At 29.9% G+C, this 69,866-nt stretch overlaps 3 protein-coding genes, 1 non-coding gene and 1 pseudogene across 6 annotated transcripts; 3 read left to right on the top strand and 2 right to left on the bottom strand.

Moving 5' to 3' along the window:
• Positions 1-3,342: 3,342 nt before the first annotated feature.
• LOC130964218 (small nucleolar RNA R71) lies at positions 3,343-3,446 on the bottom strand. Its single transcript, XR_009080320.1, has one exon. It is a non-coding gene; the product is annotated as a small nucleolar RNA R71 (small nucleolar RNA).
• A 19,883-nt stretch (positions 3,447-23,329) lies between these two features.
• Positions 23,330-26,330, bottom strand: LOC130960191 (scarecrow-like protein 22). The gene has a single exon (XM_057885520.1). It carries the CDS (start codon positions 25,849-25,851, stop codon positions 23,671-23,673), a length of 2,181 nt encoding a protein of 726 aa, XP_057741503.1. The 5' UTR covers positions 25,852-26,330; the 3' UTR covers positions 23,330-23,670.
• Positions 26,331-31,573: 5,243 nt separating this feature from the next.
• Positions 31,574-37,401, top strand: LOC130960242 (replication protein A 70 kDa DNA-binding subunit E-like). Of its 3 annotated transcripts, none has more exons than XM_057885591.1 (14): positions 31,574-31,870; positions 32,064-32,193; positions 33,246-33,418; positions 33,500-33,644; positions 33,738-34,020; positions 34,582-34,678; positions 34,778-34,905; positions 35,001-35,085; positions 35,189-35,321; positions 35,442-35,599; positions 36,361-36,484; positions 36,588-36,770; positions 36,873-36,938; positions 37,052-37,401. In XM_057885591.1, exons 3-14 carry the CDS (start codon positions 33,408-33,410, stop codon positions 37,199-37,201), a joined length of 1,563 nt encoding a protein of 520 aa, XP_057741574.1. In that variant the 5' UTR covers positions 31,574-31,870; positions 32,064-32,193; positions 33,246-33,407; the 3' UTR covers positions 37,202-37,401. The 3 variants fall into 3 exon arrangements, with proteins under 3 accessions (XP_057741574.1, XP_057741576.1, XP_057741575.1); XM_057885593.1 differs by having other exon boundaries at positions 33,246-33,334; XM_057885592.1 differs by having other exon boundaries at positions 33,335-33,418.
• Positions 37,402-42,281: 4,880 nt separating this feature from the next.
• LOC130963409 (uncharacterized) lies at positions 42,282-44,067 on the top strand. Its single transcript, XM_057889531.1, has 6 exons — positions 42,282-42,540; positions 42,650-42,746; positions 42,836-42,957; positions 43,531-43,615; positions 43,693-43,819; positions 43,897-44,067. The coding sequence occupies exons 1-6, from the start codon at positions 42,282-42,284 to the stop codon at positions 44,065-44,067; spliced, it is 861 nt and encodes a 286-aa protein (XP_057745514.1).
• A 6,140-nt stretch (positions 44,068-50,207) lies between these two features.
• Positions 50,208-54,745, top strand: LOC130963410 (uncharacterized; annotated as a pseudogene).
• The last annotated feature ends 15,121 nt before the right edge of the window (positions 54,746-69,866 follow it).

Here is a 69,866-nt window from a genome sequence, read left to right on the forward strand (position 1 = left end):
TTTCTGGCTGAAATTGAGGGACCTGAGCAAAAATCTGATCCAGAGACTGAAAAGGACTGCAGATGCTGTTGGATTCTGACCTCCCTGCACTCGAAGTGGATTTTCTGGAGCTACAGAAGCCCAATTGGCGCGCTCTCAACGGCGTTGTAAAGTAGACATCCTGGGCTTTCCAGCAATATATGATAGTCCATACTTTGCCCAAGATTTGATGGCCCAAACCGGCGTTCAAAGTCACCCTCAGAATTCCCAGCGTTAAACACCGGAACTGGCACCAAAATGGGAGTTAAACGCCCAAACTGGCATAAAAGCTGGCGTTTAACTCCAAGAAGAGTCTCTACATGAAAAAGCTTCATTGCTCAGCCCAAGCACACACCAAGTGGGCCCGGAAGTGGATTTTTATGTCATTTACTCATCTCTGTACACCCTAGGCTACGAGTTTTCTATAAGTAGGACCTTTTACTATTGTATTGGAGAGCTTTTTGATCATGTTTTGATGATTGAACTCACTTTGGGAGGCTGGCCATTCGGCCATGCCTAGACCTTGTTCTTATGTATTTTCAACGGTGGAGTTTCTACACACCATAGATTAAGGTGTGGAGCTCTGCTGTACCTCGAGTATTAATGCAATTACTATTGTTCTTCTATTCAATTCCGCTTGTTCTTTGTCCAAGATATCACTTGTTCTTCAACTTGATGAATGTGATGATCCGTGACACTCATCATCATTCTCACCTATGAACAAGGTGACTGACAACCACTTTTGTTCTACAAGCAAACAAGGCTCTAGTGAATATCTCTTGGATTCCTGATACACGATGCATGGTTGATCGCCTGACAACCGAGTGCTCGCCTGACAAACGAGCCAGCCATTCCGTGAGATCAGAGTCTTCGTGGTATAGGCAAGAACTGATGGCGGCATTCAAGAGAATCCAGAAGGTCTAACCTTGTCTGTGGTATTCTGAGTAGGATTCAATGATTGAATGACTGTGACGTGCTTCAAACTCCTAGCAGGCGGGGCGTTAGTGACAGACGCAAAAGAATCACTGGATTCTATTCCGGCCTGACCGAGAACCGACAGCTGATTAGCCATATGCTGTGACAGAGCATAGGAACATTTTCACTGAGAGGATGGGAGGTAGCCACTGACAACGGTGAAACCTCACATAAGCTTGCCATGGAAAGGAGTAAGAAGGATTGGATAAAGACAGTAGGAAAGCAGAGAGACGGAAGGGAAGGCATCTTCATACGCTTATCTGAAGTTCCTACCAATGAATTACATAAGTACCTCTATCTTTATCTTTATGCTTTATTCGTATCTCACTATACCCATTTGAGTCTGCCTGACTAAGATTTACAAGGTGACCATAGCTTGCTTCATACCAACAATCTCCGTGGGATCGACCCTTACTCACGTAAGGTATTACTTGGACGACCCAGTGCACTTGCTGGTTAGTTGTGCAAAGTTGTGTAGAGATCACAATTTCGCGCACCAAGTTTTTGGCGCCGTTGCCGGAGATTGTTTCGTGTATGGACAACTGACGGTTCATCTTGTTGCTTAGATTAGGTATTTTTCTTCAGAGTTCTTAAGCAGGAATTCTAGTGTTTCAAGGTGATGTTCTTATCATCACCAAAGCTGATTGATCCTCATCAATTTAGCTCTTGAATGCAATGTCCTGCTGAAGCTTGGCTAGCTATGTCTAATTCCTTTAGACTAAAGCTTTAGACTAACATTGCATGATTCCTGGAATTCTCATTAAGAATTTTGATACCTTTGTTTTCTTCTCCACTTAATTTTCGAAAAATCAAAAAAAAAATTACAAAATCATAAAATCCAAAAATTTCTTGTTTGAGTCTAGTGTCTCATCTTAAGTTTGGTGTCAATTGCATGCATTCATTCATGTGTCTTAAGGATCTTCAAGTAATTCTTGATTATTTCTTACTCTGATCTTTGAATTCTCTTGACTCGAGTGTTTTGTGTGTCTCATATGCATTCTCATTAGTGTCAGTAGTATACAAACTGCTAAGTTTGGTGTCTTGCATGCATTGTTATTTGATTTTAGTTGCATTTTGATTATTAAAAATCCAAAAATATTTTTAATTTGTGTCTTCTCAAGTCAATAATACAGAGAATTGAAGATTCAGAACATACAGCAGAGGAATTACACAGAAAAAGCTGGGCGTTCAAAACGCCCAGTGAAGAAGGACAGACTGGCGTTTAAACGCCAGCCAGGGTGCCTGGTTGGGCGTTTAACGCCCAAAAAGGTATAGCATTGGGCGTTAAACGCCAGAATGTGCACCATTCTGGGCGTTTAACGCCAGGATGGCACAAGGAGGAGGATTTTTGTTTTCAAATCAATTTTTTTTCAAGTTTTCAAAGTTTTTCAAAATCAAATCTTTTTCAAATCATATCTTCTCAATCACATCTTTTTTAAAAAAACCAATCATATCTTTTTAATCACATCTTTTTCAAAATAGTTTTCAATCAAACCTTTTTTATTTCTAATTTCAAAATCTTTTTCAAAAATAATTTTTTTTTACTCAGTTTTCGAAAATTAAAGACTATTTTTCAAAATGTTTTCAAAATCCTTTACTTAATTTTCGAAAATTACCTCCCTTCTTCTCACATCCTTCTATTTATGGACTAACACTATTCCTTAATGCAAAATTCGAACTCCATCTTCTTTGATAAGTTCGAATTTTCTACTTCTGTCTTCTATTTTTCTTTTCCTCTGACACCTAAAGGAATCTCTATACTGTGACATAGAGGATTCCACATTTTCTTGTTCCCTTCTCTTTCTTATGAGCAGGAGCAATGACAAAAGCATTCTTGTTGAGGCTGATCTTGAACCTGAAAGGACCTTGAAGAGAAAGCTAAGAGAAGCCAAAGCACCACTCTCTGTAGAGGACCTAACAGAAATCTTCAAAAAAGAAGAACACATGGCAGCCGAAAACAACAATAATGCAAACAATGCAAGGAAGGTGCTGGGTGACTTTACTGCACCTACTCCCGACTTCTATGGGAGAAGCATCTCTATCCCTGCCATTGGAGCAAACAACTTTGAGCTTAAGCCTCAATTAGTTTCTCTAATGCAATAGAATTGCAAGTTCCATGGACTTCCATTGGAAGATCCTCATCAGTTCTTAGCTGAATTCTTGCAAATCTGTGACACTGTCAAGACTAATGGGGTTGACCCTGAGGTCTACAGACTTATGCTATTCCCTTTTGCTGTAAGAGACAGAGCTAGGACATGGTTGGACTCACAACCTAAAGAAAGCCTGGACTCATGGGAAAAGCTAGGCAATGCCCTCTTGGCAAAGTTCTTTCCATCTCAAAAATTGAGTAAGCTTAGAGTGGAAGTCCAAACCTTCAGACAAAAGGATGGAGAATCCCTCTATGAAGCTTGGGAAAGATACAAACAATTGATCAGAAAATGTCCATCTGACATGCTTTCTGAATGGAGCATCATAGGTATTTTCTATGATGGTCTCTCTGAACTATCCAAGATGTCTTTGGATAGCTCTGCTGGAGGATCTCTTCATTTGAAGAAGACGCCTACAGAAGCTCAAGAGCTAATTGAAATGGTTGCAAATAACCAATTCATATACACTTCTGAAAGGAATCCTGTGAACAATGGGACTAATCAGAAGAACGGAGTTCTTGAGATTGATACTCTGAATGCCATTCTGGCTCAGAACAAGATATTGATTCAACAAGTCAATTTGATTTCTCAAAATCTGTCTGGAATGCAAAATGCACCAAGCAGTACTAAGGATGCTTCATCTGAAGAAGAAGCCTATAATCCTGAGAACCCTTCAATGGAAGAGGTGAATTACCTAGGAGAACCCTATGGAAACACCTATAATTCTTCATGGAGAAATCACCCAAATTTCTCATGGAAGAATCAAGAGAGACCTCAACAAAGTTTCAACAACAATAATGGTGGAAGAAATAGGTTTAGCAATGGCAAGCCTTTTCCATCATCTTCTCAGCAACAGACAGAGAATTCTAAGCAGAATCCCTCTGACTTAGCAACTATGGTCTCTGATCTAATCAAAACCACTCAAAGTTTCATGACTGAAACAAGGTCCTCCATTAGGAATTTGGAGGCACAAGTGGGACAGCTGAGCAAGAAAATTACTGAACTCCCTCCTAGTACTCTTCCAAGCAATACAGAAGAAAATCCAAAAAGAGAGTGCAAGGCCATCAACATGGCCGAATTTGGAGAGGAAAGAGAGGAAGTGAACGCCACTGAGGAAAACCTCAGTGGGCGTGCACTGACCTCCATTGAGTTCCCCAATGAGGAACCATGGGAATCTGAGGCTCAAAATGAGACCATAGAGATTCCATTAGACTTACTTCTGCCTTTCATGAGCTCTGATGAGTATTCTTCCTCTGAAGAGGATGAGTATGTCACTGAAGAGCAAGTTGCTAAATACCTTGGAGCAATCATGAAGCTAAATGACAAGTTATTTGGAAATGAGACTTGGGAGAATGAACCTCCTTTGATCACCAAAGAACTGGATGACTTGTCTAGGCAGAAATTACCTCAAAAGAGACAAGATCCTGGGAAGTTTTCAATACCTTGTACCATAGGCACCATGACCTTCAAGAAGGCTCTGTGTGACTTAGGGTCAAGTGTAACCCTCATGCCTCTCTCTGTAATGGAGAAGCTAGGGATCTTTGAGGTACAAGCTGCAAGAATCTCACTAGAGATGGTAGACAATTCAAGAAAACAAGCTCATAGACTTGTAGAGGATGTTTTGGTGAAGATTGAACACCATTACATCCCTGCTGATTTCATAGTCCTAGAGACTGGGAAGTGCATGGATGAAACCATCATCCTTGGCAGACCCTTCCTAGCCACAGCAAAAGCTGTGATTGATGTTGATAGAGGCGAACTGATCATTCAAGTGAATGAAGAATCCTTTGTGTTTAAGGCTCAAGGATATCCCTCTGTCACCATGGAGAGGAAGCATGAAGAGCTTCTCTCAAATCAGAGTCAAACAGAGCCCCCACAGTCAAACTCTAAGTTTGGTGTTGGGAGGCCACAACCAAACTCTAAGTTTGGTGTTGAACCCCCACATTCAAACTCTAAGTTTGGTGTTGGGAGGTTCCAACATTGCTCTGAGCATTTGTGAGGCTCCATGAGAGCCCACTGTCAAGCTACTGACATTAAAGAAGCGCTTGTTGGGAGGCAACCCAATGTTATATTTTATCTATTTTCTTTTGTTATTTTATGTTTTCTATAGGTTGATGATCATGAGAAGTCACAAAATCAATTGAAAAAGTAAAAACAGAATGAAAAACAGGAAGAAAAATAGCACACCCTGGAGGAAGAACCCACTGGCGTTTAAACGCCAGTGAGGCTAGCAGTTGGGCGTTTAACGCCCAGTCTGGCACCATTCTGGGCGTTTAACGCCAGAAAGGGGCACCAGACTGGCGTTAAACGCCAGAAAAGGGCAAGAACCTGGCGTTAAACGCCAGGAATGGGCACCAGCCCGGCGTTTAACGCCAGAATTGGCTCAAAACACGTTTTTGCATGCCATTTGGTGCAGGGATGACTTTTCCTTGACACCTCAGGATCTGTGGACCCCACAGGATCCCCACCAACCCCACCACTCTCTCTTCTTCTTCACCCATTCACCAATCACCTCAATACCTCTTCCCCAAAAACCCTTCACCTACCAAATCCCATCTCTTTCTTCACCACTCACATCCATCCTTCATAAAACACCACTTCTCCCCCTCTTTGGCTGAACACAAAGCCATTCCCTTCTTCCTCATTTCTTCTTCTTCTACTCTCTTCTTTCTTCTTTTGCTCGAGGACGAGCAAACCATTTAAGTTTGGTGTGGTAAAAGCATTGCTTTTTGTTTTTCCATAACCATTTATGGCATCCAAGGCCGGAGAAACCTCTAAAAAGAGGAAAGGGAAGGCAAAAGCCTCCTCCTCCGAGTCATGGGAGATGGAGAGATTCATCTCAAGGGTGCATCAAGACCACTTCTATGAAGTTGTGGCCATGAAGAAGGGTCAACTTTGATCAAAGGTTGGACTAAGTCCTCATAGACATTTATGAAGAGGGCGTTCAATGAAAGAGAGATTCAAGAAGGAAGCCGGTTCAACTGAGAAGGCATGACCTCAAGCCCATCACTAAGAAAAGGATGGAGCAAACAAGAGACCCCTCTCATCTTGAGATCCCTGAGATGCCTCAAGAGATGCACTTTTCTCCACAAGACTATTGGGAGCAACTGAACACCTCCCTAGGAGAATTGAGTTCCAACATGGGACAACTAAGGGTGGAGCACCAAGAACATTCCATCCTCCTCCATGAAATTAGAGAAGATCAAAGAAACATGAGAGAGGAGCAACAAAGACAAGGAAGAGACATTGAGGAGCTCAAGCACTCCATAAGACCTTCAAGAAGAAGAACAAGCCGCCATCACTGAGGTGGACCCGTTCTTTAATCTCCTTGTTCTTTATTTTCTTGTTTTTCGAATTTTTATGCTTATGTTTGTCCATGTTTGTGTCTTATGATCATTAGTGTCTTAGTGTCTATGCCTTAAAGTTATGAATATCCTATGAATCCATCACCTTTCTTAAATGAAAACTGTTTTTATTACAAAAGAACAAGAAGTACAGGATTTCGAATTCATCTTTAAAACTAGCTTAATTGGTTTGATGTGGTGGCAATACTTTTTGTTTTCTGAATGTATGCTTGAACAGTGCATATGTCTTTTGAATTTGTTGTTCATGAATGTTAAAATTGTTGGCTCTTGAAAGAATGATGAAAAAGGAGACATGTTACTGAGGATCTGAAAAATCATAAAAATGATTCTTGAAGCAAGAAAAAGCAGTGAATACAAAAAAAAAAGAAGGAGAAAAACGAAAAGAAAAGAAAAAGAAAGAAATAAAGTTGTGATCCAAGGCAAAAAGAGTGTGCTTAAGAACCCTGGACACCTCTAATTGGGGACTTTAGCAAAGCTGAGTCACAATCTGAAAAGGTTCACCCAATTATGTGTCTGTGGCATGTATGTATCCGGTGGTAATACTGGAAGACAGAGTGCTTTGGGCCACGGCCAAGACTCAATAAGTAGCTGTGTTCAAGAATCATCATACTTAACTAGGAGAATCAATAACACTATCTGGATTCTGAGTTCCTAAAGAAGCCAATCATTCTGAATTTCAAAGGATAAAGTGAGATGCCAAAACTGTTCGGAGGCAAAAAGCTACTAGTCCCGCTCATCTAATGTGGAGCTAAGTTTCATTGATAATTTGGAGTCTATAGTATATTCTCTTCTTTTTATCTTATCTGATTTTCAGTTGCTTGAGGACAAGCAACAATTTAAGTTTGGTGTTGTGATGAGCGGATAATTTGTACCCTTTTAGGCATTGTTTTTAGTATGTTTTTAATAGTTTTAGTTGAGTTCTTAGTATATTTTTATTAGTTTTTAGTTAAAATTCACTTTTCTGGACTTTACTATGAGTTTGTGTATTTTTCTGTGATTTCAGGTATTTTCTGGCTGAAATTGAGGGACCTGAGCAAAAATCTGATCCAGAGACTGAAAAGGACTGCAGATGCTGTTGGATTCTGACCTCCCTGCACTCGAAGTGGATTTTCTGGAGCTACAGAAGCCCAATTGGCGCGCTCTCAACGGCGTTGGAAAGTAGACATCCTGGGCTTTCCAGCAATATATGATAGTCCATACTTTGCCCAAGATTTGATGGCCCAAACCGGCGTTCAAAGTCACCCTCAGAATTCCCAGCGTTAAACGCCGGAACTGGCACCAAAATGGGAGTTAAACGCCCAAACTGGCATAAAAGCTGGCGTTTAACTCCAAGAAGAGTCTCTACACGAAAAAGTTTCATTGCTCAGCCCAAGCACACACCAAGTGGGCCCGGAAGTGGATTTTTATGTCATTTACTCATCTCTGTACACCCTAGGCTACGAGTTTTCTATAAGTAGGACCTTTTACTATTGTATTGGAGAGCTTTTTGATCATGTTTTGATGATTGAACTCACTTTGGGAGGCTGGCCATTCGGCCATGCCTAGACCTTGTTCTTATGTATTTTCAACGGTGGAGTTTCTACACACCATAGATTAAGGTGTGGAGCTCTGCTGTACCTCGAGTATTAATGCAATTACTATTGTTCTTCTATTCAATTCCGCTTGTTCTTTGTCCAAGATATCACTTGTTCTTCAACTTGATGAATGTGATGATCCGTGACACTCATCATCATTCTCACCTATGAACAAGGTGACTGACAACCACTTTTGTTCTACAAGCAAACAAGGCTCTAGTGAATATCTCTTGGATTCCTGATACACGATGCATGGTTGATCGCCTGACAACCGAGTGCTCGCCTGACAAACGAGCCAGCCATTCCGTGAGATCAGAGTCTTCGTGGTATAGGCAAGAACTGATGGCGGCATTCAAGAGAATCCGGAAGGTCTAACCTTGTCTGTGGTATTCTGAGTAGGATTCAATGATTGAATGACTGTGACGTGCTTCAAACTCCTAGCAGGCGGGGCGTTAGTGACAGACGCAAAAGAATCACTGGATTCTATTCCGGCCTGACCGAGAACCGACAGCTGATTAGCCATATGCTGTGACAGAGCATAGGAACATTTTCACTGAGAGGATGGGAGGTAGCCACTGACAACGGTGAAACCCTACATAAGCTTGCCATGGAAAGGAGTAAGAAGGATTGGATGAAGACAGTAGGAAAGTAGAGAGACGGAAGGGAAGGCATCTTCATACGCTTATCTGAAGTTCCTACCAATGAATTACATAAGTACCTCTATCTTTATCTTTATGCTTTATTCGTATCTCACTATACCCATTTGAGTCTGCCTGACTAAGATTTACAAGGTGACCATATATAGCTTGCTTCATACCAACAATCTCCGTGGGATCGACCCTTACTCACGTAAGGTATTACTTGGACGACCCAGTGCACTTGCTGGTTAGTTGTGCAAAGTTGTGTAGAGATCACAATTTCGCGCACCATTGTTGTTGTGCTAGTTTGAGCTTATGCAGTAGAAGGTGTTAAAATTGTCATGGATCAGAGGCTCTGATACCACAAAAAGTATCAGAAACCATTAGAAAAAGGTTAGAGCAGATGAGAAAATTAGAGAGAGAAGAGAGAAGAGAGAATAAAAGAGAGAGAGAGAGAAAGTAAGTGAAAAAAGGAGTAATTGAATTGGTAGCTTAACTGAATCAGTTACAGAAGTTGCTATTTATAGACACAGAATAGATAATTCAGCTTAACTAACTGACTAACTGTCTAATTGAATGATTAGCTTATTGTACTAACTAACTGATAAATACACTATCTACCTAACAAATTAGACCCACTCAATCTCAATTCTAATATAATATTAGAGTCTATTCAATTCAATGTTATTGGGTATTCACTTACAAATTTTCATATTCCAGATAATCATTTCTAGACATGAAAGATATATACTGTTAAAAAATAACATCTTTAAAGAGTTTATAAATGTAAATCATTCTTCAACTAATAAACTAATTTTTAAAGTTAAATTAAATTCACTCATTCAATCTCAATTCTAATAATACATACTTAATTTTGCATGTATAATTCAGCACACAAGCAACAAATTTCTATTTTTATTTTTTTTATTTTGGAAGTAATAGTTACATATGTGTGATTAATTTTATTGCTCTTAACGGGCTGAAAAATGAAAATAACTGACTGGAAGGATCGTACTATTGTAGGCTTCATTTTATGCCAAATCCAACGTTTTAAATCCTAATTTTTTTTTTTTAAAAGCATTATTGTTAGCTAGGAAGTAGGAACAAATTAAAATGCTGCCAAATGTGGCCGATGATGAGTCTTTATAGCATATCTGTGCTCCCAACAATTATTGATCCTAGGAGGAGGCTTCTTCAAGAAAAAAGTGCATAATTGAATTTCTTAATAGAAAGGTGTTTTATCATTATAGATTACTTTCCAATGGATCGGAGGCCAATTTTGCATAACTTTAATTTGCTAAACAAAAATAAAACAAACAATGACAATTATTATATGTGCATGGCCTTAGCTTCCATATCCAGAAGATGCCTTGGAGCGAGGGTTCTTTCTCTCGACCCCTCTCAGAATCTGCTTTCAAGTTTCAATTATGAGGTGACTAAAGGCATCACTAATATAATCATGGTTTTTCTTTTATTTATTTTTTTGGATACGTGGCAAAATAAATAACAATAAAAATAAGAAATATATAATCAAATAATACTAAGAAGACAAAAAAAAACAGTCCAAATTTGTTTTATGTAATATCTATTAATTCTAGTAATAATTAATAAATATTAAATAATTCAAATTTTTGTTATTTTTTATTAATTTTTTTTGTTACAAAACATTTCTGATATATAATATAGGATAATTTACAAATGTTTCTGAAATACCAATATTTTATAAAGGGTAAAATATATTTTTTATTCTTGAAATTTGATAAAAGTTTTAAAAATACCTCTAAATTTTATTTTGTTTCAATTTTGTCCGAGAAGTTTTCGATTTGCATCAAATATACTCCTAATAGCAGCTAATTTTTCAAAAAATTTAAAACCAATTCAACAACAATTTTATAAGAATGTGCCCTCAACACAAGCAAATCAAGCATATTTTTCATGTATTATTGTTAGATTGGTCTTAAATTTTTTGAAAATTTAACCGTTGAGGATATCTTTGATGCAAATTGAACTTTTGGGACAAAATTAAAACAAAATAAAACTTAAGAATATTTTTAAAACTTTTACCAAACTTCAAGAACAAAAAGTATACTTTATTCTTTTATAAATTTTAACCGTTAATTTTAATTAATATATATTATATATTTTTATAATTAATTGATATTAACGACTAAAATTATTGAAATACTGGTATTTTAAGAATATTTAAAATTCTTCCTATAATATATATAATAAAAAAGGAGGGTCTCTTTTGCTTTCATTTGCTTATGTTCTTTCGCTTTCTTCTCCTAAAATGGCCAAAAGGTATACTTTAAAGAATAAAGGCCACATTGTTTGAGGATTTTTGTCAATTGGATCCTCTCTCCCATATATATGTTTGTAATTGATTTTATTTTTAAAATAAAATAAAATGAAATAGATAAACAGTTAATGATAAAAAAAAAAAAACATATAATGGGGTCATATATATTTATTTTTAAACATAATATAATTTGTATCCATTGAAAAAATTTAGCATATGCATGCATTACATACATAGCTCTTAAAACTTAGGATTCTAATTTGATAATTGATTGGTAGTGCCCAATATATATGGACCATGCATGGTCCTCCCTTGGGGAATTTCTTATACATATATGCTCTAATAAAATAAAGAAGAAAAAATATTTAAAGCTTGCTCTTTATTCCATTCACATATTTGGTATCTCGATCATTTAATTTTATGGTGCAAAAAGTAGTTGAAATGAAAAATACAATACAACAGTTAAAAAAATGTCAAATCATAAATAAAGTTAAATAGTGTAAGATATATGTTCTTAATTCTTAAAGGTTAGCTAGTTTATTTTGGGAAAAAATATAAAAATTTTATGTATATATTTTCACGTTAAACCCATCTATATACAGGGATAGATCTACACTTGTAGGTGTAGGGACATTTGCCCCCATTGATCCTTAGGAAAACAAAAGAAGCAGCTAATATATATATATATATATATATATATATATATATATATATATATATATATGGATGTATATATATTGTCTCCATTATTATAACAATGTGTTTGTTCCCACATTAAAAAAAAAAAAAGTTACCTTATTAAATTTTATGTTAGAGGTAAAAATAATTACGTTAATCAATATTAATACCACAAAGTGATGAAAGTAGTTATTATATTATATTAATAACTTTAATCAAGATTGAGATTAAAAAATTAAATAAAATCAAACCAACTGAAAAAATAAAATATAACATTAATAAATTTGAGATATATATATATATATATATATATATATATATTCATGTACTTTTCATCACACTTATATATGATAATAATTCTAGATCTTATATTTAAAAAATCAATATAATAGCTAGAATTTTAATTTTAGGTTTTTACATATAGCTGTTTTTAATTTTCTGTTCCGTCACTATATATAAAATCTTGGAATTTCTCCCTACCAAATGAAAGCTACCGAAGAATGCAAAGACCAAAATCTTGATGTGTGGGGTGGGTCCAAATTTGTGGAGGGCAAGGCAAATGCTCCACCTCTGTCAAAGTGCATAAAAGTAAATTACACAATTCTTTTTTTTTTTTGGAAGAAAAAAACACAATTCCTTAACTGAAAATGACAATAGCACTTATCAAATATAAATTCCTTTTGTTCCCAAGGACCATAATCTTTATATTCCTTTCTTCGTCTATTGTATTTCTCCGAGGGTTTCTTACGTGAAATAGTGTTTATTTTATGGTTCACTTTTTTTAAGCAATTTAAAAAAAAAAAAAGATAAATAGTTGAAATTTTATATCGAATTATTCAAATCCCTTTACCAATAAGATGTGAACATCGGTAATTCAATTAGTATTGACCGAGTTATGGCTTAATACAATTTTAAAATTGATTGACTATTAGGTTTTCTATTCAACAAAAAATATGGATTTGTTAGGTTCCGTTAGTGAATATTTTTGGGGGAAAAAACTCAAATCTAAAGCAAGATTGTTCCATTGAAGGGACTTGACAAATTAAAAGTTGTTATATCTTAAAAATGCACTCCTTTAAATTTATGTCTAACGTGTCTAATATCAGTTTAAACTTTTGATATAAGTCATTTTATGAGACGCTATATATATATTATAATTTTGCTATAACTAAAAAAATTTAGAATTCAATTATTAATATCAAGAAAAAAATTTTCAACATAAAACAAACTAACAAAACAAGAAATGTCTATAATAATTATGTTTCAAACCTAAAAAAGGTCGAGTAATAAGATGTATTAGAGATATATCATTATTAATGTATTTTTTAGTTATATCAATTTAAGTTTTTGAGTGAATAATTTCATAATGTATTAATGTATGTAACAATTCTAATTTTGTTTGTGTGTGTATGTATATATATAATTCTGAAATTACCATGATATATATGTATGCATTGCATTGGCCTTTACATAGTAGTAATGTAGTATATTATTACTCTTTAAATATAGTTGAACCTTCCAATCCTTATTAAACTAGTAGTTGATCCAATTTAATATCACCTCTGATTGCAAATTAAAACCTTCTTTAATTTGTTTGTCCTTCTTTTCTTATGTCATTATAGCACCAACTCCACTTAGATTTTGGCCTCACATAATACAGGGTCAACACTATTTATTTTAACTACATTAAGCTAATGAGCTAGCTAGCTAGGGATACAATACAAAAATAAGGGCTGAAAGCCAGTTCAAAAAATTTGAAAATCTATCCAAATGATTAAAATTGTTTATATTATTATTAGAGTTTTTTTTTTTAATTTATACTATTTTGTGAAAATCTAATTAGATTGAATTTAATTTGATTTGAGTATTCATATTTAAAATTAATCAAACCAAATTTGGATCAAATTGATCAATATTGTACTGTATAATTTACCATTATAGAGAATTTTATTTACTTATAGTCATTTTAATTCATGTACCATTATTTATATGATTGTTTTACACATATAAATAGATTATTTTTAGAAATAGTCACAATTAAAGTTAGGGATATATATATATATATATATATATATATATATATATATATATATATATATATATATATATATATATTGTAATTCTTGGGTGATAGATTATGGGCCACAATATATATTTTCGGGGAAGGAATAAATATAGATAATAAAAACTTCTGTCTAAAATAAAATTTTGTTTAATTTTCTATGTACTTTAAAAATGAGAATAATAAAATTAGGATAAACACACATTTCTAGTTTTTGTTGAAAGACATCGAACAAACCTAATTTTTTAAATCACCATTATTTGAACATATTATCATTTTATTTTTGTACTGACATACCATTATATGTTGACATTATATTTGCTAAAATTGGCATATTATCTAATAGGCAATAGTTTTTTCTCTCTCTCTCTCTCATGAGATTTTGTAATTTAATATATTAAAGATTAATTTGTTGTAAATTTAAATTTTATTTAAAAATTTAATATTGACCGATAATTATAATGTATAACATAAGGTAAAATTTAAATTTTTAAACTTATTTAAACGAATGAGTAAATTAATTATTTAACCAATTCACGGTAAAATATTGTCAAATTGTCACAAATAAAATCATAATTATTTTAAAAATATATTTTTTTAATTTATTAAAAAAGAAAGAAGAAAAATAAGGAAACAATATAATGATAAAGGAACCCACCACAGTTCCCTCTTTTTAATTAATTATTAAATAGTGATAAGTTGGCCCAAAGGTTGAAGGGTGGTCCTCTAACTCCATTTTCTATTTTGTTTTGTGGGGGCAATTCTGCCGCCACTGGACCACCGGCATGGTTTATTGCTTTTAATTATAAAACCTTTAACAAAATATTAAAAATATTACTATTCTACCATGAGTTAGAACTATCATCCATTATATTAACTAAACTAATTAATTATGGTATCTTAAACAAAAATTAATTTGCAAAGCTGTCCATGGCTAGCAAGTACTTTGTTGTTTATTGAGCTATGTGATATATGCTGACAGAAATATAAAATTATATTTTATAGATAAGATATAAATAAAAATATTATATTTAAAAATATTAAATTAATATATTTTGTATTTATATTTTAATAAAACAAATATAAAAATATTAACAAAAAATATATTTTATTTTATTTTATTATTTTTATTAATTTTTTATAATTATATTTTTTATTATTATATTTTTTAAATTTTTTAAACAAAAAAATAAAAATAAATTAGATTTTATTTAAATTTATCATTAAAAAAAATATAAAAATATTATTTTTTTATTTTTATTCTTTATGTCTTGTTCTTAATATCTTGTCTTATCATATTTTCAGAACTAAACACAGTCTTGATGGCATGCATGTTTGGACATTCTTTCTTTTTAAATTTAAGAAAAATTAATTACAAAAATTTTATATATTTTTAAACTCTGAAAAAAAAAATCTTTAATCTTTTGTCACAGGTAAATGAAAAAAAATCGAATAAAAACCTGTTAAATGAAAAATAATATTTATCCATGACGTCATTACAATGGGAAGGCAAACATCTCTCGCATGCAACATGGCCTCAATCATTAAATTATTATGATTATGTTTGATGAAAAGTGAAGCTAATTGAAAGTAAAGAGATTTCACTAAACTAGTCTTAAGTGGGCTCCATTTGTACTTAATCCATGTGATTTCAGAAGGGATCCATTAATATATAGTCCCAAAAACCAAACAATATAATGAATTAATGATGTATATCTTACACGAGTTATTATATGCGAAAATAAACTTACATGCAACATATTATAATAAAATAAGCTACACCAATATTTTATGAAACTAATATAAGCGATATTATTATAGATGTTGTTTTTATTTTTTATATTTATACTAAAAAATTAGTGTCAGGCATAAGATTTTATTAATTTTTAGTTTTTTATTTAAATTTATGAGCTTAGTATTTAGTAAGCTATGTTTACTATTTTTGTTTGTTTAGCATTTTTAACAAGAAACCTTGCAGCAATCATAACAAAAATGTCAAATTGTGGCGGTTTCATGATACTGCCAGCATACCAAATTCGGCTATGCTGCGACAGTTACACTAAATACCCTTAACGATTGGTGGTGGTTTAAAAGCCGTTGCAAAAAGTCAAATTTTATGTGACGCTTTGGCAAGCATAAAACTGCCATTAAAACCGCTTTAAAATATCCTGCAAGACCCAATAGTAGTCTCATAGTAAAACAGTTTTGCGGCGGTTGATTTAAGAGTATGCAACCTCCCGCCGCCTAAACCCCCAAGAAAAGAACTTAGCGGCAGTTTGTAAGTGTTGCCGCTTATGGCATTAGGGTATGTATGAAATCACGTGTTAAATTTTTCATAGTTTCATTAAGTTTTTCATTGTAAATGGCTTTCTCCTAAAGATTACACTATGGTTAATAAGTACCTCAGAACAAAAATTTAAGAGTAAAATGATAAATAAATTTCTTAAAAATTTACATTTTAAATAGATTAGTTTTTTAAAAAAATATCAATAAAAATTTTCATGATAATAAATGTGGATAAATTAGTTTAAATTAAAATTTTTTATCCTAATTGATTATAGAGACTAATTTAAAAGTAATGTGTTCATATTTATTATCCTAAAAAACTTTATTAATACTTTTTTTAAAAAATTAATCTATCCAGAATATAAATTCTCAAAAATTTAGTTGTCATCACTTTACTCAAAATATAAAGATAAGAGTCAAAAACAAAATAAAAAATTCATGTTTATATCCTTATCACATTATCTCTAATATTTTGGTTTTAAAATGTCAAACAAATTTTATTCTACGACAACAATATTTTATTATTCTTATATTTATCTCTTTTTTCCAAACAAATTTATATATTTAAAAGTTTTTATATTTTTATGTTATGATAATAAGAAAACAGTAAAATATAAGTTAAGCCTCACTTTAATTTTTTAGATTGACGAATTACACTAATTTAGTTATTAACTTCTTAATTGCTATAATTTGATCTCTCAGATTTAAGAAAGTACATCAACATAGTCCTTCGTGTATTTTTTGTCACCGAAGCTCAACGTTGTTTGTGATGTGGCTCAATCTTTACCACGCTGGACATATTAAAACGATGTCGTATGTGTTTTGGCGCTAAAAAGGTACTAAATAACGTCGTTTTAGGGTTTCAACAAAACTAAAACGTTAAACCCCTCTCTTTTGATCACTTCATCTTATTCTCTACTAAACTTAAAAAAAAAATAACTCTTCTATGGGTGAAAAGAATTGAAGGTTGCTCGAAAAGAAAGTGTTTGTAGTCATCTTAAATCCCTTTTTAACCTCTAGGGTGCTGATACACACCGTAAAAATCAAAAGATAACCAAAAACACCTTCTCCTCCGACAACTTTCAATTCTTTTCACCCATGAAAGAGTTATTTTTTTTTAAAGTTCAGTGGAAAAGGAGAAGACGAAGTGATAAAAAGGAGGGGTTTAATGTTTTAGTTTTGTTGAAACCCTAAAACGACATTGTTTAGTGCCTTCTTTAATATCAAAATACTGCAACATCGTTTTAATATGTCCAGTATAGCAAAAATTGAGTCACGTCACTAACAACATTAAATTCTAGTAACAGAAAATACATAAAAAATTATATGAATATATTTTTCAAATTTAAAAGACCAAATTGTAGTTAATTAAAAAATCAGATACTAAATTAATATAACTTATCAATTTCAAAAACTAAAATGAAGCTTAACTTCGTAAAATACACTACTTCTGTTAATAGGTTAACCGTAAACATAATTTAAACAAAATATTTATTTGAAGTCAAATTTTCTAAAACAATTTAATTTGTTTATTTAAAATAACATATTAATATTTGGAGTATAGAAAATCTATTATCATATAAGGTAATGATATAATATATTTGCTTGATAATTGAATTCCTGAAAGAAAAAATCAAAATGCATTATAAACAAGTTTTACATATATAAATAATCTATTTAATAACTATTATTATATTAAAAATAAGAATATATATGTGTGTTTATTATTTTTATGTTTTAAATTAAAAAATATTACTTTAATTTTAATAACATCTTTTAAAGACTATCAAAATTTTGTAGTCACTATAATTATTATAATAATATTCATCATATATATTAAAATCCAAAAGAAATAAAAAATAAAAATTTTTCAAATTTGATAAGGTTAATTTTTTTAGATATTGGATAAAAGTTGGTGTAATCTTTTAATATTAGAAGTTATGATGTTTTACAAAATTCTGGGGCTATAGAATTCGTAGAATGCGAATTGTCAGATTATTTTTTTTAATTTATAAAGACAATACGTATTGTATTATTTTAATATTAAATTACAATACGCAAACTACGTATTGTATTATTTTAATATTAAATTAAAATACACAGTCTGTGTATTGTAAATACACAGTTTACGTATTGTCAGTATAATACGTGTTCTGCGTATTGTGCTTATGCAGAACAGCGCCCTCATAACACTATAAATCTCTATTTTTTGTAACATTAACGTAAAACTCTTTCCACTCTTCCATATTAAAATAAAAAAATCCACTTGATAAGCTCTAACTTAAATAAAATAAAAAATTATAAAGAAATGTACCCAAAAAATTATAAAACATATTTTGTCCTATATATGTGTGGTTGATGGGACCTTACCTTTGAATGGAAATGCTCACACGCGACCACGCTATCCAAACGCGAGTTACCTTTGCCTTTCAGCCTTATTTTCTTTTTTTTTTTTAATTTTCTCTTTATTTTTCTTTTAACAGAGGCCAAGGGGACAGAAAAAGGTCACTGGGTTCTGGCTTTTCATAATTGTTGAATTTACTGTTTTACCCTCGATTTATTTCGAGGAGCCACGTGCAAAGCTAGTTGAAGATAGGGACCAAAGGGTAGTTTCGGAACAATAGCTGCTTTGGCCTGGTTTTCGAAACTGAATCTGACGATACTTGATAATGAAAGCTTTTTGAAGGTTTGAAAATATCGATGCAGATTTCGACGGCTAAGATTCTTTTTTGTTATTGCAAGAAGGAAATCGTGCGGATGAGATCTTTGGAACCTTTTCATTAAGTAGATTTTTTTGTTTTTTATTTTTATTTTTGGAATGTGTTGTACTTTCGTTAATATATGCTACAGTATTATTAACCTAATTCTTCCAGGAGATTTTTTTAATAAAAAATTCTTATTCACATAATTTTATAACCATTTACCTTTTTTATTATATTTTTTCTTTTAATTATTTGTGATAAATTAATCAATCTCACTACATTACTAACATTTTTGACAACTTCTACCAATTTTTATTTATAATTATATTTAATGAAAATATTTTTGTGAATATATCTAATAAAAATATCTTTTTTATAGTTGTGTCTAATAAAAATGTTTTTATATATATATTTTCTAGATGTGTCTCTTTATATATATATATTTTTTTACTCTTTATACATATATTTAAAATATTATTATATTTAAAATATAATAATTAATTATTGTTAGCAATAAATTAACAGATAATATATTAGTACCCTATATTTTTTTTAAATTAATTATTTCTAATGTCGTCATAAACATTTAAACATCATCATTTTAATATAAAATTTATAAAATAAGAGTTAGAATCAATCCCTAATCATTAATAGCTAGAATTATAATATCTACAAGAGTGAAACTCTAAATTAATCCCTAATCATTTATATTTCGAATTAATCCGTTATTAATAAAATATTTTTTTAAAAAACATAATAATATTAAAATATTAAATTATCTAAAATTTTAAAAGACGAAAAAATAATTTATTTCTTTATTTTAATTAGAGACTAATTTCTGCTAAAAGACCAAAGGCCAATTTGTCAAAAGCTAATTTATCCAAAACAAAAATTGTTAAAGATCAATTTGAAGTATCACTCCATCTATAGTAGCAAATTCTTGAGAAAATTTATAGCAACTTTAATTTAAAATGGAATTGAGATAATAATATATCGTGATTTTAAATATAATAATATAAGAATGTTGAATTTGAAAAACTTAAAATATAACGATGATCAAACATTGTTTAAAATTAATTAATTACAAAATTATTAAGTTGTTATTTTTATTTGTTGATTAATAATTTTGCTAATGTGTAAATTTGATTATTGGGCTGAAAATATTATGGTACAATGTGTTGAGAAAATTCAGCCTATAAAACAAAAACATTTCAAGCATTGTGGCTGAATTATTTCTTACAAATGTTAATTGGGCCAGAAAATTATGAAACAGCCCAAAATCTTTGTGGTGAAAGACCAACATTCTCATAGTCCGAATTTGAAAAGAAAAAGAAAGAAAAGAGAAGTGGTTCGGTTATCCACTCTCTCTTTTGGTGGTATTCAAATTCAATTAACTTGGTTTAATTGCATTGGTAACAGGAAAGAGAAAGTTTACATTAATTTGATAGCTTTTAATGCCTCACACGTTACTATGCATAAGGATGAGGAGTGGGTTTTAATTGATTTTAATTTCACTCATTACTTCCAAAGTTTTCCTTTTTTTTTTTCACTTTCTTCCCTCTCTTGTTTTCGAGTGTCACCTCCATCAGGAAAGCAGATGGAAGAAGCTATTAGAGGTAGAAGCAGAGAAGTTAGAAAGAAGTAAGCGGCCAAGGTGATTATACCCCTTGCAAAAAGAAGATCTACAGTATGGCGTGATTAGAATTTTTGCCACTAAGGGCAAGATGTGGAGTAGAAACAATCCGTTTCAGTCAAAGAAGAAGATTTCTGAAGTGAAGTTTGTTTCCACTTTTGTTCATCCATCATAGAAGGTAGCTACAGAGGCTACGTGAAGGAAGAAGCAAAAATGGAACAGATAGAGCTGTTACGGATCAAGAGTTCATCAAGGGTCAGAATTCTTTCTTGGGAACAAAGTCAAGATGGAAAACTCAGATTGATGAAGCTTGATGAGAGAGAGGTACATGCATGTTGATTTGCTTTGGTTTTTTCCTCTCTCTTCTCTCTTTCCGAACCGGCCTTGATATTGAAGAAGAAGAAAGTAGCTTGGTTGAATTGTTTCAACCTTGGAAACTTTTCCTCCTATAATAAGGGTGAACGGCCAAGACTTGAAGTAATAAGAGTAAGTACAAAGTTCTCATAGCTACCCAAAGCTAACAGAAGTTCTTCTCTTTCAATGTGTTACATTTTGTTTTTCTTTTCTTTAGTTTTGTCTGTATGAGTCTCATGGTGAAAAGGCAAACAGTGTGAGGTTTGTAAGAAAAAGCCAGTGAGAGATAAAAGGCAGAGGGTACAAAATGAAAGAAAAAGTCATAGGTGTCCTAGAGGTCCTTTGTACATCTATGTGTTGTGTATCATGATTCTATGGGAATCCCCTTACAAGTTGGGTTAGCACTTGACAGTTGAAAGCTTGATAGGTGACCAAGTCAAGTTCAGTTTTGGGGATAGATTCTAGACTTGTCCTAGATAGGAAGGGTAGTTCCTAGAGAAAAATTGGAGTCTGTAATCAGTTGATTATAGTGAAATTCCATCATTATTGTGATGGAGACTGAGCGTTGGCTGCATTGCTCTTAGCAACTGAACCATGATACTTCTTAGTGTGATTCTCTCTTTCTCTTCTACTCCATTTCTGTTTCTGTTGCTAAGAAGACAAAATTAAAAAATATCTCCTAACTGGTCACGAGACAAAAAGAAAATGTCACTTGACTAGTGATGAGACAAAAAGTCTTATTATCATAAAGTATAATAAGGGATGTTCAAGGTCCGGTCTTATTCGGTTCAAAATCCAACTAGGGGTCTAAAGGATTTTTGTTAAGTTTGAGTTTTTTATTATTATTATTATTATTTGGATAAAACGACTGAAATTCTAATTTAATTTTAATGTTTAAAACATTAAATTTGATTTCAAATATTTTTTATCTTATTTTTTAAGATTTTAAAAATCAAATTAGTCATCGAATTGACAGAGTTACAAATTTAAAAATTTAACCAAAGTTCAATTATTAAACCGAATATAATAAAATAATATATTTATATATAAATAAATATTTAAAAAAATAAATTTTTGTATTTTATTATTTTAAACCGATTAATTACTAAAAAATATACGGATTCAATGAATTTTTTCAATTCCTTGACTTGTTCATGACCAATTAGGGTTTTATTTAAACTGGACTAGTTTAATGACTAGTTTTCAATTTATTCAGTTAAACCAACCAGTTCAATCTAGAGTCCAGAACTGAGTTTGATTCTCTTGTTGAAATTAAAACTTTTATTTCAAATTTTTCTCTTTGTTAGTATTTTTCTTTCTTATTATTCCTTTGTCAATTTCACTATCAAATTACTATCATTATCATTATGACCATCACAATTACGATAGTTACAATTTTCTAAAACTAATAATGGAAAAAATATATACTTTTAAAAGAATAAAAAATGTTTAATTTTGACCAGCATTAAAATAAGATAAAATAAAAAATTTGAAACAAAAATAAACCACAAAAATAAAATTAGGACCTAATTCAAATATTAAAGCCCAAAAACAATATGTTATTGTTGTTATTATTATTGATATTGGTTGTTCTTCATTCATGAAGGGATTCCGTGCACAGGTGGGAGATGATGGTACTCAGCTTTAGAAAGAATGGTAAGCAAAGCATCTTCTTCATTCAAGATATTTAGAGTCTTCTGTACTTTTTTTTTTGGTGTCCTACATTGTCTCAAACCCGACAAGTCAATGACTAATTTATCGCAGATTTGAGTTCCATTTAAGAGTCAACCCGACAAGTCAATGACTAATTTATAGCAAATTTGAACTCCATTTAAGAGTCACGAGTGAACTGACAACTCGACCAACCCAAGTTGATTTAAGTCTTCTAAACTTGTATAACTTTGAAGAGGGCCAAAAGTATGGTAGTCAGATGAATTCCTAATTTCCTATAGATTTATACTTTTATAAATGATCAGCTAAAAAGGGAATTTTTCATTAGAGGAACAAATCAATCTTCAAATCCCTCCAATTCAATAAGATCCATGTTTATCTCACTTATTAAGGTTCCTTTGATACCTTTCTCTTTAGTTAAGGTGCTTGCAAATCTTTATTGTTACGTTTTAATGTTACTCCCTAAGGTTTATAATAATTCACTTTCAACTTTTTGATATATCACAAAAATAACCTTTTTTCGCCTTTTTTTGCAACATGAAATTTAACTTGATAAATTTAATATCTATATGAAGAACCATTATTGATTTCATCATGTTTAAATTAAATTTAATATGAAAGTATGAATCCAATGCACAAGCCACAGTTCCAGAATTAAAAAATGCTCTTGGCTTTTTGTGTGTCTACATTTCTTAATCACTACCTACCTCATGCAATATTTATTTCAAACTTGCATCATTTGATTATGACAAAGTGAAAGACAACACTACAAATTACTAAGAATAATCGCATTCTTTTATGTCTGACCAATAACACAATTCAATTTCATCTATTAGAGTCAACAAGACTTGAATTTGGCATAACATTTTCTAATTATACTAGTAGTCATCAAAATCAAGCAACTAAACTAAAGCATGGTGATAAACAGAGAGACAACATTAGCATTGTTCCTTACAAACAAAGCAATTTGCTTTGTGATCAAGTTACCAAAGGAACAATGGAGATAGAAATTAAACCACAGAGAGTCAATTAATTACTAGATGAAAGTGGGAAAGTCATGATTAATTAATAATAATACCCACAATTAAAGAGACATACTAGTAATAGAAACAGTAGAATCAACCCATCTTAGTTAAGAAAACATATGGGCATGATTGATCAATAATCCTAGATTAAATTACACAAACAATTACATAAATTGCAGTAGTAAGTTCTGAAGCACCTTCAAGAATCATGTGGTTAATTAAGTGCTTTTGTTGTTGCATGGTTTAGCATCTCCAACTCGAAATGGAGACCAGGTCTTTTCGCTGCCAGCATAGAACAAGAGACGAATGGTTTCTCTCGACCTGAAACCCTCGCACCGGCGCACGCTGCACCAGACATTCTGCTTGAGCTTCTGTGAAGTTACTGAATGTGAATGATGAGAATCCAGATTGAACAAAGAGGTTCCTCCAATGAGGTAGCTTCTCTTGTGAATGGTAATGATGGTGACCTGTGATCACATTCCTAATGGATGGTTGGATGAAATGCTTCTCGATCTTTTGGAGGACGTCCAGGTTCACATTCACGGCGTCAAGCGATTCAAGCAAGGCTGAGTAATATTGAAGAACATGGACTACTTTGGTTGGAAGTGGCACATCGATTCGGTCACAATTCCGGTCCAAAGTAACCACCACTTTTGGCCTAAGCTGCTTGACAAAATGAAGGACCGTTGGAACCAGCGACGGATGATGAGTGAAACAAGAAAGCGGCATATTTACAGCAACTGCCTCGCTATCGAAGAACTGACTTGCCAGTGGAAAGGAAGAGGAGCTCAATGATTCAATGTTCAAGATATTGAGCTCGAATGATAAGTTGATGTCTTTTGCATACTGACTTAAATTCTCTCTTGTGAAATTGAGCTCAACCTCGTCACAATTCGAAGGCGAAACTATGGCAGTAACTTTAAGAGAAGATGCATTGCTATTTCTCAAGGCAAGCTCTTGCATAAAGGAAGACCACTGCACTCCAAACCCAATATCGAAGTCAATAATGTGAATTCGATCGAACCGTTCTACAGCTTCAATGAGGACTTGATTGGAAGTGAAGTTTGCAAACTGGAGAACAGGTGAGATCTCTGAGAATGATTTGTAAGCTCCAATCTTGAATATGAAGCCGATGGGCGAGAAAGGCATGAAATTGGGAATGTTTGAATGGAGCAGTAGTTGCAATGCCTCCTTCATGTAGAGAGCAGCCCTCTGAAAAGGCTTGCCAATGGGGGAGAGCTGGTGATTGAGCCGCGCCAATATCCCTTGCGCAAGAACCGGATTACCAGCTTCTATCAGCTCAGCAGTCTTGTATAGCTGATCAAACATAGTCTGCTGAAGCTGGTTGCTTGCCTCGTCTCCGGCTGAACTCACCTTCTGCTGATGCTGCAGATGATGAGGAAACAATGGAAGCTGCGCCTGTTGCTGCCTCCTGGCGAATTGCTCCTGCCCCGAATCCAAAAGAGGTAACCTCGGCACCTGATAATTGTGCCCGACCATCGCACGCTTCGCCGGTTGCTGAGAGTAAACAATATGCTGCTCTTGCATTTGGGGGTATGTCAATGGCACAAAGAATGAAGGATTCTCTGAAAGCTGAACTTGATTATGATTCATCATAAACTGAGGGTTGATAACCTGAGGCTTCTCATCCACAATTCCAAACACACCTGAAGTCGGAGCCGAGGACACCAACATAGGATTGTTACCGGAAGCAAACATGGGTTCAGAAACACCACAACCATTCTTTGCATTGTGACTCTCCATATTCTCAGCCCCAAGGAATGGGAAAGCAGGGTAATTCCCAGGCATAGAAGGGTCCATAACCAATCCTCCTTGCTCCACAACACCAAACCCTGAAGAACCGAAATCAACATTACGAGAGCCAGTTTGCAAGAGCTTGGTCAAACCAGCAGAAGGGTCCTCAACATCACCCATGATTAGCCTCAGAATGGACTGATCTTGACCCTCCCAGTCATCCATCATTCTTGTCCCACCACATTTCTCCATGGATCCTTCTGGAGGAGGAGGAGGATTCTCTGAGGCTAGTGCTGCAGCAGAGGCTGAGCAGCCACCACCACCAGCACTACCTTTGCTTGTGCTGTTGTTGCTGCTACCAAGAGAAGAGGACATTGTGCAGGTGGATGAAGGAGGGCTTTGGCTTCTTCTTGAGTCAAGAACAGATGTGGGCTCAGTGCAACCCACATAGCCTTTATTCTCTTCTTCTTCTTCTTCCTCTTCTTCTTCCCTTCTCCTCCACTTTCCTTCTTGTGATGGTGGTGGTGGCTGATGGATACTATGATTATTAACAAGTTGCTGTGGATGGTGAAGCAGTGAGAACAGATCTGTTGCAGAACAATAAGAAGAAGAGAAATCCAACACTCCCTTCCCTTGAAATTCCTCAGAAGGAAAGGGCATCGCCTTCATTTAACAAACCTAGCAACAACAACAACAAGAACCCACGAAACCACCCACACAAAAGACTCCAGCTTTATTCAAAGTTTGAACCTTTTGCCTCCACAACACCACCCCACAAAAGAAAACGCGGCAATGGGGCTTGGTTTCACAAATCCACAACCAAGGCCTAGAAATTAGGCTGGGACATAAGAGGGTGGAGAGAAAGATGAGTTTTTGTTTTTGGTTTTGGATTGGAAGAAGAAGCTCTGGACTTATGGTGGGGTATTGTAAATATAAATTGCTGATGGAAACACTAAAACAATCCCATGGTGTTGGGGGAATAATAATTAATAGAGAAAGAGAAAGAGAAAGAGAAACTTGGGCACCTCTCTAATAAAGCTTGTTGTTTTGTGGTTGCAGCTGGTTGCGTGGGTCGTTATTAAGCTCGAAATAGCTGCAGTGATGGGTGAAAGCCATGAATGTGATTCTTTGTTGCTTCTTGTGCGTTTTTTTTTTTTGTGTTGTTTGTGTTTTTCTGGGATGGGATGCGTGCAGTGTATAAAAGTGGTAAAGTGCGCGCTCTCTCTCTCTCCTTTCACTATTGCTATTTTTTTTATACTCCCTCCATTTTATAATAAATATATATATATTATTGTTTTTATCTTTATAAAATATTAAATTTCAATTAATATAATTAGTATTGCACGTGTTATATTTTCCAAAGTTATATGTTATATTTTGAACTCTTTATTTTTATATAATTTTAAGCACATAAAAAATAATAAAATTAAATATTAAGAATAAAAAAATATTTTATCTTATTATTTATAAATGATAATAAAATGTTTAGTTAGAAACATCTTATTTCTATTATTTATAATTATATTTATATTGTTTGTTTAAGCTGGTCTGCATAGTGCATACGTAGTTTTCTCTGTGCTCGGTGGGGTTGCTGTCACTTCAGTGGGTTTTCCACCTTCGCACATGCGGCGCGTGTAATCACATCCATCTCCTTCTTGAAGCCTAGTCCACTTTTCAAGGGTTGCTCGATATCTTACTCTTAATGTTTAATTACTTTATTATTCTCTATAATTTCACTAAATTTTTAATTAAATTTTTTATTTTTATATTTTTTTAATTGAATTTTTACACTACTTTTAATTTTATAATTACATTTTTTTTATATTCAAAATATTAAAATTAACATAATATTTTTACTAAAATATATATATCCAAAAATTTAATTAAATTTTTAATTATAAATACCTTCAATTTGCAAAAAAATATTCAGTTAACTCTAATATTTTTTATATTAGAAAGGACTTAATTAAAAAATTAAAATAGTATAGGAATCTAATTAAAAGAAAAAAATATAAGTACCTAATTAAAAATTTGATAAAATTATAAAAACCAACAGAATAATTAAATCTATTCTTAACTCTGTGTTTTGACGGGATGATAGTGTATTTTTTTATTAGAAGATAATTTTTATTGATTGAACGAAAATAATTATTAAGATAGGATGAAAAAAAACACTAAAGTAATATTGAAAATGGAACATCTTACTAAATTACATAAAGTAGCATATTAATAATCTAATATGGAGGAGGAAACTAAAATAGTTACAAGAACAATGCTAAAGAAATAGTAACAAAAAAAATCAAATTCAAACAACATTGTGAATTTAATCAATTTATTTTTCACGTGATGTTGCAAGTTTTAACATATTATGGAAATTAAAGAGAAAATCTTCACATATGATGAATAAAATTTATTAATTTTAGTTAATATTTAATTAATATTTTAAATTTTAAATACTAAATTATAAATTATGAATCCTAATAATATAAATATAAGGTAGAGAGTGGCAGTGAGGGGATAGAGACAAACAGAGATAAGACAAAGCAAAGAAGTCATGAGCGACAGCGACGAACAGAGTCAAGCTAAAAAGGTTGAGGGTGATAGCGAACTAGAGACAACCCAAGGCATACACGAATCAGAGAGGATTTGGATCCTCTAAAGTTTGAATTTCACTTTAAAGAGTAAAGTATGATTTTCTACCATTGAATAGTTTCTCTTTCATATTTATTCTTGGTCCCACCTATAAAATCAATGGTGAGAGACCACACTTTACTTTCTAAAGTGAAATTCAAACTTTAGAAGATTTAAATCCAATCAGAGAAATGGCGGCGACGACAACAAACTTGAGGTGAGCAGAGACGAGTGCGCACAAGGCAAACCACCAGCGCAAACTTGAGGAGGAGGAGATGATAGTAATGATGACAAAGGCGAAGAAGAAGAAGAGGCGACATTGACAATGACAGAAAAGAAGAAGAAGAAAAATTATTGCAATAGAAGAAGAGACGAGACGATGTAAAAAAGGTGCCAGTAGAGAGGAAGAAGAGAGATAGATAGCTTTACAAAAGTGGAGACACGACGAACAGATTGGCAAATTTGAAGGAGGAGGAAAGTACGGGATTAAGGCAAAGCGAAAAAAGAAGAAGGAGGAGTGGTGGAAGAGAACGAACACCTAAAAAAAGTCCTAATTTAAAAGGAGTAGAATGAGAATTTTAAGAGTTGAACGAGGGTATTTTTTTAAAAAATGTTATTAAAATTTTAATCTTCATTTTAAAAAATTTAAGTCATATGTACCCTATTTTTTAGAGATAGTGAAACGATTGAAATTTCTTGTTTCAAAACTAAAATTTTAATTTTAATCACTAATCATTAAATACAATTTTGAGTTTCAATATCTCAATCTCAGTCTAATATTTAAAAATAAACACATCTTTATAAATCACAAAAATATATTATATTTAAATGCAAAAATATTTTTTATATTGAATTCTAATATGGAAGAGCATAAATTTTGATTTTAATAAATAAAATAAAAATAAGTTTAAATCTCATTTTATTTTTATATTGACAAAATAAGTGTTGCAATATGTGAGATATTTTTTTAATAAATCTAAAAATATTCTTATAAGACAACAAAATTTATTATTTTTTATTAATATTTGATAAAATTAAATATTAAAAACTAAATTCTAAACACCAAATTTTAATTTTAATTTTAATAGTATAAAAATAAATTATTAGTCAAAATATTGGCTACTATTATAAAAAAAAAAACATTAATCTCCTGACATCTCTCTAAATGTAAACCCATTTTTTATCTGGAAGTTCTTCCATAGACCTTGATGCATACTCAAATCTCTCCAGAACTTGAAAGATATGCATGCAGAAGAATCATACCATCCACATAGGGGCAATAAAAAAAAATCACAAAAACGAATAACACCGTAAAGCGATGATCGAAACATGAACAAATAGAAAATACTATGCCAACAGAAACCAGAAATAAAAAGAAGAGGAGAAGAAAAATGTATTTTCTATTATTTGCCTGAAATAAAAAAAATAGTGCAAAATTAAAATTAGTGTGTGATCTACTAAGTTTTTTCCCTTATTAGATAGAAAAGTGTAAGGGAAATATTGTTATTTTGCTACAATTCAATATTATTCTCTCTTTTTTTAAACACATCCATCCCAAATCTTTCCTCTTTTTATTCTATTTAATGTTTTTTTCCTTTTATAACTTTATATATGATTTTCTTCTTTTTCATTTTATATTCATCCAAATGTATCTAAAAAAACTAAAAATCTATTAAACTTTAATTTTTTTTTCCTTTTCCTCTATTTCCTTCCTCCAACCAAACAAAATAATAAAAAAAAAAAAAGAAAAAATGGATTAATATATTGTCTTGACAGATTAAATAAGTCTTTTTTTTTTTTAATTTCATTGGAATATTATAAGAGAATAATAAGGTAGATCTTTGAAGTTCTATTCATGAAGATATTAATGCTATTGTGTTATATTACCTAATAAATATTTACTCTTACAAATTTTGGCACTGTTTAAGTTCGATAGAAGTGATATTTTAAATTAACTTCTAAATTATTTATTTATGGATAAATTAATTTCTAATAAAAATGATAAATTAGTTATTGATACTTTATAATGTTAGACAAATTAAAATGATAAATTGTTTAGTATCTTTTAGAATATAAAATAATTTCATCAATCAATCATATTATTTTTGAAAAATATAAAATTAATTTGTCTCTTTTTTAAATTAGAGATTATTTAATTTTTTATTTTATTAGAAACCAATTTACTAATTTTTTTTTTAAAAGATCAAAGATCATTTTATTAAATTCTTTTTATTAAAATGAATTTATACAAAAACAAAAAGTGTTGAAAATCAACGTAAACTATCTCTTTTTCTTTTGATCGGGATTCTTTAGAAAGCTTACATCATGTTATATTATGTGGATCAGATTTGGTTGCATGGAATAGAATAAAGCAACCTTTCATATCATATTCAGAAACTAAGATCGGGAGATATGAGATATATAATTATATTATATATTTTTTTATCAAATTAAAATTTTTAAACAAATATTATCATAATATATTATTAAAATTTTTATGACTAAGATTCTAAAAATTGATTTTCGTTATTCAAAAAAAAAATTAACATAAGATAAACTAAAAAAATAAACAAGAGAAAAAAACTTATAAATAATCACGTTTCAAATTAAAAAATATTAAAAATATAATTATTTATATATTTTCTTCTGTCAATTTAAATTATTACTAATATCGCGATGAACAATAATACTAAATTTGGAAATGATAATATCACTTCAATTCTAATATTTTTTCTATGTGATAATTAAATAAATTTTTGTTTCTTGCAGTTCAACTATCTTGAATTGGATCTTCACTCTGTGAGTGACAAAATTATTCTGTCACAGGCATCTTTAATTACCATAGTAATGAATTATATTTTTATTTTTTGGCAAACGTATGAATTTGAATTTTACATTTACTAGATGTCTCTATAAAAATAGCAGTTATCAGACAGTTTTTCCAACAAATAAGTACAATTATTTTTAGTAATAACAATTAAATGCATTGCAAAGTCACTTTCAATCTTTTCTTGACAAAGAAGTATTACTTGCTGCAGCAATTCAAATTTTTATTGCTGGATAAAATCTTATTTCAAAACCAAATAGAGATAACCCAGATAAGTAATTAATAAGCTAAGGCAATAATACTAAAAGTGGTTAAAGAAATTAACGGTAATACTTAACACCAAAAAGCATGGAATCCATTATTAAATATGTTTTTACCATAATAATATTTTTTATACATTCTTCACATTGATATAAAAATATAGTTATTATTAATTAATTAGAGATTTAAATAATTTTTAAAATCTATAAAAACGAATAAAATATGTATGAATTATTGAAAAAATATCTATTCTATTATATAAAAATCGGATGTCTGCACTTAATGATGAAGCTGACGTGGCATGCTTCGGAGAGTGTTTCCCGATTTAATTTATTTGATTTGATTTGATTTGATTATATATTTAAATATTATAATTAATATAATTTAGATAATTTATTATCATTTATATTACTTAATTAATAATACTATATTAATTATAATTCATTTTCTTATTTATAAAGTCTAAAGTAAAATAAAAGTTTAAAATAAAATAAATAAATTGTTATTTATTCTAATTAAATTTGTTTATCTACTACATATCAATTAACATTAATTTATAATACATTAATTTATAATCCTTTGGCTTAAAAAAATAAAAGCCCAGCGGCCGGTTTGGACCGGACCGGTATATTGCCTAATGCGGTATCGTTTCGGGGGGAGGGGAGGAATAACGCGTTAGTGCGTTACTGATTGCTGGTCTCCCTCTTCTCTTTTCTTACTTTCAGTCATTTCTTCATTCAAAGAAAACAAAAAGGAAAAATCCTAGCTAGCCTCCACCGCCGCCGAACGGAGTGACCGGTTGCCGCCGTCCGTGGCTGTCCGAGGAGTCTTTCTTTGTACTGTCGGTGTTTTCCATGTCAGATCCCCTATTTGATGTCTTCTTCATCCCTCGGCGCCCATCCTCCGTCGGATTCTTCCTGCTGCTCGTGGTCGTCTTGTCGCCGTCGTCTCGGCGTCATTATCTCGAAGGTCAGTGGCTTTGGTGTGCCTGTTCTTCAATTTTCATTTTATTCTCTGAATTGCTGTTCTGAAATCAACAATTTATTGAATGATTATTACAGGGTTTTGTGTTTTGCTGAAATCTTTGAACGATTATTTGATTTATGAGTTCTGGCTCTGTTGTACTGATGCTGCTTTGTGTGTTTTGTGTTTTGTGTTTTAGATTACACGGAACAAAAAAAACCAATTACTTGGAACACTTGCACACAAATATGCCCAGTCCTAACAGCAGCTTCCTAATGAATTCTTGGTTGGGTCCTTCCCCTGTTCTCAGAACGTTGGCTGTAATCATGGTAAGTCTCTAAACTATTTAATTAATGTATGTAATTTAAAACCCTAATCCCAAATTGCATGCGACCCATATGTAATTAATTTTATCATACAATTGATCCTATTTTTGATACATCTTTTCACGTAATTTTTTTTTGTCTAAATCTTATATATTTTTTTTATTTGTCTTATGTTGCAATATTTTTTTTGGAGTCAATAAAAATTAATTCTTTAGATTTTAAATTATAGAAAATATGATACTATCCTCTCAACACAATCTTTGGTCATATATGGAAGGTACTGATAACAAACCTTTTGGGAATTATATCAGATCAGGAAACAAAAATTGGTGCTAAATACCAAATTTAATTCTCATAACGCCTTTAGTCTGTACCTCTTGAAATTAAAATAGCTTATGATTCCAGATTTTCTACATCAAATATAAATTAATTTAATAAAAAATGAGAGTACGTGGGAGTACAGACGGAACTTAAAAAAAATATTTGAAGAGGCAACAAATTTTAATAAAGAAATATATTAGTATTTATATTAAAATAAAATTTATAAATATAATTATTTTATTTTTAAATTTATTATTAATATGTAGGAATACATATAGTTAAGATTAACAAAAAAAAATAAATCTAAGTTTGATTAAAAAAATTTTGTTTAGGTTAATAAGCCAAATTAATTTTAAATAAAAAATTCATTTTAAAAAAATTCATTTTTACATTACTAATATATTTTTTTCGGAATTTTCTACTTAATATAATTTAAAAAAATTCATTTTCACATTACTTATTCAATTTTAGTATATTAAGTAGAAAATTCATTTTTACATTACTAATATATGTAAATATGGTGATTTCCTCTTCAGCATATATTGCTTCTTATTTTGATTTTTCAGAATTAAACTCCAGTTTGCCATGTAAATGGAACACAGTAAATGTTGGCCGTTGATTTCTAACCTAATTTTGAATTTTATTTTATTTATTGATTTATTGATTTATTGATTTTATTGATATGATTCAGATTCTTTAATCCTGAATAGTCTAAACACTTTCCCTTTTTTTAGCTGGATTTTGATAGGAATATAAAGATTCTTGCAATCCTTACCAATATTGGGGCTGAACAGTGCTGTGACTCTCTATAAATTTGGCATAGGTGATCACCACATTTGTTCTTTATCTACACTGAAATTCAGTTTATTTGAGTAATTTTGTAGTGGCAGGTAGCAATGGTAGCTAGGTGAGTTCATGTGCCATGTGGATTGTTTCACAATAAGTTTTTTTTTTATCTTTCACTAAATATGAGGTCTTTGATTTTTAGGTATGATCTCATCAAGTGTATCAATGCTGGTCCAGCGCATAAGGTGTGGAAGCTCAAAGTACGTGTCATTAGACTTTGGACCGTTTCTCAATTTGCAAGATCTGGGATGAAGGCACCTATTGAGATGGTTGTCCTTGATGAAGAGGTAAAATTTTCTCTTTTCATTTTAGATTTATTTTGGTAATGACTGAGCAATAAACCTTATTTATCTATGACTCTATAAAATTAATGCATTCAGGGAGATACAATTCAATGCACTGTAAAAGACATATTTGTTCCTATTTTCGAGGGCTTACTCGCTGAGGGCTTACTCGCTGAGGGCAACGTGTACGTGGTCACTAATTTTGGAGTTGCTTTAAATACCATCAAGTTCAAGCCTACTAGACACGAATTTAGGATCCATTTCAAGAGGGACACGATTGTGCGTCCGGTACAAGATTCTTCATTTCCATTGAACGGATTTAATTTTGTTCCGTTCAAAACAATACAATCAGAGTCTAAAGAAGATGGTTATTTAGTTGGTAAGTACTTTGTTAGATTAATCTATGATGCATGTGTTGTTTAATTCTTTAAAGTCTAATTTTTGTATCCTTTGCTGTCTTTTTTTATTATGAGCATATAGTGGACAGATATGGATTCAATTGATGGTTGTTGCTATTCCTCTCAAGTCTCAACTATTGTAGATTCATATAATATTAATCTAAAATTTGTTTCATTGAGATATTATATTAAGGAAGAATTTTTTTATTATTCCCTTCCTGTAACAAATATTCCCTTGCTGTAATTTTATATTAAGAAATAATATAATTTCTAACTCAGTTAAATATTGTTTCATTTGAATTTTGTTTAATAAAAATATTTATATAATCTTGTGTATTATCTTTATAATGTCCTATAATTTTGTTTCTTCGGGAACTTTGATTTCTAGGCCCTAACTATTTATTAATAGTTTTTTATATTTTTATTTTTAAGAGAATTTAAGGGGTCTGATTTCAACATGAATAAAATGTGTTGATTCCAAAGAGAAAAATTTGGGCATATAGAGTTTTGTTAATCAATAGATTGGTGCCTTTATTTTGTAGATGTGATAGGTCAGCTTGCTTCTAAGGGTAACTTGGTCGAATTCACACGGGACGGGAAGCCGTCAAGTTATATCACCATAGAACTTGATGATCTTGAGTAATGCTTAATATCTTTTTGATAGTGACTTTTGTTTTAAAATCTTATTTTGGAATTTTGTGTCTCTCTTTAATCTACAAGAATTGCTATTTTTTATAGGGGTGGACAGAAATTAAGAGTAACGTTGTGGCAGTCTTTTGCTTTTGAATTGCTCAAATATCTAGAGGAACACCCGTCTCTTACCTATGTGGTTATTCTCCAAATGGGCAAGATGAAATTTTATAGTGGTTTGTTTATTTGTTTATTTTACTGGTATTTGAATGCATGTTTTCTGTCATCATATGCTTATGGTATTTTCTTTGTTTTGTTATGTCTTTTGTAGGGGTCATGGGTGTATCTAACACAAACTACAATTCGAAACTGTTTATCAATGTTGAGTTTCCAGCTGCCAGGGATTTCTTTGCGAGGTACAGTATATAGATCAGTATTGTGGTCAGCAGATTATTTATACAATGCTTTTGATTATTAAACTATTGACAAATTTCATAATTTCTCATTTAAAAATGCAAGGGTGAACAAATTGGATCCTGTTGATGGACAAGGCATAATGCCGCTGGTCTGTGGTCAACCTGTTTCAGATGAGGAGGATTTTTTGCGTCTGTCAGTCTACAAAACAATTGCAGATATAAAGGAGCATAATCAGGTAAAATTCTTTCTTTATTAGTCTTCCTTTTTTATTGTATTTTTTTATTGTATTAGTTCCAATGTTTGTTGGATCATAATCTCAATTGTTGTGTTGTACCCTCCTATCCATTGATTTTAGGATGCTGTATTTGTTACAGCCAGGACGATTAAAGAAGTTGAGACTGAATTTGGTTGGTGGTACAAAGGATGTAAGAAGTGTCGTCGTGGCTTGAGGGAACTTGATAAAAAATATTTCTGTCCCAATTGCATTAGAGACTACGGGTTCTATGAGCCAAGGTATGACTCACGATACTTCTTTAACATTCACACATTATATACTCTTTGTCCTCGAAGATAATGGTGTAATCTATGCATTTGTATTATTTGCTCAGACACTATTAAATTATTATTATTCAAATAGGTATTTTTATAACATTTTTTATGAATTATATATAATAAGGATTATTTTAAACTATTCTCGCTTGTGGGATGGAGACTCTTGGATAATTCCCCTTTCTGAGTTTCCAGATCGAATATGGAATCTTATGTGTTGTTTTTGAGTTTGATGTGAAGTTTCACACTGTTCATTATTCTTATTTTTTTCTTGATTACATGTTGTAAAATTCTACTTGATTAGTAATTTTTTTTTAATTAAAAGGCACTGCTCATAATTTTTGCTTTTGTTATAGCCAGTCGGTGATAATTCTGTGAATGTGGGGTTGGAGATTTAGATTAACTATTATTGAAATCACATTGCAAAGTTACTTTCGTGGCTTGCTATTTCTGTGTTTTTGGATTCTGATTCACAAGGGAAATATAAAAAAATTTATTGGCTACTGGTTTATTTAGCTTTGATTTGTTCACGGGGTCACTTGCTTTTAGATTTTTTTAATTCCATTTGATACATTTTATTCTTCCTTGTGGGATGGAGACTCTTTGGTAAGCCATTAAAAAATTATTTGCATCCAATTCAGTAATAGCATAGTATAGACACTGATTATTGGTAAGATTTATGTAGTGTGTTATTCTTGGACTATATATTTTTTGGTGAATAATAGGTACATCATCCACGTAAGGGTGATAGACCACACCGATGCTGCCTCTTTTGTTTTGTTCGATGGAGAAGCTGCAAAGTTTCTTGGAGTTTCTGCTAAGGACCTTAGGCAGTCTTGTGTGACTAAGGTTTGATGTCATATTCATTTTTTTGTGTTAATAGTCTGGACTATACCTTAATTTTTATTACTTATGAGAGCATGAATGAAGTTTTTTTTCCCTAACTGTGAAGGGTGTTGAGAAAAATTCCTGTCCCGAAGAGATTCATAAGCTTAGGGATATTAAGTTCATCTTCAAAGTGCAACTCAAGATGAGGAATCTGAACTCTTATGAACCATATGTGATTCATGTGCTGAGAATGACTAATGAGAATTCTCTGGTCTCTGCCTTCCTTGATAAATACAATCCTGACACTGTAATCCCCTCTGTCTAATAACTTTTTCTTTTGTTTCTGTATTAGAAAAATAGAGCAACCAGATTTTGGTGATGTCTTTTTATTGGATCAATTGTTTTGTAGGGCCTTTTGTCCCATGAAAATTCTGAACTATTGAGTTTGTCTACTGGTCCATACAACACTTCTAAGGTTTGTGTCAAATGATTTCCAATTTAAATTGTTACAGTGATGTTATTAATTTTTACATAGTAACTAAAATATTATTATTCTTATATTTATTGGTACATGATGGCATATCCCAGGCTTGTGAGAGTGAGCCAACTCCATCACCTGCAGTTGATGAGAAACATAATTCTAAGATTCTCGGAGCTAAGAAACATAATGAAGAGATTGGAGAGGAGTCAGTTTCATCCAAATCTAAGAAAGGGAAGTGGGTTGTGGTGGAGGACTAAATCAACATGCCTTTACACAGTTCGATTTAAAATATAGGAGAATAATTTATTTAAACTATTATTTGAATGAACTATGGTTGTTTGAGAGTTATTAGGATCTACAATATATGAGTAGTTTATTTTTCAAAGTTTTTGTGTTAGACATTAATTTATCTCTTATAACTTGATACAAGAGTTGTTTCTTATATTTGTTTATTTAATCCAAGATTTTGAGTGTGTTTTCTTTTAATAAACTGTTATTATTATTATTAGTATTTGAATAATTTATAAAAAAATGAAAGCCCGTTGAAGAAATAAGTGTAATATTGGTGGTGGTGATAATATGTTGGCAATTGCAAGGAGAGTTGAGTGAAATTCAACTATGCACAGCATGTTTGGTCTTGGAATATCTTGAACCTTGCATTGGAATCCCCTCTCTCACATGGATATGATTACTACTTTGAGAACTTGGGAATAAATCATGCATTACTGAAATTATTTGCTCATTCAGCATCATTATTATTATCATTATCATATACTTCTTCAGTTTTAAAATAGGTATGGCTTTTATTTTAATTTAAAATGCATATTTTAATTTTTTAATGAATCTAAAAGTTAAAATTAAAATAACAATTATTTTAAAATAGACAAAATTTATTCAATGAACAGAAATAAAAACTTTTTTTAATCAATTTTTTCGTTTATCACAATAAGTATAGAGAATCTGATCAATCACAATTATACTCTTTATAAATTAGAATGAATAGAGAAAACAAAAGAAAATAAAAAGGGAATTAAAATAAATAAAGAAAACAGAAAGGGAATTAGAATAAATAAAAAAAACAAAAGAAAACAAGAACACGTTAGCGGGTCTCCCTCCTCTCTTTTGTTACTTTTATAAATTAGAATAGATAAATAAAACAAAATAAAACGAAAAGGGGATAACACTTACTCCCTCCTCTCTTTTGTTACTTTTATAAATTAGAATAGATAAATAAAACAAAAGAAAACGAAAAGGGAATAACACTTACTGCATGTTGGTCTTCCCTCCTCTCTTTTGTTGCCTTTATTCATTCTTTCATTTAAAGATAAACAGAAGAGAAAACCCTAGCTAGCCTCCACCGCCACCGAACGGAGTGACCGGTTGCCGCCGTCCGTGGCTGTCCGAAGAGTTTCTCTTTGTACTGTCGGTGTTTTTCCAATTCAGATCCCCTATTTGATGTCTTCTTCATCACTCGGCGCCCATTCTCCGTCGGATTCTTCTTGCTGCTCGCGGTCGTCTTGTCGCCGTCGTCTCGGCGTCATTATCTCGAAGGTCAGTGGCTTTGGTGTGCACCTATTCTTCGATTTTCATTTTATTCTCTGGATCTCTGTTCTAAAATCAACAAATTATTTAATGATTATAGGATTTTGTTTTGTTGAATGATTATTTGATTTTGGGGTTCTAGATCTGTTGTACTGCTGCTGCTTTGTGTTTTTGTGAAATTTGTAGATTATTATTTGATTATTCAGCTCACCGTTGTATGTTTTGTGTTTTAGATTATAGAGAAAAAAAACCAATAACTTGAAACACTTGCACACAAACATGCCCAGTCCTAACAACAGCTTCCCGATGGATCCTTTCTTGGGTCCTTTCCCTGTTCTCAGAACCTTGGTTGTAATCATGGTAAGTCTCTGAACTAATTCATTAATATATGTAATTTAAAACCTAATCCCAAATTGCATGCGATCCATATATAATTAAATTTATCATACAATTGATCCCTCTTTTAATACGTCTTTTCACGTAATTTTTTTTATTTTGTCTAAATCTTATATATTTTTTTATTTGTCTTATGTTGCAATATTTTTTTTGGAGTCAATAAAAATCAATACCTCAAATTTTAAATTAAAGAAAATATGATACTATGTTATAAAATTATTTTTTCTAATAATTTAAGCTCATAAAAAAGACATATGATTTGGATAAAATTATCTTAAATTTGCTAAGTACGATACATGATTTAGAAAACAATAATAAAATGATGAGATTTTTTTCGAAATAAAATAATACAATATCTTTCTTCTGATACATATATTATGTGTATTACTGTACACGTATATATTATTGATTTTTCTGATACATATATTATGGGTATTATTATATACGTATATATATATATATATATTTTTTTTTTCTTAAAGGAAGACATGAATTCAGCTGTTATTTTCATATCTTTTTTTACTCAATTTACTTTTAATTGACAGTATTTATGATATAGAATAAGAGCTGTATTTTCAATTCAAATCTTTTTTTTTTTAAATTATCAAGACAGATTTTTTCTTCTTTTGGATTATGGAAGAAATATGATTTTGGATGCAGTCTAATTTTAAAGTGATTTATCCAAAAATATACCTCTTCTTAGTTGCTATAAAAGCCTAGGAAGTATGGTCTTATACTGTTATCACACATACTTGCTATAATTTACGGCTTGCTCTAATTTTTTTATCTAGAGAAAAAATGGATAGACAATATGATTTGTTAGAGGTGATTGCACCGCCAAAAGAGAGCTGGAAGATTCATGTCAGAATACTTAGACTCTGGTCTTTACCAAAATTCAAAGACCCCAAATCCAGTAGTTCTATTGAAATGGTGTTGATGGATGAGCAGGTACTTCTAATTTATTTATCCACACAATTATTTCTCTATTTTTATACATATATTCCTACATTTGTATGTTCCTCACTCTCATAATTATTACAATTTCAATCTCAACAGTTTTATGGTTTTGTTGTGACCATTCAATTAAAAACTGAACAAGAATAAAACCCATTGTATATTTCCTTGCAAGAAAAGCAAGAAAATTTTTTATAAAAGAATATTTTACAGTAAAAAAAGATTTAAATTTTAACTCTGTTAAATATTGTTTCATTTAAATTTTGTTTCATAAGAAAATTTATATAATTTTAATTATTATCCTTATAATGTCCTATAACAATTAAATAATGCTTTAAAAATTAATGTGTCTTATTTTGGTTTAAATTCTGCATTAAAGAATTTTATTAAGGAAATATAATTTATAAGCCAAAATAATTTATCAATATGATTGTATTATATAATATGTTTATATTTAGTGTATTTCATTTGAATTGGCTGATGCGTCATTTTTTGTTATAGGTATAGAACTAAAAAAAATTGTATTATTTAATAAAATTTTTCTTCAATTTGTTATTGGCTCTGTTTTGTTTTATTTAATTATCTATGTTTTTTGGTACATGCTAATGACATTGAAAGTACTTTCTTTTTATTTTGATACAAGTCAAACATGACTCTAATATATAATTAGTAATTATGGGTATTGTTAGCGTATAATATATATATATATATATTATTTTAGATGTTTTTTTATTAGAATTTATTGAATACTTTTAGAATACAGATTTTTTGACTATATGATTATATCTGCTATTTTTGTAATTGACTAAAAGAACAAGAAAGTAATTGACTAATTGACCTGTATATCAAACAATAGTCATTGGCGTTCAGCGACCTTACTCCTCAAGTTATTATTATTTGGGTGGGGATCAATCATCGTATTTTAAAAAAGATACAATAATTTAAGCTTCTTGGTGGTGTTTTTTTTTTTAAATGTTTAACATGGATTCCAAAATACCAGTACACTTAACATTTTTTTTTCTTCCAATTTTATAATTTAGTATTAACTCGAAGGATAGCGATTTTACCAACTTCTAATTAATAGAATCACTTATTTATTATATGCTATTTTCAACTTATTCTTAATGAAAATTTTTTTATGAAAAATAAAATAATCAAATAAAAAGGTTTCATTATCAATTTTAAGAATGATAAATTTTCAATATTCAATTATATTCTCATGTAGCATTATTTTAAGATTCTAATAGTGAACTATTAATTTTATTAAAGGTGACTTATGTTTAATTGTCTTGATTTTTAATAAAATTAATTAAATAAATTATATAATTTTGTGAAATTATTCCAATTATATTATTACTTAAAATTTTTTTTCTCTTTGTTGATAAAAACTCTCTTCTTTCTCCTGGTAACACACAGTTAGATGATGTGGGAGAGTTGCTGTTGTTGTCTCTACTTTGACAACAGTGACCCTCCACTCTCCCTCCTCCCCCCCTTAAAATCGAGATTTAGAGAAAAATTTTGATTCATGAAGTTGTTTAGAGATCAGAAAAATATTCAGAAATAGAAGTGGTTCACGAAAAAGATAGCACAAGTTTTAAGCAATCATGACATGGGACCGATATATATTAATCATATTCTAGGCCATAACTATTTATTAACAGTATTCTATATTTTTATTTTTAATATATATGAAGCAACTTTATCTTCAATATGATGAAGTCATGTCACAATGAGATCCCCATCTTGCTTGCGACTTACATGTATCAGAAAAATTAATCTTTGCCTTCTATTTTGTTGTATTTTATTTCATCAATTTTTTAGGTAATTTAGTATATGTCCTCATTAAGAGTCAATTTAAATGAAAATAATTCAATCCAAATACCAAGTCTTTCAATAAGTGTGACTAGCACGCATATATATATAGAAAAGAACACAATCTAGGTGCAAAATATAAAACTAACTCTTCTTTTTGTAAAAAATGTACACCAGGAAAAAGAAAAAGATTCAAAAGGTTTCACTGTCGGTCATGAGGAACTATAATGGAAAAGAGAATCATTTAAATTGAGAATGGAGGGAGGGATATTTGGCCAATAAAGAGGGGATTTTGAGAGACTTTTAGCAAACTTTTTAAAATGTTCTAATTAGATATACAGTTAAAATTAAATATTCTAATTATTTTCAATATATAGTTAAATATATGTTTAAAATATAACGATAGTATATATTAAAGTATTAAACATTTGAATCCATTATGTGTATATTCTTCCTTTGGTTGCATATAAATCTGTTATTAATGTTTAATACTTAATATTCTAGATTTAAATCATATTTTTAATTTATTCAGTTATAAATATTGAAAGAAAATTTTTATATAAATTTTGTTTGTTTATTTAGTTGGAGTTTATTGGTACTGGGTGTAGAAAGTGAATAAAATAGGGAACAACTATGCATGCTTCTGTAGGTGAGGATCTGATATCTGTGTTCGAGTCATTGATATCGGAAGGAACTGTGTATGTTTTTACATACTTTGGAGTTAACAACAACTGTGGGTTGTATCGCACAACATCGCATCAATTTCGGTTATTTTTTCAAGATAGAACTACTGTCTTACCCTCTTTCTGTGATGCAATACCATTATATGGTATTAAGTTGGTCCCTTTTAGGGAAATTATGGGATACTCTCCTCATCATCCTTTTTTGGTTGGTAAGTGTATAATTTATGGCAAGTACACAAGTTGATTTTTTTTCATTATGACAAAATATCACTAAAAGGTGTGATTTGGGCACATTTTTCTATTTGATATTTATTTAAGACGTTGCTGGAGTTATGGCCGGCGTAGAGGGTGAGAGAAAATACATGAACGATGGCAAACTTATTAACATGATGGTCATTCGTATTGAGAATGACGGGTGCGTTTTTTCCAACAATCCTTACTCACCACTTAATATATTTAAATAAGTAATCTTTTATTTTCTAAATAATTTGCATTCCTATACAGTTTACAGCTTAATATTGTTGTTCTTGGAGAGATGGTGGACCGGATCAAGAATTTTCTAGCATCGGGCGATCAACAACTGCCAATAGTTATTCTTCAATTTGCAAGAGTAAAAAATACTGGAGGTACGTGAGTATTTGATTACTATCAAATGATTATATTCTTATTGTAACTATTTCTATTAATTATTGAGATGCAAAATGGGTGGCTCATGAAAGGTTGTCAATAGAAGGAAGGTTATGCCATCAATATTTTCATATAGTAAAAACTGTTGAGATAAGTAGAGATTTTTTTAAATATCATTGGAAATTCTCTTTTTTGTTTTTAATTTCTAAAATTTAATTGGTTGAAGTGATACAAACTATTATTATTAAAATTGGATAAACGAGGTATCAGCAGTTTTTTTTTCTTCGTTGATTGTAAATCCTATGTTGAATTACTCGAGAATTAATTAATCAATATATAATTTTAAACTATATTTCTGTTATTATATAATACTTTTTATTATTTTATATTTGCATTGAATATTTTTTTTATATGTCATTGCTAAAATAAAAAGTTTTAATAATTAATTAGGTTCACCGTAGGTTATAGTTATTTTTTTTAAATCTAAGTACACTTTTGGTTACCTTCCATTCGATAATTCTTCTGTCATGTATAATTGTACAACTCATTTAAACAATGATTGTTATATATAGGTACCAATATTGTGCAGAACATTATGTATGGTACTAGACTCTTGATAAATCCAGATATTCCTGAGGCTTTGATGCTTCGAAAAAGGTATTGTAATAATATTGTGAATTATTTATGGTTGTGCATATTGACTGTATTTTTGTGGCATCGTGATTGATAAGTAGTGTGTACTATAGAGAGATCTCGCAGTACCTGTCTGTAGTTTCTGGCAAACCAGCATATCTTGATGAAGATGAAGTTTTATATTCCATTGGGAGGAAGACAATAAAGGAGTTACGTGCTGCAGCGGATGTGAGTGCTTTACATAAAACTACTTTTTTTCGTTTGGTTAATTTTTTTTAAAAAACTTTCAAACTGTTCCTATATAGGTTGGATTCTATGTTGTTCGGGCCACTGTTCTTGATGTTGAACCCGTTCCAAGTTGGTGGTATAAATCATGTGTTTGCAGCGTGAAGGCAGAAGCTAATGCGGATGAATACTTCTGCGATGGCTGTAATAGGGATGTGAATAATGTGGTTGACAGGTATTACTCTAATTAGATTTATTTGTGCAATCTTTTCATAAAAATGCAATATAGTTAACTAATTGATTATGTTGATTTTTAATGATTTAGCAATATCTGGCTTAATAGTAATATTTATTAAAAACAAAAACTGCTTTGGTTGATAGAAATCTGGTTTAGCCACAAAAAAAAAGCTGGCAAACAAAGATAGAGTGCACAGAAAAAAATTCATGTACCTACAACACTTTTATACCAAAGTCTCCTTTGCTAGGCTAAAATCTAGAAAACTGATAAATCTAAAAAAAATTGTGTTTGAGCATCTAAATTATGTTGAATATCATTTTTATGATTTTGTTGTAACTAAAGGGTGATAGGCCAGGTGTTAATTGATGTTTTTGAATTTAAAAAAAAAAAATAGGTATAAGTTGAATTTGTTGGTTTTTGATGGTACTGGTACAACGAACTTTGTTGTGTTCGATAAGGAGGTCGCAGCACTATTCGGACGAACCTGTACTGAGATGGTGAAAGAGTTGAATGTACGTGAAACCAATTTTGTTGAACACATCATGATTGTCAATAAGATATGTTTGTTTATTTAGAACGATATAAATGTAAAATTTTTGGTGTAGGAAAAAGGGAAAGCAAGCAAAGATCCTACTGGTTTTAATGAGTTTTTCCTTGATAAGGAGTTTCTATTCAAGGTCGAAGTAGAAACTACTGGATGGTGCGATTCTTATGATGTATCGGTGATACGTTCTGATACTACCAATTTACCGAGGTGGAGGGACACTCAAGGCCCGGTAAAATCTGGTGTACCCCGTGCTGGTCCTATTAACCCTATGCATGTATGATTTCTTCTTTATTTTTTGTTGATTTTTAGACTATGTATACTAAGACTTAATTTGCCAAATATGAGATGCTGTTTATTTATTTTTTTCGTTGTTTTTTATGTAGCCTCGAGGTGAAGATGAATGTTCTGTTTGTGATGAGTCACCTGATCCAATCGTGGAAAATTTGTCTGTTATTAAAAGACCTGTTGTGAGGGTATTCATTTAGTCTTCACTTATATAGCCTCTTTTATATTTTGGAATTTATTTTTTGGTTAAAATCTTAATTATACTTTTTTGTTTTGTTTTGTTTGAAGCGTCTGTTGGATGAGTTCAACATGTCTGGTGCTCCTTCCATTAAAAAGTAGCTGCTGTGAAACATGAGGTTTTTCATGTAATGGAGATAAAGGAGCATGTTTTAAAGGTTTGGTGGAGTCTTGGCTATGACTATTGTTTATTGAGAGAACAGATACTATTCAAATTTTAAAATATTTTAAATTAAATAATTGCTGTTTTGTTTTATTTAATTATCTATGTTTTTTGGGACATGCCTGTGACATTGAAAGTACTTTCTTTTATTTTTGATACAAGTCAAACATGACTCTAATATATAATTAGATAATTATGGGTATTGTTACCGTATAATATATATATATATATATATATATATATATATATATATATTATTTTAGATGTTATTTTTTTTATTAAAATTTATTGAATACTTTTAGAATACATATTTTTTGACTATATAATTATATCTGCTATTTCTATAATTGACTAAAAGAACAAGAAAGTAATTGTCTAATTGACCTGTATATCAAACAATAGTCATTGGCATTCAGCGACTTTACTCCTCAAGTTATTATTATTTGCGTGGGGATCAATAATCGTATTTTAAAGAAGATACAATAATTTAAGCTTCTTGGTGTTGTTTTTTTTTAATGTTCATCATGGATTCCTAAATATCAGTATACTTAACACTTTTTTTTCTTTCAATTTTATAATTTAGTATTAACTCAAAGGATAGAAATTTTACCGACTTCTAAATCTAATTAATAGTCACTTATTTATTATATGCTATTTTCAACTTATTCTTAATGAAAATTTTTTTATGAAAATTAAAATAATGAAATAAAAAGGTTTCAGTATCCATTTTAAGAATAATAAAATTTCAATTTTCGATTATATTCTCATGTAGCATTATTTTAAGATTCTAATATTGAACTATTAATTTTATATTAGGTGACTTATGTTTAATTCTCTTGATTTTTAATAAGATTAATTAAATAAATTATATAATTTTATGGAATTATTCTAATTATATTATTACTTAAAAAATTTTTTTCTCTCTATTGATAAAAACTCTCTTCTTTTTTCTGGTAACACACAGTTAGCTGATGTGGGAGGGTTGATACGTTGTCTCTACTTTGACAATAGTGACCTTCCACTCTCCCTCCTCCCCCCCTTTAAGATCAAGATTTAGAGAAAAATTTTAATTCATGAAGTTGTTTAGAGATCAGAAAAATATTTAGAAATTGGAGTGGTTCACGAATAAGATGGCACAAGTTTTAAGTAATCATGACATGAGATCAATATATATTAATCATATTCTAAATTTTTCAACCTAAACTCAAAATTCGCAAATAAAAATTAGTATATGGATTTTTTCGAAATAAAATAATAACAGTAATAAAAAGTACTTTTAATTTATTATTAGTTAATCATTGAACGTTAAATTATCAAATAAAAATATTATTAAATGAGAGTAATTCCTGAATGAGAGTGATTGTTAGGGTGTTGGTGTTGTATGCTGCTGTGACTCATTAAAGTATGTTATATTATATTTATGACTCCGTAAATAGAAACTTTTTATTTCGTTCAAAAAAGAAAACTATTGATTTAAAATAATATAATATCTTTGATTCTTTCCAACAATTTATAACATATACACATTAATATTTTAGCCCAGCCCAAAATACAATAGCTCTATATAAGAACTCTACAATTACATATAATCTTTCATATTCAATATTTGATTATTAGATATTTTTTTGAAGGTGTTATTACTGTTGCACATTGCACCACATCTTTATGTAAGTTTTATTTATTTTTTTCATTTCAGATAAATTTTTTAAGTGTTGATTAGTCTTCTATTGATTAGTGTTTTCATTTTATTTTGTTCAACTTCTTTACAATTTTATTTTTTTTACTGTTCACATGTTATAAACTTATTAGCTTAGTAATTGAAAAGAATTAATATAATATAGCTTAATTGTTAAATATTTGAAAAAAATAAGACTATTATACACTCTCTAAAAATATTGTTACTACACAATACACTATGTTTTATGTAAGTTTTATATGTTTTATGTAAGTTTCATTTTCTTTTATCAGATAGGTTAAAATTTGTTAATTTGGATACTAATTTTTATTATTCACTTAATGTAATTATTCAAAAAAATTATTTTATTATTTATAAAATAAATTTAAAAATTATATATCACAGAGAACATGTAGTACCACCTTTTAAAAGTATTATATTATTATTATTATTATTATTATTATTATTATTATTATTATTGAAGCATACCACAAAGTTGTATTTAATTTTTAATATGTAATCTAATTTTTAAGATTTAAATTTTAAATGACTAAAATTATTCTATGTTGAATATTTTGTCTTTAACTAATTTTTTTGTTATACGTTGATTAAAAAATGTGATTTATTGATCACTTCTAAATTCAAATTTAAAATTTGTCGTGCAGGAGTGTATATTTTTAATTAATTATTTGATAATATATGATATAAAAATTAGTTTGCTTAATATTAAAATGGATATATATATATATATATATATATATATATATATATATCATTTTAATTAGATTATTAATTTGTGAATTAAAAGTCACTGTTAATATATTTTTACATATTTAAAAATTAAGTTTTTTATTTTTTTAAGTAAAAATTGATACCTCATAAATTAATCAATAAATAATCAGTATTGTAAGTTAATGGATATTTAAAATTCAACTTCAAAATAAGTATTAAAATTTGAAAATTTGTATTCGTAGCTCATTGTTGTGGAAGAAGTACATTGTAGATAAGGGACTTAACAACGATAATGTATCACACTCCAATCACACAATCGAAGGTTGCAAGGTTAAGACGAAAGATAATTTTGGCAAGAAAACGAAAAAGACTTGATGATAATGAGTTTGCTTTCTTTTGTGCTTCTGGTAAGTGTTCTTCTAAAACTTCTTTAATTTCTATTTTTTATGGGAATTACAGTTTAAACTATTATCGTTGTTGAGAATATTAGCGAAGTAGTTTGTACTATACATAATTTTTTAAATATTTTAGTTTAGTAATTTGAAAACTATAAATAACTATTCATCTTTATAAAATTTTTTAAACTCATATTTAATAAGCTATAAATTACATAAAAACTATACAATCTTCAAATCTTCATATACTATTTAGGTTAATTAATTATTTAATATTATTTAAAATATACTCTATCATAATTTAAAATAATATACTATTTATCCTAAATTAATACATAAAACTCTATACTAATTGGGAAAATATAAAATTTGATGCTTTTGAGTATATCTATTTAACTCGATTTAAATAAATTGAAATTTTAAAATTATATTTAAATTTAGAGTTTTATTTGTTATTTAAATTGAATTGTATTTATTTTTAACTGATGACTGGTTATATTTTGAATAATATGATATGAATACTCATTGATTTAGTTTAATAATTTAAAAAATAATTCAATAAAACTAAACCAATACAAAAAAAATTTTAACTACAAAAGTATACTACTAAAGTTATATAAAATCAAATACGAGATTAGTTAATCGAATAATTATTATTTGTGTTTCATTTATTTTTTTTTGACTTAACAATGTCGAAGAACAACAATAATACAAATTTTGACGTACATAAAAATGTGCATCATATTACTACAAGTCAAAGAACAGTGTGTCGATAAACTGGTACCTCATCTAATATTCTCAGTTTACAATCCAGTGAGGATAAAGGTGACATTTTTTCACTGTAATTGACTCATATTTATCTAAATTTAATTTATATCGGTTTAATGACGAAAATTTTCTATATATTTCTCATTACTCATTCATAGGGAAGCAACTATCTATGCATGGTATACACTGTGCCTCGCATGGAATTTTTGGACAGGAAAATACTCCTCCTAATTATGTAAGACCTTCTACATCAGAGATAAGATCTAAATCTTTAACTCTACAGACGGATCCCTCATTGACAAGAACTCCACTGTCCGTGTTAACAAATAGTACGTATAATTATTGATTGCCAAATGATTCATACACCAATATTTAACAAAAAGTATACTTCATCGAAAATTATTTATATAACATAGATTTATTACAATTCTAGCATACTCCAGTGTACAAGGACCCACCAATAATCTAACTGAAGTCGTTCCACAAAATCAACTTCCATCACACTCCGGTTCCCACCGATCGTGCCTAACAGAAAGGTAATTTAGAAAAGATAATCATCATTATTATATTCTTTTTTCCCTATAATTTCTATGGTTTATTTGAATAAAATTGAACTTTTTTGTAAAGAAGTTCTACTATGATTGGGGTGCAAAAAGGACAATCTTCCTCTGTTGTTGCTTCGGTGGCTATTAATTTGGCACAACTTTATGAAGATGTAAATTTATCGACTGTTAAGACGCATCCACCAAGCGCTGACACACACAGTAGCCAATGTGTTGACTCTTTTGTTGATGATGAAGGTAATTTCTCATTATATCAAGAATTTAAGTTTATAGTTTGCAAGAGATATGAATTATTAGTAATACATCAAAGTGATTATGTTTGCATTTTTATAATTTTTTTTATGGTAGTTTTGAATGGTTATGATGATTCAATGTTGGATGTGGATATGGAAGATAATTTTATACCGTCCTCAAAAACCTTAGACGGTATGTAAATTTTTTATCTGTATGTTTATTTACATCTTTGTGTACATCATGGACTAAATTGTATCGGTATGACAACTGAGTAGCTAAAGAGAGTTCATTCGGCAGATGTCTGGGATATAGGAGATCCTATTTATCAATGTCAACACTATAAAGCATGGATGTGGTCTGGAGAAAGGCTTGCTAAATCCAAACAATCGCCCCAACCAAAGTTTTTATTATGTTGTATGGAAGGAAAGATCGAGCTTCCTCTACTTTCTGTGCCTCCTGATGAGCTCATTCAGCTTCATACTGGAGGAGATCAAAGAAGTATTCATTTTCTAAAAAATATAAGGACATTTAATTCAATGTTTTGTTTTACATCAATGGCTGGAAAAATTGACCGTGGGGTGAACAATGGGACTGCTCCTCCAATTTTTAAGCTTGGGGGTCAAAACTACCATAGCATTGGTAGCTTACTTCCTCCTGATAGTTTGCGACCAACATTTGCCCAGCTATATATCTATGACACAGAGAATGAGATTGATAATCGAATAGGCACACTTCGGTAATTTTCATGCAACCAGTCAAATTTTTTAGTTATTTTTTATCTGTGAGAGAAAATAACATAAATTTTATTGTTTTTTTTTTCGCAGTTCCAATGAAGCTATAAATGAGCGGGATAGAGAAATTGTGGCAATATTAAGAAATATGCTAGACAGATATAATAGTTTGGCAAAGAGTTTTCGCTATGCAAGAGATAGGTACCAACAGGAAAATTGCACAAACATAAAGCTTAAGTTGATTAGTAAAAGGACTACAGATGGCAGGACATACAACTTGCCATCTGCATCTGAAGTGGCTGCATTGATTGTTGGCGATGTCGAACAACTTAGCAAAGATAGAGATATTATTATAGAGAGTCAATCTAGAAAGCTCCAGCGGATTGATGTTTTTCATCCATCTTATTTAGCCTTGCAATATCCATTGTTGTTTCCGTATGGGGAGGATGGATTTCGTTTGGGTATTGCAACATCAGATTCTATCTCCGCTAGACCTACAAAGAAAAACAAAACAATCACTTTGCGACAATTCTTTGCTTTTCGACTACAGAAAAGGACGGGTGAATCTCCGTTAATTCTGAGATCAAAGAGATTATTCCAACAGTTTCTGGTAGATGCCTACACAATGGTGGAATCAGAGAGGTTAAAATTCTTTAGGTGTAAACAACCACAGTTGAGGGTTGATAAATACAAATGTCTGCATGAAAGTCTTATAAATGGGGATGTAGATGCTGCAAGGCTTGGCAAAAGAATCATTCTTCCCAGTACTTTTACCGGTGGACCTAGGTATATGATGAATAATTGTAAAAATGCATTTGCAATTTGCAGATATGCAGGATATCCTAGCTATTTTATCACCATGACCTGTAACCCTGAATGGGATGAGATAAGAAGGGAAGTAACTTCCATTGGATTGAAGGCAGAAGACCGTCCTGATATATTGTGTCGAATTTTCAAGATCAAGCTTGATGGTTTGATAGATGACCTCAAAGAGGGAAAAATCTTTGGCAAAATTTTGGGATGTAAGTCTGTGTTTATGCAACGCTTTATTAAAATCCTATGTTGTAATGCTTTGCTCATTTGTCTTTTTCAATTTTCAGACGTTTGCACTGTAGAGTTTCAAAAGAGAGGGCTTCCGCATGCACATATCCTTTTATTCATGAGTAACGAGTTCAAGCCACAAACACCAGATGACATAGACAAACATATAACAGCTGAGATTCTTGATGAAAATGAAAGGCCAAATCTACATAGAGCTGTTCAAAATTACATGGTACATGGTCCATGTGGTCTGTACAACAAGAATTCACCTTGCATGAAGAATGGATCCTGTTCAAAGTTCTATCCTAAAGAGTTTAGACAGCGAACACTCATTGATGAGGCCGGATTTCCCAAATATAGGCGTACTGATAACGGTCGAACAGTGAAAAAAAGGGAATGTGTACTAGACAATAAGTTCATTGTTCCGTATAATCCAGAATTGTTGCTCAAGTTCGGGTGCCACATAAATGTGGAATACACATGCCAAACAAGTTCTATTAAGTATCTGTTTAAGTATGTACACAAGGGTAATGACCGCGTAACAGCTACTCTATACAATGCTGGTGATCCGTCAGAAGCCACACAAGTTGTTGACGAAATTAGGAATTACTACGATTGTAGGTATATTTCGGCATGTGAGGCAGTCTGGCGTCTATTTGGATACGAAATCCAAGAGAAAGAACCATTTGTGATTAGACTTCCATTCCATTTGGAGGATGAGCAACCTGTGGTTTATGGTGAAACTTCTAATGTGAATGATATCGTCGAAAAAGCAATATCTCATAAGTCCATGTTTTTGGGATGGATGGCAGCAAACATGTCATATCCTTATGCTCGAAGTCTGACTTATGCTGAGTTTCCAACCAAGTTTGTTTGGAAGGACGATTCTTCAAAGTGGTTTCCTAGAAAGAAAGGCTTCGCAATTGGAAGGTTGACTCATGTACCTGCAGGTAATGACGAGTTTACATTCAATTTTGATCTTACTTATTTAAGGATTTAAATTTAAAATCTTAACAGCCTGTACCCCATGTCCATTTTATTCAATTTATCTACACTAGAAAATAAATGTTCAAATAACTTCCAACAGTTATAATTTGTAGATTATACGATTTATTATTTTTCTATATTTTTTAGAAAAATTATTCTTAAGCGGATGTGAAGCTACATAATAATTAAAATAGCGTAGCTTAATCCATTTAATAACTTAAGAGTGGGATTTTAACTAAGTTTTTTGCAGCAAATACCGAAGAATATTACCAACAACTTCTCTTGAATACTCAAAGAGGATGTACGAGTTTTCGAGATATAAGAACAGTTGGAGGAACAATTTATGCTACGTATAGAGATGCATGCTTCGCCCTTGGACTCTTGCAAGATGACAAAGAATTCATTGATGCAATTAAGGAAGCAAGCTCATGGGCCTCAGGATCATATGTTAGGAGGTTATTTGTCATTCTATTAACATCCAACAATATCTCAAGACCAGAACATGTTTGGGATAGATGTTGGCATGAACTCTCAGATGATATTTTGTATCGACAGAGAGCCGTGATGAACATGAGCGGTGAGTTTCTATTAATTACAACGATAAAAGTTCTTCCTTATTGATCATTTTTAGTTTGATTGAATTTTTATGGTATCGTATAATATGCAGAGTTAACAATGTCAGATGATGAGATTAAGCAGTTGTGCTTAATGGATATAGACAAGATCTTATATTCCTATGGTAAAACCTTGAAAGACTATCCTCCTATGCCTTTAGCAACTGAAGTTGATAATTCTTTGTTAACCGAAAGGGTTATAAGGGAAGAGCTAAACTTTAACAGGGATGATTTAAAGAAAAATGCCTCAGACATGTTAGCCATCGCAACACCTGAGCAGAGATATGCATTCAATAAAATTGTTACAGCTGTGTATTGTGATGAAGGGGGTTTTTTCTTTGTGTATGGTCATGGAGGTACTGGAAAACATTTCTCTGGAACCTTATGTCTGCTGAGATTCGCTCAAGGGGTGATATAGTGTTAAACGTTGCTTCGAGTGGTATTGCATCTTTACTTCTTCCCAATGGAAGAACGGCACACTCAAGGTTCAAAATACCGCTGAATATAACTGAGGATTCTGTATGTAACATCAAACCTGGTTCCCCTCAAGCAATGTTACTGTTGAAAGCCAAACTTATAATTTGGGATGAGGCCCCAATGGTTAGTAGGTACTGCTATGAAGCGCTTGACAAATGCTTGGGTGACATCATGAGGTGTTCTCCAACATATAGCAAAGATTTGCCCTTTGGAGGAAAAGTGGTTGTACTAGGTGGAGACTTTAGACAAATTCTTCCTGTCATTCCACGAGGATCGAGACAAGATATCGTTCATTCAACCGTGAATTCGTCTTACCTTTGGAAGTTTTGCCAGGTGCTCAAACTAACAAAAAATATGAGACTCTCTGTAGGGACGACTGCTTCAGATCAAGACGAGACAGAGCAATTTGGTGAGTGGTTATTGAAAGTTGGTGATGGTTTAATAGGTGACAATATGGATGGTGAATCTGAGATATGTCTTCCAGGAGATATTGTTATTCCTTCTTCGGACCAGGCATTTGATGAGTTAGTTCATTTTTCTTATCCAAATATTCTGGAAAACATGTCCTCAAAGGATTTTTTCAAAGCAAGAACTATACTGGCTCCCACACTAGACATCGTTGAAGAGGTCAACAACCATTTGATGGCTATCATTCCTGGAGGAGAAAAATTATATCTTAGTTCGGATTCCATATGTATGGATGAAGGGAATATGGAGAGTCAACTAGATCTCTATGGTCCTGAATTACTAAATAGCATAAATTGCTCTGGTTTGCCTCCACATAAATTAATACTCAAGATTGGTGTTCCGGTGATGTTACTCAGGAATATTGACCAATCCAGTGGTCTTTGTAATGGTACAAGGCTACAAGTTAGAAAACTTGGAAATCATGTCATAGAATGTGAAGTCTTAACGGGTAACAATGTTGGTCATATTGCTTTGATTCCAAGAATGAATATGGTACCAACAAATGAAACCGTCCCAGTTAGATTCCAACGAAGACAGTTTCCCATAATAGTATCGTTTGCCATGACAATTAATAAGTCTCAGGGACAAACTTTATCTCATGTTGGATTGTACTTGCCCAGACCAGTTTTTACACATGGCCAACTATATGTGGCACTTTCAAGAGTTAAGAGTAAGAGAGGTTTAAAAGTTTTACTTATGAATCACGTAGGAATGTCTGCAAATTCAACTATCAATGTTGTTTATAGAGAAGTCTTTAAAAAAATAGTATTCTAATGTAAATATTTTAATTTTATTTTAAATTCTGTATCAGTGTATAATTATTTTACTTTAAAATATATAAAATAATTATTACTTTTTTTTTAAGTTAAACTTTGATTTTGATAATAATTTTATAAATATCTTAAAATAATAATTATTTTATATTTTTGTTTTAAGTATCGAAGCATATAAATTTTTTTTCTTACCTTTATAAATTTTCCCGTGCTGAGCACGGGTTTATACACTAGTTAGTATTAAAAATAGTGTATATTTATTATAAAAGATAGACATAATAAAATTGTATTTGTTATTAAGAAGTATCATGATATTAGTTCTCTCAAAAATTTTAATAAAATTATAAAAAAATAAGAAAAAAATATGAAGAATTTTTATTGCATGTTGTTGTTGTGGTATCTTATGAGAGAATAATACTACCTATTTATATTAATTACTAAACTAATTTTAAATTTTAAAATAAGTTAAAACAACCAGAATTTTTAGATGATTCTGTTAGAGAAAAATAAGCATAACTAACTTAAAAAAAAAGATAATTATAATTAATTTAAAAAAAGATAAGTATAACAAATAAAAATAAAATAAGAATTTAATATGCCCCACAAGCCGATAGATGGAAGATGTCAATAATCCACAATTTGGATAAGTTCCGATGAAATTGTTGAGAAAGACACGTGCGGCACGGTGATGCAGAAACATTGAAGGAGATGCTGTGCTTGAGGAAGAAAGAGCAAGCAACGATCTTTAGAGAGCGCATAGAGCGATAAGAGTGATTTTCATAGGACGCGTAAAGCGCGATAAGAATGATCTTCTCTACGCGCTAAAAGAGGGCGTGTAGAGCGCGATAAGAGAGAAAGCACGTAAAGCATAATGAGAGAGTTCTTCAGAAGGTGTGTAGAGCGTAATGAGAGTGCATACGGAATTGTCAGGAAAAAAAAGAAGCACAGATAAGAAAAAAGAACTGCCAAAGAAAAAGAAGCGCAGACGGAGCTTCCGGAAAAAAGAAGCGCAGACGGAACTATCGAAAAAAGGCACAAACAAAACTGTGAGAAGGAGGTGCAGACAGAACTGCCAGAAGAGGCGCAGATGGAGCTGCGGGAAGGAGGTGCAGATGGGAATTGACGAAAGGAGGCGTAGACGGAACTGCTGGAAAGAAGCGCGATAATTTAGGTTTATTCGAATCGGAAGGATAAGATGAAAATGATGGATTATTTGGTGAGGTGAAAAAGTATCAAATTTGTAGGAAGAACGAAATTTGTAAGAAGATGGCTTATATATCCTCCTCAAAAAGGATACCATGACTCTAATACCATAATAAAACTATGAAAGAATAAGAAAAAAAATATGAAAATTTTTATTGTATGTTGTGGTATCTTATGAGAGAACAATGCTACCTATTAATAATAATGACTAAACTGATTTTGAATTTTAAAATAAGGTAAAACAACTAGAATCTCTAGATAATTCTGTTAAGCGTAACTAACTTAGAAAAAGATAAACACAACAAATTTTGTTTCTAGAAGAAGAAGATAAGACAACAAATAAAAATAAAATAAAAATTTTATAAATTTAAACCGACAAAAAGAAGCAACATGAATAATTATATATTTAACATCTTCAAATAAGAGCCTCATTTTGGATTTGTTTAATTTTTTCATAGACTTTTTTTTCTCTTTTTATTTATCTTGTATTATTTTTTCTATTTTTAGGATTCACCAAAAATCGAACTCTAAACATTTAGAATATATAGAGCATTCATATCATATCATGATATTACTTCTTTGAAAAATTTAAATTGATAGAAAAATGTAATATAAATAATTATATCTCTAATAAAATAAATGACTACCAAAATTATATTTTATAGTTGTGACTAATCTTCTATTGACTTCTAAGGCACACATTTAATCAAATCCAAAAGTGCATGAGTTTTAGAGGGTGAATTCATATATAGGTTTAATATCATTTTAAATTACTAACGCTACAAAAAATTCATTTATTATTGTCAGATCTACTATTAAATTTTAGATGGGACATTCTTATCAAATTTTATCGTTATATTTTTTGAAGAATTATTATAATAATTTGGATGGTAAAAAATTACCATCAGATTTAATAGCCTACCCAAAATTTGATGGTAACTTTTTGGGCAAATATAAAATTTAATGATGGTAATATTATCGGTGAATTTTGTGACAAAAAAATCCATCAATAACACCAAAAAATAAAAGGTATCATTTTGGTAACTATTAACTCATTACCATCAGATTTTTTTGTCAATAAATTTGACGATAATTTTGGAATAAACTTAAAATGCAAGCCCTTTCGCTCTCAATTTTGTGAATCCCCTCTCTCTTTCTTCTCCTTTTCTCTCTTCTCGCATCTCCTACATTTAAATATGCTTAACTAATTTTATCTTAATTTTTTTAATTAATTGTCACTTTTTTTAATATGCTTATATATCCAATATATGCAGACAAAGTCGCTAGAGCGTTCTGTTTCTTTGGTGGATGTATTCAAGCTAACCCACACGGTCAACGAGAGGTTTATTGATCTCCGAACTTTTATGTAAGTAATCAGCTTTTTATAGAATTCAATGATATACTATTATATCTATACTTATATTGACATTAGGGATGGAAATAGGCTAGACGGCCTGTTAAGAGCCTACAGTCTGGTCTGTATTTGGTCTGGTCTGACCTGCTATAAAATATGTACAAGCTTAGACCTTTGTAAAAGTCTTAATATGTTAATAGGTCAGGTTCAGACTCGCTAATTAGCTTTATTGGCCTATCAGACCTGCTTAACCTGTTAAAACATAATTAAATATATAAATTATTTTTTATTATTATTAAAAGTATTAGATATTTTAAATTTATTATATTTTACTATAAATATTTTTGTATATTTTAAATACTTTAAAAGTTTAAAAATTCTTATAAATATTAAATATGATTTATTACCTATAAATATTTTTATTAAAATAATAATTTTTTTAAAATAATATTTTTTTGTAAAAAAAATTATCAAACCTTCTAACAGGCTACAGGCCAAGCTAGACGGAATAACAGGCCAAGTTTAGTACTTTGAAAAAAGCCTATAACATGCTGTAGGCCAGGCCCAGGCTAATTAACTACATAACAGGCCAAGCCTGTTAAGAGTAAAGCCGGCCTGACCTGACCTGTTTCCACCCCCTAATTGACATGTACATTGAATGTGTTAGGATTTATAGATCCAAAACTTTGAGGCCGCGATACAGCAATCTCAGCAGATAACAGACAATGGCAATGTCTCAAGCCGTCGAACGCATCTGTGGTGGATCTTAATGTCGTGTGGTGTCAGACTGCATTCGAGCCATACAAGAACCACATCTTTGGAGTGGAGTCATTCTTCGCTAGTAACTTGCGCACGTCCACTTTCAGGGCATCTTCCACCTCGGCCACCAGCCCTATAGATCAGTAGGACATAGATTTGCGTAAGCAGGTCCACAATTTAACCCAAATCCTGCAGGAATAGGTTCAACAACTTCATGCGGCTGGAGAAAGGTACAATGAATTCCTTGCACGCATGGCAGAGAATATGCTCGAGATGCAGAGATGGAGTCCTTGAGGTAGGAGCTCAAGCAGGAGCTGAAGCAGACACAACGCATGCGGTAGTAGATGAATGTCTACTATGAACAGATGCACGCGAGGATAAAGTGCCAGAGGTGACTCCTTCTTATTTGCACTTGCACCAGCATAGACACTGGCACCCACAACGTTCCCGCATCAGTAATAGCAGCGAGACATCAGTAGGAGGAGGACGACGATAATTATAAAGACCCGTAGGCTTTACTTTTCTGTAGTTTAATATTATTATCTTATATTTTGTTGACGAGATTACTTTATTCTATTTTTAGCGGTTGTTATTTTGGATTATATTGTAGTTTTTTATTTTAATGAAATATATTTAATTTTTATTAATTTTCAATTTGAATGTTAGTTATCATATCATTATTTAGTTTTCCTCAGGTTATAATGATGATAATATAAATAAAATATTAAATAAAAATTAATTTTTTATTAAAAATATTACTGTCAGATTTTGTTGAAAATAAATCTGATGGTATCATTTAGATTTTTTATTCAATAACATTGCCGTTGAAATTTTCGATAGAAATTTTCGACAATAATTAAGGTGTCAAAAAATAAAATGGTGCCAATGTTACTATCGAATATTTTTCTAACAGTAATTATAAATTAAAATGGCCATTCTAAAAGCAATTATCATTATAATTAACATTAAATTCCTAAAATTTGTTGGTAAACAATTATCAACAATATATTATCAGATTCGGTTTGACAATAAATTCGATGATAAACAATTTTTTAAAGAACTTTGTCTATAAATTTGGTAATTTTATATTTTATTTTATTGTGATTTCATTATTTAGTATATTTAAAGTTAGTATATGATTTTGTTAATAAATTATAATTCAAATGGTATAATTTTTCTATACTCACATCTAAGAGATCTTATCTTTGCTAAAAAAAAAAAGTTAGAATATGATTTTATTTTATGGTATATATGTTATTTCGTGTCCTTATTTTATCTCTAAGTTATGTTGGTTACTTCCCTCCTTTTCTTTAAAAGAAAAACAGTATTATTGGATCAAAAAATAATTTGCATACGGGTGAATAACTAAAATGATATATGAAAATATTTATAAAAATAATTTTAAATATATAAAAATTGTTTATCAAATATAAAAGTTATTTGCTATTTATAAATTTGTTTTGTTATTTTTATTACATTTTTTTAGTTTTTAAAATTCATTTATTGTTTGTAATTTTTAAATTATTTTTGTGAGTAATATAAAATTTTTAAGTAACAATTTGATATTTTTGTTTGAATATACTTATCTTTGAGAATTTAATGATCCTAAGAAAATACAAAATAATTTTTATATAAAAAAAAACTAATGGCCTCTAATAATGGTTGTGTGTGTGTGAAATGATCGAATAACTCTAAATCTTTTAGCAAAGTATGAGCTGAATCTTCTTATTCTTTGTTGGCATATGTGTTGTCATCATATCTTTATTTTTCTTATCCACACTCTTATTGTGGATGGTGCTTGCATTGCTTTTGCTATAGTTCCTTTTTTAGTTTCTTTTTCCCCTTTATATAAAAATTTCATTGATCTTCAAGAATGGTAATTGGTAAAGGAAAAGTATGGGTACCAACATATTATCTGCCAATTTATTGTTAACAATAATTAATTATCATATTTTAAACATATATATAAAAAGACACATCCAGGAAATATATTTATAAAGACATTTCTATTAAACATAACTATAAAAAGACATTTTTATTAGACACATCTATAAAGACACTTCTATTAAATACAATTATAAATAAGAGTTGGTAGAAATTGGCAGAAATGTTGTTGGTAACGTAGTGGGATTGATTGGTAAATGATGAACTTCCGTTTCGACATTATGAATATTATTTGAGAAACTATAAAAAATTTATTATATAATAACTAAGAAGATAGCTACTTACTAGTCGTTCAATAATGTACATATTAGGCTAAATAATAGTAGTCATTAATTATTATTGTTAAAAATTTTGTTGGCGAGCTATATCTATCCTTCTAATATTATATTGATCTTAGACGGTTATAAGATATAGAGTATATATATATATATATATAGTATTAGAACTATTATAATTATTAATAGGTTTAGTATTATTTAATTAAAGATGAATAAGTAGTTTTTACACAAAACGCATATTGATATGAAATTATTCTTATGTCTTTATTTAATAATTGAAAATTTTAGAATAGATGAGATCTTTCAATTAAGTAAATTACTTTTTCTGTTAAAATTCAGAATACAAATAATAAATTTATCTATAAATAAACAAAATTAATTTTGTATTTATAAAAAATAATAAAATTAGTATTTCCACTAATAATATACTTTGTAATGTTATCAAATAATCTACTTATAAATAAAATTAATATTTGGATATTATTTTCTTACACAAAAATCATCTCTCGTGAATACATGCAAAACTATTCTTATTCATTTCTCATATATATTTGTCAATACTTTAAATTTGTATAGGTAACAATGATAATTTATTCTAATCACATGATTATTATATAATTCATATATATATATATATATATATATTTCAATAATAACTAATTACAGTTGAGAGATGTTATTACCATGAAAGCACATGCAAATGCAAGTGAATCAAACCATTGAAGATTGAATTAGCACAGAGGAGGAGTCAGGGTAGTTGTTCCCCTAGGCATGGCCAAGGCCAACTACTTAAATATTTGTGTTTAAAAACACATCATTATACCACAGTGAGACACGGCTTAACATAAGCTAGCTAATTCTATTTTTAAACATAATTATATTAATAATGATGCATGGTATATATATTATTGTCCATTGTCTTATAGTGTCTATATATATTTTTTATTTCTTTATTACATGTGTGGTACATTGTTTGCAAACTATCAGTTTTAATTTTTTTTAGAAAACTACAAGACCTTAATAAAATGGTAGAGACTTTTTCTTCATTTAAAAGGTAGACCATTATATTGTTTGTGAATTAACTTTTAAAGAAAAAAAATTTAAACAGTCCTGACAATTATCTTAAAAGACAACGAGGTTTGTAATAAAAAAATATCCTTTTAATATATAATTAAATATTTTAAATTATATCATCCAATTAGGAAAGATATTATCTTGGTATGAATTTATTATTGTAAATTATAAGCGTTAAATATTTTATGATATGCCAAGGAGATTGATTGAATATGCATGTGATTATGTGAAATATTTTTATGATATTTATTATATTAAAACTAAATTCTTCTTTTACTGTATAACAATAATCTCACATATGTGTATATTAGGCAATCAAACAAGAAACTGACTAACTGAAAGGGAAGGCATAATTGAAAAAAATAATTTGCTTCAAGAAAGAAGGCTGACTTAATTAGCAAGGCATATCACTACAACAAAAATTATTTTTAGATAAATTCCTAACGACAATAACATAATAGTTAATATTATCTTATTTAACTTATGTTTTTGTAACACTTATATATTTATTATTATTATTATTATTATTATTATGTGTTATAATGATAATTATATTTTTTTTGGCTATTAATTATTTTTTATTGAAAATTATATAATTGCTACTAAAAATTTTTAGCGACAAAATATAAAACAACTAATATCCAATTACTAGTAAATATATTAGCGATTATTTTTATTATCACTAAAAATAAAATATTTAATTTTTTTGTTGTCCACGGTATCCCTCGACCTGACAGACTAAGAACTAATTCGTCGCGGATCGAAGCTCCATTTAAGGGTCTGCCGCTGGCCAATAAGTTACTGCATGTACAAGGCGGGATTCGAACCCCTAACACTTGTTTAAGCGGACGAGTGAGCTGATCACTCAACCAACCCAAGTTGGTTAAATATCCAATTACTAGTAGTGTGCATAACTATATAACCACAAATAGTATCCTTTACAAAAAGTGATTTTGCTTGAGTAATGAGAATATCCATATTATGTGATAGGGTAAAATTCCTTAGTAAGATTTTTTTTTTTTTAAACATATGAAAAGTTTAATTGAAAGAGAAAATTAAAAGAGTAAGTACCACTCAAACTAATTACTTGAAAGAAACAGCATGTATTAGTTAGAGTACGTTAAGACATGAAAATAAAATAAAATGTTGGAAAAATAGAAAATATAAGCCCTTACAAGGGAGACATGCTTTCTTAAACTTTTTCTATGTTCAGTTGTTTTTACACACTTTTTGCCACAACCATGCTTCAAGACACCTACTCTTACAGCCTTATTTGACGTGTTCTCTTATCCAACTTGCTCTCTCTATGCTATATATTGCCATAATCATTTTCACTACAATCCCCATTTGGGAGCTCTAAGGGATTTTGTCACAAACTGCAAACTGCCAAAACCAAAACACCAAACACAGTCAATGTCCATCACTTTCCCACCCTCCACCCAAAAAAAAAAATGTACTTCCCCTATGAAATAATTGAACATAATGAACATGTTGTTTTATGATGATGGGTGCAACAATAATGGAAATTGGAAGAGAAAAAAAAAGTAAAAAACCATATATATATGATGATGATTACAGTGGCTATACAAATTTAGTAATACTTCTATAGTAGCTATATACAATTTCAACTATACTTAAAAAGTAGGTTTAATTACTTTGTTGATTTTTATAGCTTTGCAAAATTTTTAATTAGGTCTTTATATTTTTTTTAATTGAGTCTTTATACTAATTTTTTTTATTGAGTCCCTATGTTTTTTTTCTTTTATTTGAGTTTCTGCACCAATTTTCTTTTAGTTGAATCCCTATATAATTAATTCAATTACTACCAAGAGGGACCTAATTTAAAAAAAAATTTGGTGCAACCGTGCAGGAACCCAATTAAAAGAAAAAAAAGTATAGAGACCTAATTGAAAATTTTGTAAAACTATAATAAAGACCAACAGAATAATTAAATCTAAAAAGTATTGTTTAAATTAAAGAAATAATTTTTTAATGTTTAAAAACTTTTTAATTTAAAAATAAAAATAAAAATAAAAAATATTATAAAATTATAAAAGATAATTTAATTTTAATAAAATTTTTTAAATATTGTCAAAAATTATGTAACTATTATAATTACGGTAATAATAGCTACTATAGATTCCAGTTATAGATGTGGTTCTGATGACATTAACATTAGAAAGAGATAAAAAGGAAAAATAATGAGTGCTTTATTTGGTTTATTGTCTTAGACTTAGACAAAATTAAAATGCTTAATTAGATATATGAATATGGCATGAAAGAAGGGGGCATGCTTAGGTTTGCTACTAATTCTTTATGGAAACTATGATTTGGACATGTCAGAGACAAGGCTTAATTTATTTTCCTTCTCCCATGTGAAAACCTAACAACAACTCTTCTTCTTCAAATCCTAGTCCCATATATGAAGTGTAAAGTTACTACCTAAACTTCAAAACTTTAATTTTGCTTCCTTTTTCTTTGAGTTTTCTAATTCATATTTAATAACCTTCAATTCAAATTTCTCTCTCTATCTCTATATCTCTCATTTTCTTTTTCTTTTTTTTTTCCCCTTTATTTGTTGGCTAAAGGGTTCATGTTTCTCATGATATGTTCTTTTCTCACTTCCTAAGACACCTCATACCTCAAGCAACACATATAAAAGCCTACTCTAGACCCCCCATTATAATAGTAAATTATTTAAACCCTTAAATATAATAGTTTTTCCCTTTTTTCTTTTGCATGAAATAATATTATTATATAGTATATATAATAATAACAATAATAACAATCTTCTCCCTTGTTGTTGAAGTGCAACATGCAAGTTAACGATATATTATTATTACAAAATCCATCTCTACCTTCCACAGCCGACCTCATTAAAATTTAATATAAGTATTTATTTTTTTATACAAAGATATATAGCCCTTTCAAGATAATTAGTGCCTATCCCTATACATATATATATATATATATTGATATGTAACGTGTGTTCATAACTTTGAGATTTTTTAATTCTTTTGGTTGGACAACAAAATTATTAATTTCAAATTCTTTTTTGTATTTCTCTTGGATTTTTCTTTTGAAAAAAATATATGGAAAGTATGTGATGATTAAAATACAAAAGAAAACAAGTTGAGTTGCATTGGACCACATGGGAAGGTGAAAGATGGATTTAGATTAGATTGTAATAAAATGGACTAATCGGTGGCTCCGTGACACAGTCATAGCCACTTTTTAGATCACGGGATGATTTGATTTTATTTCTAATAACCACCTCCAAGCAAAGAGAATGAAGCAAAATCAACTAATGGAATAGGACCTATAAATTCAATTTTTTGGTTAACGTTTAAGAAAATTCTCGTTGTTTTTTAATTTGTATATGTTGAACAACATAATCTATAGAAATCATGACTTGATGATAAAATTTAATAATAAAAGGTTTAATTATTTGTAAATCCTTATGGTTTGCTCTAATTTTTATTACTTCTTATAATTTCAAAATGGTTTAATTATTCTGCCAATTTTTATAATTTTATCAAAATTTTAATTAAATTTTATATTTTTTAATTAAATTTTTATACCATATTAAATATTATAATCAAATTTTTATCGTGACAAAAATATTGGAATTAATAGAATATTTTGTTAATTCTTACGTTTTTATTACGATAGAGATTTAATTATAAAATTTGATATGGTATTAGAGACTCAATTGAAAAAAAAATAAAAGTCTAATTAAAAATTCGATAAAATTATAAAAACTGATAGAATAATTAAATCTTTAAAAGTTCATGTATTATATAATATTCCATAATAATTTATATTTATAAAACTTCTAGTTGAACGAATAGTCTTGGGTGTTTGGCCATATATAAAATTATTCAAGTATTTGTCAAATTGTACAATTTTTTTTTTGAGAAAATAATATTTTTCTTCTATATATAAGATATCTAAATAATATTTTTCTCTTTACTATTTATATAATTTACAATATACTCTCTAATAAGATTAAAATAACATATATTTTAGTCTATTTTGCCAAAATTAAAAATCTTTCAATAATCATTATATTTAAATATAAATTAGTGATAATTATTTGGTTGGTTTCAATAATAATAGTAGTAATATAAGCTATATTTATTTATTAATCATTGTGATAAATTTTATTTATTTTAATATTATATCACATAACATAAAAATTTAATTTTTACAAAATATTTAATTTAATTTTGTTTATATATTTTGCGATCAATAATAAAAATTAAAAATAAATAAATTTTATTACGTTATATTAATATATTTTCTCAATATTTGTTTATTTTGAAAAAAAAAAGTTGTAACATTGAGTTGTTCCAGGGACTTAATTGTAAAACGTTATTCAATAATCAATATATGAACTTTTTAATTAAAAATTCTAAAATTTTATAGACCTAATAATTAAATATTGACTCAAACTGTACAAACCTGTAGTATAATTGAATACAATTGTAATAATAAAACAATCCTCATTTGGTATTCGTGTGTCAACATAAATGACTACAATTTTAAGTATTAGTAAACTTGGATAGATATTTTAATATTGGAATTTGTTTATGTTTTGTCTGGTAAATTGTCTTTGACATTATTGCATACCTTTTAATTTTTTAATCGGGTTTCCTTTGGCGTTTTGATAATTTTTTTATTGGTTTTTCTTATGTTACAATAATATATTATAAGATTAGAACAAAGGTTTCAAGTTCAACGCGCAAACCTACATGCAAGTAATGGCGGGTGGGATGTATATAACTATAATATAGGTTATTGTAAAGAACTAATTAAATACCAAAATAAATTTTCTATTATATGTATATATAAAATAAAGGGTTATAGAAGACACATTGGTTGATATGGAAGTAAAATAAATTTTGGATAAAAGAATAATTATATAACAAAGAAGATGCATGCATCCCAAAAGTGAATGTTTATATCTTTAGGCACAAGTTGGGCTCATGATAGATTTCAATAATGTGATGAAAAACTAAGCAATTTAAAATATTGTCTTACGTAAACCATACAATGGACCACAAATAAGACGCTAGATTTCTTGTTAAATTAAATTATAATCATAAAACTAAGTTGGATTGGTTTTGAATTAGCTTATTAGTTTGTATAAATAAATATTGGATTCGAATTTTATTTTGTGTATGTAATAATTTATTGGCTAATAACAAATTTTTAAATAAAATTTTGATCTATGACGAATTAATTCTTTGCCAACCGAATTAAAGAATACTCTGAAAAAAAATTATAATAATAAAAACATGAATCTACTAATAAGTGGAAGTAGTTTGTATCGTTTAAGAGTTATGTTCCGCTTTTACATTTTAGAAGTGATATGTATGTAGTAGGATTTATGGCAAACTAGTTAGAATTAGAAAGTACTTTTTATCCATGCAAAAGTAAATTTCACTAGAATTAGAAATTGATCGTTGACTCTTGGCCGATGAAATATACGATTGAAAAAGTTTACCATCATAATAGAGTATACTTCTAATTTAATTTTTTTTGGAAACTTTTTATTGCTGTGTCGGAGATTTCATTTGGTGTTTGTTCGGGTGCCATTAAATCAATAAAAAAAATATTTTTCAATGAAAAATATTTTTTTTATTTTTTAGTGTGTTTGGCAAATTTTTAATAGTAAAAGTAAAAATACTAAAAAAAATAAAAAATATATTTTTTAAGAAATTACAATTTACATTTTTTTAAAAGATTTTAAAAAAATTATTTTTTACATAATAAAAAAATAAAAAGTACTTTTATCTTATTTTACCCAAATATAATTGATAAATAAAAAATTTTTTTTATATGAAATATTTAAACACAAAATTATTTTTATTTTTATAAAAAATCTTTTAAAAAAATATCATTTTAATTTTTTTTAAATGACGTTCAAACAAACTCTTAAAACTAAAAGTACAAATGAAATCTCTCTCTCCATTTTTACTATAGTGACTAACCTAAATTCTGTTCTTAAAAGGCACATTTGTTTTTCACTAAGTTTTATATGTTGTAGTAGTGATTTATCGAGAGTAAATTAAACTGTTATTTTGATAGCTTAAAGTAATGTGTGTTTTACTTTAATTCTTGAAAGAGTTAAGTATGATTTTAATTCTTAAGATGTAAAGTAAAAATTTTATTCGTTTCAAATTTTTTTTGTATTCGAAATTATTCTTAAGTTTCAATTTGATTTTAAAATCATCTTTCAAACCAAAATATCCTTCATCTATATACTTCTTTCTCTTTATCAGTACGTTCTTATCCATTCAATTTCTTTCTTCCAATTTTTTCCTTTCTTTCACATAGCCCACCTTCTCCTGATCGCTGTCGTTCTCAGCCTCCCCATCTCCTTCTGTGCAGTCATCACTTCCACTCGTTTTTACCGGACCTTCGTCATCTCTTCTTACACGTTCCCTCACCCACTACTACACTCACCACTTTCACCAAGATCCGCTCTTTCTGTCTTTTTTCTTCCGAGATCTTCTTCAACCGTCCCATTGAAGACTCCCTCGCCGTCGTCGAGATTGACGATTGCTCTTGCCTCGCCGTTGAAGGACATCCTCTCCATCGTCGTCACCCTCACCATTGTCATCATATATCTTGTCGGTTGTCGATGGCCTTTTCCGGCGACAGCAGTGGCGGAGCAGGTTGGTGATTTTGATATCTCTATTTTATTCTGTATTTTGTTTGTCTTTCTTTATAATTGATGAAGTTTTTCATTCTATTTAAAAAAAATATAAATATTTTGTTGTTGTTGTTAGATTTGAAGAATTTGATATTGTTGTATTTAAAAGATTTGTTATCATTATTAGTGGTGGCGATGGTGGTGAATATTGAGGCCGAACATTTTTATTTCTCTCTTTTTTTATGTTTTTTTTATTTTATAATTTTTTATTAGAGTAATTTGATCCAAAAATTTAAAATTTAGATAAAAAAATAATTTTAAAATAAGGTAAAAATTTAGGGATGAATTTAAATGTAAAAATAGATTGAGGACGAATAAAATTTTTAATCTAAACTTTAAAAACCAAGATCGTACTTAACTCTTCTTAAAATAAAAAAGTTATTAATTTAATGTTTTAATATCTTTGTTGTATTTTATTAATTACAATTAAATTAAATATAATATATAACACATACATATTTTTAATCAAGCCTTCAATACTATATCACTTTCAGTATCTTAATTAATAATTTAGTCTACACAGCGTTAGAATTTAGAAATTAAAAATGTTGTTTTTTCAAATACAATTTAGACGGAAGAATGAACATTAATTCTAATAAATTTTTTTAATATTTTTTTTATTTTTTTTTTCACGGTATGTTCAGTCTTATAAATTAACGACTAATCTGTCGTAGATTTGAGTTCTATTAAAAGTCGTTGGTTAATGAATTGATATATACACAAAATAAAATTTAAACTCTTGATATTTGTTAAGTAGATGAATGAGTTAACTACTCAATCAATTCAAGTTAGTTAAATATTTTTTCTAGTTAATTTTTGTATTTTGCCTTCATCTTCGCTTTTCTAAGTTAGTCTATTTCTATATGTTCTTGAGTTGGAGACCTAAAAAAATGTATTAAAAGAGGCACCAGAGTTCTTGAAATGAAACTAGTCAAATGGAAGATACTAAATAGTATGTTTATCGAAAAAAAAAATACTAAATAGTAAAATAATTTTTTTTAACCGTATTCTTAGCTTGACATACTAAGGTTTAATTTGTCGTAAATTATTTGATTGAACGAGTGAGTTGACTATTCAGTCAATTTAAGTTGGTTTAAAATGATTTTAAAAAAAGGGTAAATACTAAATCGGTACCTGAAAAATTCTGGTGCTGACAAAATAGTACTTGACTTTTGTTATTGACAAAATAATTCTTGAAAGATTTTAAAATTTGACTAGTGTGCTTCCAAGCTCGCTGGAGCGCATCTCCAGTGAACACAATGCTGAGGTGGTCACCGTATTTTGATAACCTGGCAAAATCTCCAACCTTAATCCCTCCCCCTCCCCTCTAATTTTGGGTTACAGAGGTTTGTCAGGTCATTCAAAACACGGTAGCCACGTCAGTATCATGCTCGTCGAAGATGTGCTCTAGCAAGTTCGGGGACATATTTGTCAAATTTTAAAATCTTTTAAGAACCATTTTGTCAATAACAAAAGTTAAGTACCATTTTGTCAGCGCTATAATCTTTTGAATACCAATTTAGTATTTACCTCTTAAAAAAATAAATATAAAACACCTCAATGTTCCTTATTTTTGGTGCAGCCAATTAATTTTTTTTTTTAATTTTGGGTCCTAAGTTGGTGCATTGGGTTTTATTTCATGGTTTATGAATGATTGGGTTTCTTCATTGAGGTAACCAATCTAGCTTTGGATATTTGGGCTCATGAATATTAACCCAATACAAATTCCAAAAAGATGAAGCCTATGAAAAATAAAATACTTACCAATTAGGATCCTTCTACCTCCACA

The sequence above is a fragment of the Arachis stenosperma genome, chromosome 2, assembly GCF_014773155.1.
Source record: "Arachis stenosperma cultivar V10309 chromosome 2, arast.V10309.gnm1.PFL2, whole genome shotgun sequence".
In the NCBI taxonomy this organism is placed as follows: domain Eukaryota; kingdom Viridiplantae; phylum Streptophyta; class Magnoliopsida; order Fabales; family Fabaceae; genus Arachis; species Arachis stenosperma.

Coding starts and splice junctions, on each gene's coding strand:
- LOC130963409 (XM_057889531.1), top strand. CDS start 42,282: ATGCATGCTTCTGTAGGTGAGGATCTGATATCTGTGTTCGAGTCATTG. Junction 42,541..42,649: donor TCATCATCCTTTTTTGGTTG/GTAAGTGTATAA, acceptor TATTTATTTAAG/ACGTTGCTGGAGTTATGGCC. Junction 42,958..43,530: donor AAGAGTAAAAAATACTGGAG/GTACGTGAGTAT, acceptor TGTTATATATAG/GTACCAATATTGTGCAGAAC.
- LOC130960191 (XM_057885520.1), bottom strand. CDS start 25,851: ATGAAGGCGATGCCCTTTCCTTCTGAGGAATTTCAAGGGAAGGGAGTG.
- LOC130960242 (XM_057885591.1), top strand. Junction 34,679..34,777: donor ATAGAACTTGATGATCTTGA/GTAATGCTTAAT, acceptor TATTTTTTATAG/GGGTGGACAGAAATTAAGAG. Junction 36,771..36,872: donor ATAAATACAATCCTGACACT/GTAATCCCCTCT, acceptor ATTGTTTTGTAG/GGCCTTTTGTCCCATGAAAA.